This window comes from Leiobunum rupestre, chromosome 9, assembly GCF_980474605.1.
Source record: "Leiobunum rupestre chromosome 9, qqLeiRupe1.1.hap1, whole genome shotgun sequence".
In the NCBI taxonomy this organism is placed as follows: domain Eukaryota; kingdom Metazoa; phylum Arthropoda; class Arachnida; order Opiliones; family Sclerosomatidae; genus Leiobunum; species Leiobunum rupestre.
In genome coordinates this window covers 40,627,317-40,699,405 of record NC_143392.1, presented here as the reverse complement: position 1 = coordinate 40,699,405, position 72,089 = coordinate 40,627,317, and the positions used below count along the sequence as shown (strand labels likewise).

The 72,089-nt window shown below is 35.7% G+C and overlaps 3 protein-coding genes across 4 annotated transcripts; 1 reads left to right on the top strand and 2 right to left on the bottom strand.

The window, feature by feature from the left end:
* Nucleotides 1–42,798: 42,798 nt before the first annotated feature.
* On the top strand, nucleotides 42,799–45,571 carry LOC149927825 (uncharacterized). The gene is made up of 2 exons (XM_090158875.1): nucleotides 42,799–42,870; nucleotides 43,243–45,571. Exon 2 carries the CDS (start codon nucleotides 43,915–43,917, stop codon nucleotides 45,331–45,333), a length of 1,419 nt encoding a protein of 472 aa, XP_090015001.1. The 5' UTR covers nucleotides 42,799–42,870; nucleotides 43,243–43,914; the 3' UTR covers nucleotides 45,334–45,571.
* A 5,903-nt stretch (nucleotides 45,572–51,474) lies between these two features.
* Nucleotides 51,475–55,776, bottom strand: LOC149927824 (uncharacterized). The gene is made up of 2 exons (XM_090158836.1): nucleotides 55,476–55,776; nucleotides 51,475–53,816 (listed from the first exon to the last, which is right to left on the bottom strand). Exon 2 carries the CDS (start codon nucleotides 53,706–53,708, stop codon nucleotides 52,032–52,034), a length of 1,677 nt encoding a protein of 558 aa, XP_090014962.1. The 5' UTR covers nucleotides 53,709–53,816; nucleotides 55,476–55,776; the 3' UTR covers nucleotides 51,475–52,031.
* A 940-nt stretch (nucleotides 55,777–56,716) lies between these two features.
* Nucleotides 56,717–69,206, bottom strand: LOC149927823 (uncharacterized). 2 transcript variants are annotated; one of them, XM_090158838.1, is made up of 2 exons: nucleotides 69,045–69,206; nucleotides 56,717–58,587 (listed from the first exon to the last, which is right to left on the bottom strand). In XM_090158838.1, exon 2 carries the CDS (start codon nucleotides 58,441–58,443, stop codon nucleotides 56,776–56,778), a length of 1,668 nt encoding a protein of 555 aa, XP_090014964.1. In that variant the 5' UTR covers nucleotides 58,444–58,587; nucleotides 69,045–69,206; the 3' UTR covers nucleotides 56,717–56,775. The 2 variants fall into 2 exon arrangements, with proteins under 2 accessions (XP_090014964.1, XP_090014963.1); XM_090158837.1 differs by lacking the exon at nucleotides 69,045–69,206 and adding an exon at nucleotides 67,785–67,929.
* Nucleotides 69,207–72,089: the final 2,883 nt, after the last annotated feature.

The window sequence follows — 72,089 nt, the reverse complement described above, 5'->3', positions numbered from 1 at the left end:
AGGGTCCAAGTTAATGAAAGGTGATGGAATAACTCTTGATTTGCAGTACTCTCGTGGTGATGTTGCTCCAGACATATATCCATTCCATGACACCTTAGGGACTATCTCGAAAAATTGACCACAGATCCAAAATGTATTTAGTCTTTTAAACCGTTCTAAACACGTTGGATCTTTCGCAATGTTAGGGTCTAATTCTATTTTGATGTTTGAGATTCCATTTTTTTGAGGTTTTACATACGGAAAAACTTTAAGGTTTCCATATTTTTCAATTTCGTTTGATTTAATAGTTACCGTCGGTCTTGGTATATTTAATGATATTCTAGCCATAGTATCTGGTGTCACACAATAAATTCCTCCCATAGAATGGAACGTGCCGTGCTTATCTAAAGTTCTGATGTTAAAATCGGCATTGTCGAAAACAAATTGACAAAATGCCCCTTCGTCAAATTCAATTTTGGAATTTAAAATTGCGGACGACTCAAATTTTAGAGCTTCATTGTATGACGAGGAAAAACCAAATTTAGAGAGAATGTTAATGAGGTCTTTAGAACCATATTTTCTGTGCATGTACACTGCCAGTCCACACAAAAGGGGAGATACGTATGATCTTGATCTTACTGAAGTCATTATGGAATTAGCTAAAGCTAAAGTTTTAATACCTGGTTTTTGCCCTTCCTTCTCGTTTAATATAATCTTGAGAAACTCTATAAGAGTTTCTGGAAAATCTTTAATCCCACCGTTTAGTATATCTTTAGGAGACGGATATCTATCACAGGAGCATACCTGTAATCTAATGTCTTCAACTATAACCTTGGCCGCTGTTGTAACAATTCTCTTTCTTTCATCTTTTTCGTTAGTTTTTATTTCTTCATACCACTTTTTAGTTATAATTTTATCTACAGTACCTTTGAAACAAACGATACTGGATTGTCCAGGGATACTCGTTATTACAATACTTTCTCCAAAAAAGGTCTGTACTTTGTTCCGAAAATGTTTTTCTCCCCAACCATCTTCTTCCTCGTCTAGGTAGGATTTAAATTGGGTATAAAGTTCCTCTAATGAAAACTGGCATTGATCTAGAGAGTTTATCATAAATGAGCACAGTTTCTGAAAGGCATTTTCGCAGTTTTCAATCAAGGGTCTACCCTTGTTTCCACTTCTTACCGGATTATTGAATTCCGTGTAGCATGCAGTGTGATACCTGGCCTCGGCAGCTATCAGATCATACACTGAACATATCCTCTTAAATACCTCGTTCGCCCACTGGTCGTTGCGCATCTGGCAAATTCTTTCTATTCTTGGTTTTATTTCTACCATTTCCACTTTTCGTAAAGACAAATTTTTTCGTTTTTTATTAAAAACGCATGTTTTTCCACAAAACAAGCAATCCGTTTTGAAATCAAAATTATGTGCTGAATCTCTAGTTGAGGTTCCAGCAGGCTCTTCAAAACTTGTAGATTTGGCTTTTATATACTGCGCTATATACTTTTTGTTCGTATATTTCGCTCGACAGTCGCTGTGGACATTTAATATATTTAGATCGCGAATTTGTTTCCATTTTGAATCGCCACGAGATTTACTAGCTTCAATAATACTTTTAATACCAATTTTCTTAACGGTAGAGAAAGGTTTAAAACATAAAGGCTCCCCGCAAATTAAGCACTCCATTGCTCACCAAATCGAACTACGTATTATTTTCCTGTAAAATACGGTACCCAATTTACTTTGCCCGGGAGGATATTGTTTGACGACCAAAGTCCGAAAGTCCCTCGTTTATTGACCTTGACCTACGTGGAGAGGTTATAGTTGAGGCCATTTTGTCTGTGCGTGTGCACTCTGAATACTAAGCAGAGGAGAAAGGAAATACAGATACATCTTGTTTCTATAAAGCGGGTTTTTTTTTCGAAAATAGCGCAAAAATTTCGTTCACTTAAAAAAAACTTGAGACCTTAGGTCCATCTATGCACAGCACGTGGAGTTGGTGATGTATAGACATGGAATACGCCAAATGACGGGATATCATCTGCCGAACAACTATTCCCTAGTTAGTTTAAACCTATCTCATACCGGTGACCCAGAAAATCGAAAAAATACAAAATGGCGGCCTTGATTCCATCTATGTACAGAAGGTGGCGCTAGCGGTAGAAAAGCAAACAATACAGCAAATCATAGCAAATCGCCCACCGAACAACTCACCTACCGGACGTTTTGCTATATCTCCTATAGTTTACCCGTGAACCCGAAAAAACCTAAAATAGACAAAATGGCGGCCATTTTTAGACATGTTCCCCTACGCAGAAAGTGGTAAACTTTTTTTTGCACAATAAGTTCCCCATCTAGAACCCAAAACCGTTGATAGTTGCTTGTCGTAAATTATTTCCGAACTCGGCCCATTTTTATTTTAATTTGACTGGGCTAAAATAGTTACATTTTAGGACAATTTTAACTTAAATTGAGCTTTAAGTAGACATAAAAACATTGCACAACCAATTACAGTAAATAATTTAGTAAAGACCACCATTTATAGCCCGAAAACGAAAACTTTAATGCTAATAGGACATTTTTTGTACGTTGGTGTTGGGACGTTCATTGACTTTTAATAATCTTTGAAACAAAATAATTTGTAACTAATTTAACAAAACATTAGAAAATTTTGTTTTCTCCAGTAGCGTAGCGTGGGGGGAGGGCCAAGGGGGCCATGACCCCTGGTGGCATCCCGGGCAGCTTAGAAGTAAGGGGCGGCCTGGAAATAAGTGTGGGGGTGGAAAATTTCCGGTTTCACATGGATGGACCCCGGGTGGCAGAAATGCACGCTTTGCCATTGGCTCTCTCCTAAAACATTTTAACCATCTAATCTAATACCTGTCCCTTCTTGGCCATAGTGAAACGATAAAATGTTAGCTATATATCCCCTTTTTCTCAGCGCAGCTGAGCTTTTTCATATAATCCCTCTTATCTTTAGCCGACCGCGCTAAAACAAGAATTGACCTTTATAATTTCATACGAAAAAACATTTAAGACTTTATTAACTATTAATATTTCTGCTTAGTATTTAATTTTCAGTGAAGCGTAACATGCATCGATGGTTCAGTGGTAGAGCACTCACCTGTTATGCAGGACGGATCGGGTTCGAATCCCACTCGATGCTATCGCAAAATGACAATAAAATGTATACCTTAAACGTTAGTTGGAAAACCTGTCGTTTGTACGTGGAGATGTTTCTCGTAACCCTTAGTACTTGGTCCTTGCCTAAAGTCAATAACAGTAGTAGTTGGAGAGTAGTCACCCAGTACATGGAAAACACACATATCAATCGAGAACCCCATACACCAACTTTTTGGCCTACTATACGTTAGATGGGTTTCCTACCTTTCAAACGAAGTAACGCACGCGCACCTATTGTATATACTCACCGAATTATACACAGTACAAAGAGAGCGGGCGCTAATACGTAGTGTCGGAAAATTCGCTTTATGCGAATAGGACAATTTATAGAAGTGTATTTTGGCGTCCTTGCTCTTTAGATAGAGCTCTTACGTTTCTAACTAAACAAGACCACCTATTTCATATATTTGCCGAATTATAAAGAAAAAATAAAAAAGTTTAACTGCATTTATTATTTACAAACCGTACCAAGAACTTTTAAGTTTACAACAAAAAAGTGAAAATATAAATGAAAATTATTTTTATATATTATGTTAGTATTAATTTTATTACTTTATTACTATATATTTATTTTTAAATATATGTTATATTTATATATTTACATTAGTTAGTCATCGTCAGAATCATTCGAGTCTTCAAATGAAATATTGTCGAAGTATTCTTCTTCTATTTCAATGTTCGTACATTCCTGAAGTTTGCACGCGGCTGTACATTTCATTTTATTTAAAATGCACCTTTAATCTAGCGTCCGACAAACTCTACTACAAGCGCAAGCCATTAAACTTATTACTACCTCTGGTGCCGGTAGTCCGAGCATCCACTGAATATCTAGTTGACCTCTCTCGTTCAATTCCCATCCGTGATTCGCGGTTGGGTTCGGAATATCCGGTGAACTCATTAAACATCTTTGCCAAATAGGGGCCTGGTAATTAGCGCGTAAAGAATGTTGTCGAAGGGTGTCTTCACAAGGTGGTAACTGTCCCGACTCACCTTTTCCTTTTTAACACGAAAAATTTGATATCTTAGTGAGTTTACATCCAAAAATTTTGATTTAGCGCAATATATTTGACACGTTAGTGCTTGAATGGACTGAAATGTTTCTTCCGAGAGCTCCCATTCCGTACCGAGATCCGAGACGGCTTGTCGGAAGCTAGCATTCAGTACAATTTACTTAAACGCCTTGAGCTTTCCTTGTCCCGCGAGAGCACTTACTGCATCGCAATCAGTAAAACAATGAAGACCAATAAGGGCGTTACATACATCTGAACCTAAAGCTGAGGCAAGTTTGGTTATGTCAACGATTCTTACGTTATTTTTGTGCCTCTCGCGACAAAAAGGTTCTTTGTAATTTGAGAACTAAAAGCTATGCATAAAATAAGCACGTCGGTGTCGTCAGCTGCTACTATTATGTTGGAGTATTCTTTTTAGGCGTATTTAGCGTGGAGAATTAATCGTGTATCGGCCTCTTCTTGATTCGTCTCCAGTTCCGATTCTACTTCGCAGTTATTTTTCCGCAGTTTAGTGCATATACCGTTACATGACACGATCATGGTCTTCGTTCCTAGCCGACTTCTCATTTCTCGCGTTTTCCAATTTCTTTCAAGGAAGCTGATAAGGTTAGTTTTGTTTTCGGAGCTTGTTAAAAGCCGTCTCCAATTTTTTATTCTGTGACCGTTCTTATTTCGTGGAAAACAACGCCACCGTCAGACCCTCTATTTACGCACTCAGCCGATTTTATTGAAATTTCGTGGTAAATATCAAACACAAAGTCAATTCGGTTGCTGTATCTACCAACCTTGATCATCTGTTGAAAAATTTTAACCGAAAGTTCTTCAAAAGTATTGTTTTCTCCGTGCATTTTCTGAATTATTGACATAGCGTCGATCAGAGTAGCCTTGGAGTCGGGGCCACCTTATTCTCGAGAAATTTGGCGAAAGACGTTTTGTTGGACGTTTTTAGCGATCCATCAGCATTGGCAAGCATCCAGGGTATAGGACCAAGTAGGTGACATAATACCTCCTTCATATCTAGCTGGCGATTTTCAGCAACTAAAACCATGTTCGCGAAAAGTCTTTGGTCGGCTTTCAAAATAATTTCCTTGTTCTTTACCTTCATAGAACGGGGTTTTATTGTTGAGAATGTTTTATGTTTAATTTTTTTAATATGGTCATGGAAGCCCTCTCAACACTGGATTCGACTTTCTTGAAAGACTTGGTTTGCCTTTTCACCTTTATCGTAAGCGCTTAGAAGGTCTAGACTAACTTCAGCGGGGGCGAGGGTTCCTGTTGATATGTTAACGATATCGGAAGGGTCTTCGTCGAAGGGATTAGTCCAATTGTTAGCTAATAATTATTAAATAGCACAAACGTCGTCTTCGTCCTTTTTAATTGTTGTGTTTTGCAAATCATGATGATAAAATTTTACTCGTTGACTTGAAATTTGCTCTCTCATTTGTCTCTGTGTTCAGAAGTAAGATAATATTTAGAAACCGAACCGGGTTAAAGGCTGAAACCTCGTGTCTCACCCGCTGTTTGAGTATCTTTGTTTACAGTTTCCTCGGTCGTTTGGTCTACCGCTATTCTACCGAACGGATTCTGACTTCGAAGCTGGACACTAAATCCTCCACGTAGAAAATGTTCGTATAAATCTAGTGCCGTGTTCTCTAGTTGAGTCAATTGTGCATAGTATATCGATAAATACCTCGAAAAGTTTACTTTGTCCATAGCAAAAGCCCATGTTATAATGTCGCGAATAGTGGCTAAATGGAGATACCAATTGCCTTCTCTGTCGGCGCGAAGTAGCCTAAGCAACGTTTCGACTATATCATCCAATATTTTGATAGAGGACCTCGCTCGTGTCGCAACAACGTCATATACTCCATGAATTTATTCATAATGAGTCGATAAGTATGTAGTTTTGTTTGTGTTTTCGCAAATTTCCGATTATACGTTTTTGGCTTCGACCACAATCGCTTCGTCTCGTTCCATCTCAATCCAGTTTTCGAAGCTTTTCCAAATCAAACGCATCATGGCTTCGTAAGTAAGTTTATCTAAACGTATAGCTCTGTTGTAATGTTTACCTTCTAAAACTTTGTTAATTGACCCTCCAGCTATCGTTCCCGACTCTACAGCTAAATCTCGAAGACCTGAATCTCCAAACATTTTTCCAATAATGGACATGAAATTGCAAATTGTGTGAAAATTCCCCATCATTATTACGACTTGATTCTTTGATTTTTACACACTGTCTTATAATCTCTTGTACCGTGGACATTTCCGTCGCTGGCGCATTGATAGTTGGCAAATATTCAACAATATCCGCTGTAGGTGTCGTTCCGTCCATTTCCGTAAGGATATTGAATCCCGTCCAAGAGCAAACTCGTTGCTTTCCACAGCAGTGATTTCTATAAAATGTCCTTAGTAAATCCTGGACTCGAGCGTTTTGTACCGCTGAGATTGTGTACTCCGAAATGTCCTTCGGTATAATAGCTGGGGGACTTCGCTTTTTACCAATTACGTAAATACTCATCGGTTTTTCTACCACTTCTATAGTTCTCTTTTTTTCTTTCTTGCTGGTTGTAGAAGGCGGTCTTGGATGCAAACACGAATGGCACACATTTTGAACAATTATTCCGTTAACTCTATGTGATGTTCCAGAACCACTTAAGACTTCTTTTTGGCGGTCAATGTTATCGAAAACAAGCACCGTTGGGACATTTGGGTGAATGTTAGAGGGTAGAGGAACGTAATCGATGGCGTAACTTTCGATACAGAGGGCGGTGTCTATTTCTTCAAGCTTTGAATAAGAAATGGAATGTCCCAAGTTGTTGATAATTTTCATTAGCTCTACATTTCCCGTAAGAGTTTTGATAGCCCATGGTAATAAAATATGTTTTGGAGTAAGGGTTTTGCCCGATGAAATTGCATATACAGGGTCTTTTTTTTTGCTCGGAAAAGTGTTTTTTTTCAAAAACTATTTATAGTACCGATTTCAAATTTGGAAGGTCAATTCTCTATACCGGGGGACATCAGTTTGAGAAATTTGAGCGTTTTCGGTAATGTTTTTCACCAATTTTGAAAAATTATTTTTCGACCACTAGGTGCGAGATAAAAAATTTCTATTATAAAGTTGTAGGCCGTCATCGAAAACCCTTAAAAATTGTTCACTCGACGAAAAACAATTTATTTATCAGTGAAAATTCGAGCTTGAAAAATTTACAAGTTGGTGAAGCCAAATTACGATTGTTTGAAACGATAATTGAAACCGAATTACCTAATCCAGTTGAAACTTTGGTTAAAAAAACGACCGGATTTAAAAAACACGAGGCTATAGGTCAATCCTAAACATGCATTGGGTATTTAAAGGAAAACTTTGGGAGATTATTATCAGTGTTTGATAATATTTCGAACAATGCCTCGTTATTCAGTAGCTGAGCGTACCGAGATAGTTGCCATTTACTATGGAGAAGCAGCGCAAAACCTTAGAAGAGTGACTGAAATCTTCGCAGAAAGACATCCAAATGGAGCACCATCTGTAAATACAGTAAGACGAGCAATTCACGATTTCAATCAATTTGGTAACTTGCAACCTAGGTTTCGCGGATTGGGTCAACCGGATTTAGACTTCGAGAACAATGTACTCGCGTACTTTGTGGCATATCCTCGTCACAGTTGCGCTAACGCCGCTGCTGATTTGGGTTGTTCTGCAAATCGGTGTGGAAAATTCTTCGTAAGAATCGCTATCACCCATACAGAGCTACGCTCCACCAAGGACTAATTGACGGAGACCATCAAAGACGTTATGAATTTAGCAACTGGTTACTAAATGCTGTCCAAGAAGATAGACAATTTTTGCGCCATGTTTTGTTCTCCGACGAAGCGTCATTTTCTAGAGATGGGCCCTTTAATCATCAAAACAGCCATCTTTGGTCTGACATCAACCCACATTGGGGTTTTGAATATCATCACCAGGTTCAATTTGAACGGGTCTATGTTTGGGTTGGACTTGTTGGAAACCGTTTGATTGGTCCCTTTTTCCTGCCGACGAACCTCAACGGCCAAAGGTATTTACATTTTCTACAGAACGAGCTGAGTGACGCAATCGACGACCTTCCATTGGCTGAAAGACGTCAGTTGTGGTTTCAGCAAGATGGCGCCCCTCCGCATTTTTCCCGGCAAGTAACTGAGCACCTCAACAACGAGTTTCCTGAAAGGTGGATAGGGAGAAATGGTCCAGTGCATTGGCCAGCAAGGTCACCTGACCTAACACCGCTGGATTATTTTCTCTGGGGATTCGTTAAAGCCAAGGTATACGCCACGCCGATTGAAACTAGGGAGGAACTCATTAGACGAATAATCAGTGCTTGCCGAGACGTCACACCAGAAATGGTAGAGAAAGCGTTTGAGAACTTAATTGTCCGCGCACAAACCTGTGTTGCAGCCAATGGTGATATTATTGAAAATGTTTTGTAAAAATTTATGTGAATAAAATATCTGCATTTAAAAACCAAACGTGAACATTTTTTCAAGTGTGAAAACTCTACTACGTTTGTATTAGACTTGTTCCCTTTTCAATTATCGTTTCAAACAATCGTAATTTGGCTTCACCAACTTGTAAATTTTTCAAGCTCGAATTTTCACTGATAAATAAGTTGTTTTTCGTCGAGTGAACAATTTTTAAGGGTTTTCGATGACGGCCTAAAACTTTATAATAGATATTTTTTATCTCGCACCTAGTGGTCGAAAAATAATTTTTCAAAATTGGTGAAAAACATTACCGAAAACGCTCAAATTTCTCAAACTGATGTCCCCCGGTATAGAGAATTGACCTTCCAAATTTGAAATCGGTACTATAAAAAGTTTTTGAAAAAAAACACTTTTCCGAGCAAAAAAAAGACCCTGTATAACGTCCTGTGATAGCTAATTTCGCTGAAATAATTTTATTTTCTCCAGTTGAAAGTTTTCCTAGAAAATCTTTTAAAGATACCGGGATTGATATATAATTGGAATCAAGTTCTCTAGGGTCCGATGGCCAATTTTGTTCAGCGACACAATTTTTTATATCTTTTCTCAAAGAAATCGCCGTGCTTGAAATCATTGCCGATGCACTATGTTTCTCCGTTATTTCATCGAATTTGCGTTTAATCTAATGAATTCTTCAAGTAATGTATCAAGCGACATATTGTCTGATCTGACATACAATCTGCGATCAACTTTTAAAAAAAAAGCGACGTCCCGAATTCACCTTCAATGTTTCTTTTCAAATATGATTTGGTTGACGGCAATATTTCATTTCCTGGTACACCTTCGATATTCATTAAACTAACTAGCTTTGCCGTAAGTTCAACGAATGAAATAAATGACTGTTTAGAAATAATCTCGTACCTTATATATTCATAAAGATGATTTACAGCTGATTGTTCCGCCAGTTCATATGATTCAGAGTGGATCTCTACTTCGTGATGTTCAGTCCTTGACTCGCGCGTGTAATTTCTATAACACGATTTGTGATAATGAGCTTCTGCGGCAATTATATCTGTTGAGGAAATTGCTATCATTTTCTGATCGCTCCGTTTAATAGCAATGTGGCGTAATTTTAGGTCAGATCTCAGTTCGAGAGCTTGCGTTAGTGCTTCACGAGTATTAGTTCCGATTTTGTATTTTCTACGTTCACAGAATATACAGATATTTTCCAAAACTCTGAAAGCTGATGGCGCATTTCGCGTAGATCGACGGGGCTTTTGAAAATCACTGCGTCCACTCACTTCTTCTTCCGAACGCTTCTTTTCCAATTCGTCTAGAGTTTTTTCAATGTGAATGTTGACCTACAGTTTCTGTGGTAAAATACATCTGGAAAGCTTGAAGCAGCTTCATTCCCTAAGTCCAAAATTGCCTTGAAGTTTCTAATTGTGGCAGCTTTGAACAGAGAATACCAAGATTCGAAATCTTTGGGTTTTACTAATTCATTTAATTCCGACTTTTTTCCACAAATTATATACCTGTCATCGACCCCGACCGCAATTAATAATTTTCTTTTACTCTTCGACATTTAAAAAAAAATTGTACTGTCTATAATTCGGTGAGTATGTACAATAGATGCGCGTGCGTTACTTAGTTTGAAAGGTAGGAAACCCATCTAACGTATAGTCGACCAAAAAAAATTAATCTAATTATTACGGTATTGGTTATGTAAAAACTTCGTTTAAAGTTCCGCCAAAAATGTTATTTTCACAATTTATAGCTTTCCTGTTAACTTAAGGGAGATATTTTAGTGGTACTGCAATTATCTAGCGAATAAAAGTTGTTTCATCAAAATCGGACAAGTAGATAAAACGTTAGACGCATTTGAACAAAAGCGCCCGACGCCATCTTGGATCGGCCGCCATCTTTAATAGCTGGGTGATCGAGATGTCTATCAAGCGGTTTTGGCATACCCACGTGACCCCCTAACGATAAATCATAAAATTTCTTGGTGCGCAAAATGATTTTCAAAAGTTCAATTTCGCAGTCTGACTCACGGACTATAGATTTATATACCCGTACCGGACAGACAGACACACGAACAAACGGACAGACACGGTGATTGTAAAACCCCTCCTTGGGAACATAGTTCCCTCGGAGAGGTAATCATTTAACTCACCCACACTCATTGCCTTATGACCCCGAACACTTATGATTGGAATCGATAGAGCTTTTCGCTAAAAAACGAGGATAAATATTTGTATACAAAATCTCTAGAATTTCATATAAAAACGAGGCAAAAGATAACATTTTGAAAGAATAATATTTCATCTCCTTTGATGACTTGTAACGATTTCAGTGACCAAATTGATATTTTCTAGTGTAAATACTATGATATTAGATTTTTGCATGAGATATTTCAATAATAATAAATGGTAAGTTAGGCTTTCCTGTGTTTTAGTTACGAATTTGAAATTTCGGGGTGTCATAGAGCGCGCAGGGGAAAACCGACTATGAATATTTCAATGACCTTCAAGGTCATCCGAAAATTATTTCGAGAACTGTGCACGCCATCATGTTTTAGGTTGAAATAGCTTCAACCTATGTAAATTTTTCAATAAATTTTAGGCCGAGAGCAAGGTAAAATAACGTTTATTTTATAAATAAAAAATCACTTTTAAATGGTATTTACAGAAAAATACCAAAAAATTAATTCATATTTTTATTTTACTAAGAGTTTATTTTTAGATGCTATTCCTATAAGGCGGATTCTATTTTGAGCGAGATATTTGCTGACTGCTGAAGTACAGTGTTATTGGTTGTATGAATCACAGTTCTAGGAGACACAATGTCCTCATCACTCGCTCCATCCGATTCAAGAGCTTCCTTCAAATACCTAAACCTAGTGGTTTTTTCCTTTTTCTTGGAAGTTTTTTGTACTTTGGTACGCTTTGTAGTAGCTTCAGCTTGATCTTTCTTCTTTAATGTCTCGCATTACTTTGATCAGCTCACCATCGTTCCATTTCTTGTAGGGTCTTTTAGGTATATACACACACTGTACCAATTTATGACGTCCACAATAGGCCAGATTGCGGCGAAGTGATTAACATATAAATCTAGGGAGTGATGCCTGAGCTACCTACCACAACATAACAGCAATACTATTATTGGAATATATTTATAATTTTATTTTGATGAATTAGTGACTAATAAATAAATAATTTTAAAACTATTTAATAAGTTAAGCGACATATCTTTGAAAATTATTGTAGATGTGCTGCATATATATGATGGAAAACTTTAGAAATTGTATAGTGCGATTAAAGCTTTATTTAATTAAATTAAAACAATGTGACAATTTGTAATCTTTCAATATTTGATTGACGTTCTTCCAGAAATTGAAGGACAAAAATATTAAATAGGAATGTCTCCTTCATTCTCAAGTTCTTCAAATATAAAACATTCAAATTCTTCTATTACACAATAGAAAACTTGCCATACACGACTTTCATCGAAAAATTTAACGATTTTTGGTCGTACGTGCAATTTATTTTTAGGTATTTCTAGAATATGTTGTTCTGTCTCATCGTAAATTCTAGAACAGAGTTGATATTTTTCCATTTGTTGGTTCTGCGTCGTGTGATGAGCCTGTGTTGAGCGATTTCGAGTAACATTCCGACCATGGAAATCGCCATTCCGCAAATCCACAAGTAAAATATCGACATCAAATAATCCATTCTTATCGATTTTGGTTGTATGTTCGGGTCCGAAGCGATATATATCTCTCGGTATCCAAATGGCCGAGTCAGTTGTTGCTCCACAACTCGAAAAACGCTGAAAATCCCATAAAAAGGCAATACATCTAATAATAATAGTCAATTGACATGAACTGTCTGACTCACGAGGTTTTAATAGTTAAAGATAATTGAAATATGAATTTATATGTAAAGGTTTAGCTTTGGACAACTGCAATTTTTGTATCACAATTCCAGCCATAACGCGTGAAATGTACTGGAAGATATATTATTTTGAAAAACTGTAAAAGCATATAGCGTAGCGGTGGTGATCTGTAATTGCGGGCACGTGTTTGAGGAAATGTTGCCCAACGTAACTCTCAAACCAAGCTCTCATATTTCAAAGGAAACGGATGTGATTAATTTTGTGTCTAAATGTCAACTCTAATAAATTGCGAGTAGTTATATAAACCTGACATCTTCAATCTCCGCTCGTTCCTCAGTAATTTAAAGACAAGAAAATATTATTAAACTCTATTCATAAAGATACTTTAGTATATTATTTAACCACAGTTTTAATCTAGCAAATAAGATTAGGATTAAGGATCTGCTAAGCCTATAAAGCGACGCCACAGACTAATGCGCGAACCTGACTTTTAGTTTGCGTTTCAAACTTCAAGGTAATTCCTTCAAAATGGAGTAGACCAACATACATATACTTTACCCTTAAAAGAAAAAAACTACGATGTTATAATTTTATTTATTTCAAGACAAAAATGTATTTATACTGATGTTTGGTTTTCCTGTTATTCTTCTGTTTGTCATATATTATTTCTGAAAACGTTTGAGAACTTAGAAGCCGGTGGACAGACAAATAGAAGTTAGTTGACGGAATCAAAACCCTCAGCTCGAAACTAGAAGCAGTTAGTCTAGGTTAAGGAAACAGGTTGTTCCTTCGTAAATTAAGGGTGCTTTTAGCAAATATCTACACCCTCAACCAAAATTGAAGCTACGCTACTGCTTTTGACTCGAAATGGGCTTGAACTACGCTGAAAAGTTAAATTTTGTGATACATTATCACATATATATCAGAAATGTGGGGTGATGAAGAGCTTAGCACTCCCGCCTTGCAGTAAGAGGAGCCGGGTTCGATCCGAGTAGTGGCACTGGGTTTGTAAGTTATCTCCCTGCTGGTTAGAGTGGTTTTCCCCCGAGGTCTCCAGTTTCCCCTTTACAGGAAACCTTGCTGAGACTAACGGTAATAGTAAGTGTAGAGAGCTGTGGGTTCGCGTGGCATGAAGGCTTCCCACCACCCTCCAACGCATCGTAACCCGGTCCCCTGAATTTAAAGTCACTAAAAGTCGCTATTTGACTTGGGCCTAGGGTGGTGCCTTGGCTGTTGGGTTAGCTGATTATAATTAATATCACTAGGTTCAGTTAGCTGAATGAACGTTTAGTATATATTATCTTGTGGAAAGCAAATTAAATAAACATTATTTAATATTTCGAATGGAATTTATTAGGGGCTATGTAAGATCTATAACTGTGAGGTATTTTAAATATGCTCACTGTATGTCCATTTACAACGAATTTAGATTACTTTAGGTTTTAACTATCAGGTTTTTATTTTGGCCCATATCAACTGATCTGATAGTATCTAAGCGTTAATACAGACATATCTGAACTCTTGCGATAATTTCCTCGTTTCAGATTGAAAAACAATTACAATACACCCTATGACAAAAAGAGGGCTCTTTTAGGAAAAGCTTTTCTCTAATTCCAAGAAACTACGAACGCTGTGATTACACTGTCCCTGAAAATGCGTTTGCAGCCCAGACCCACAGGGTGATTGTAAAACCCCTCCTAGTTATCAACATTTTTTTTAATTCAAAGAAGGAAGAAAGGCTGTTGACTCTGAGAAGACCGCGAGCCCAGCGACGACATTATCTGATTAATTAATTAATGACGGGGGGATACGTGGGGACAGGGGGATTACTGGTCGTCCATACGTGGGGACACAGCCATCCCCAAACTCTGCCTCCCGGACGCCTGGGATTACAGGAGTGAGCCACTACTCCCGACTGGTTTTCGACATTCACAAGAACATGTTAGAAGTTATTTGCCGTTATGTTTCTAAGATAAATGGTAAGATTATAACTTATTATGGAATCTACATTAACAGTCGTAATGTCTGATCTAGTCATAAAATCTTCGAAAGTGTTGATGTACTCTATTTTCGACGTAGCAATTTCTCCCTTCAGATTGCACAAATAGATTCTGTTGAGAAAGAACGCGCCTCCAATCAGCCAGGCGGACAACAACAATTTCTCGTTTACTCAATCCTTCGTTGATAGCTGAAGGAAAAGCAATTACGAAGTGAGATAAACTAGTGTACACAGTTTTCGCGAACGGGCCAAAGATTTATTCGCAAGTTGGCAATACAACTTACGACAATTTCTATATAGCTGCAGTCACACGACCGATTAAAACCAAAAGCAAAGAGAGCAGAAACTCTTCAACAGGTTAGCTATTTAAGGGAAAATATTAATGAACAGGATTTCGCTTCCATCCGCCATACCGGTTTAGAGGGATTTAAAATAAAACCTAGTACTCTGTCACAGAAATAAGTATTTCGCTCCTTTTTTGAAGCTTTAATAAGGCAAAAAATAGACTTGTAAATTTAAAAAAAATGCATTTGACTGTTGTTTTTGCGATTATTGGTATCTATAGCTAGATCATCAGATTTTTTTTATTCCATTCGCCCTTTGAATCTTATTTCCTCAAACATGTCAACCACAGTGGAAGCTAGAATGAGGTATTTTCAAGAACTCCTCATCTATTCACATCTTATAAAACGTGTAAATAATAAAATTTTTAAATCCGCTATTGAAAAGATTTCAATGTTAGTTAATTTGAACCCTAAGCACATTTTCATGCTAGCCTGGTTTGATAAGTCAAGTAAGTGTACACCGTATTTTTGGGAACTCCTTAGAAGGTTTTTTGGATTAAAATATTAAACGAAAATGGCTACATTTCCTTGAGGAAATATTTCCATAAAAGTGATCAAGCTTAGGTAAACACGCTACAATCTTGAAAGTACGTTGCTACACGTTAAAGCGATAACTCCTAAAAACATGGTTTAACCGATATTAATGAAATCTTACCTACAAAAACAATAAACAAAAAATAGTTAATACTAATAATAATAAATAATAGTCAATACTAATAATAGTTAATACTAATAATAATAAATAATAGTCAATACTAATAATAGTTAATACTAATAATAAAAATAATAGTCAATACTAATAATAGTTAATACTAATAATAAAAATAATAGTCAATACTAATAATAGTTAATACTAATAATAAAAATAATAGTCAATACTAACAATAATAAATAATAGTCAATACTAATAATAGTTAATACTAATAATAATAAATAATAGTCAATACTAATAATAAATAATAGTCAATACTAATTATAAATAATAGTCGACACTAATAATAAATAATAGTCAATACTAATAATAAATAATAGTCAATACTGATAATAAATAATAATTCGCCCTATTTGGGGCGCATCAGTACCGCGAAGGAAATCTGGAATACGACTAACAAACCGAAGAGATAAGCTAGGTCTAATCATTAAAAAATTCAAATCTCGTTGCGTAGCAACGGAAAGCCGAATAAGGGGATAATGGTGGAGAATAAAATTAACCAAAAGATAAGTTAATTAGAAGACTTTAGCTTTTATTGTCCCTTTGTAATATGGACTTTTCTACCTTTTCCCATGTTTTATCATTCTTTGCATTGCAGCTCATAGGTGGTTTTTATTAACTTAACTTAAGGTTACTATGTCTACGGTGGTAACTAACTAACGAACGATCAATTAACATATTTGACTCGGTAATAATTTTCCTCGTAACATCCCGATACTTGAGCAAAAAATGTTAAAAATCCGTTGTTCAGTCTTTCGATTTTTGAAATCTTGCATTTTACCCTTTTCATGCAATTTAGAAAAATGATATTGAACATCAAATTACAGGTTGGATTAAAAGCTATTCAACATTATCTTGAAATCATAAATGTCAATTAGCCATATGCTTGATCAGCGCTACCACTATGTAGTGGCGACCTAAGAACCTTCCGAATACTATAGCCAATCACCGATACAAAATTGATTATCGTCTGCAGTTAGGATTACTTTACCGGATTAAAAAACTACTCGTAGCTAGACAACAAATAATGGTTTTTTTCAGCTATTATTTAACTAGATTCCTAGAAAGTATAAAATCGGATTGGAAAAATGTTTTCCAAAACTTTGTACACGATATTCAACAGCTTTCTAAAGGTAAAAGCATGTATTTTAAACTTTTAAATTTCATTTGACTACATAAGCCTTGGTAAATTTTTATTTTCAGACAACAAGGAATACGGACATTATCCCCCAAGACATGAACCTCCTGGAAAAATCCCATTTTGTGTCCGATATCCAGACAACGAAATGGTAAAAGATGTATTTTATTTGAATAGCCCTATATGCTTAAAAAAAAGATTGAAAATAAAATGTAACTATTAATTTCAATATGACTTATAACAACAAAAGGGTGAAACAAGAATTTTTATTTTGTTTTGAACATTTCCTTTGAAAAATAAGGTAAAAGACTAATGTAATTTTTGTTGGATAGTTTGGGGGGAAAAAGAGTTTTTATAAAATCATTGTCTCTCATTTTCTATTACATAGAGCCTCGAGATACATTTTAAGTAATTACCAAAGCTAGAGTTACTATTACTCTTCTATATTTCCTATGGTCCGAACAACTAGATTATTGTATAGAGCTAGAAGTCAGTAAAAATGTCAGGAGGGTTAAAATAACACCTTGAAACCAAACCAAAATCATCTGAAAGCACCCTCTACCATTACTGGGAGAGCTCCTTTCCTAGGGCAAGTTGCACGAGTAACACCGGAATAAAAGTAAAGTGAACAGTTCTGGATCAAAAGCACAAGTCCACAGATTAAAGCAATGTGACCATAATTAGTGTTCGTACAGGGACCCCGACATTTTCCCCCGACCCCGGTACCGAAATAAAAAATAAAGTCGGGGGTGTTATGTTTCGGGGTTATTTTTCGGGAACGTATGTCGGAAGTTTCAACTTTGGAATTGGAAAGGAGCTTATTATACAGGGTCTTTTTTTTTGCTCGGAAAAGTTTTTTTTTTCAAAAACTATTTATAGTACCGATTTCAAATTTGGAAGGTCAATTCTCTATACCGGGGGACATCAGTTTGAGAAATTTGACCGTTTTCGGTAATGTTTTTCACCAATTTTGAAAAATTATTTTTCGACCACTAGGTGCGAGATAAAAAATTTCTATTATAAAGTTGTAGGCCGTCATCGAAAACCCTTAAAAATTGTTCACTCGACGAAAAACAATTTATTTATCAGTGAAAATTCGAGCTTGAAAAATTTACAAGTTGGTGAAGCCAAATTACGATTGTTTGAAACGATAATTGAAAAGGGAACAAGTCTAATACAAACGTAGTAGAGTTTTCACACTTGAAAAAATGTACACGTTTGGTTTTTAAATGCAGATATTTTATTCACATAAATTTTTACAAAACATTTTCAATAATATCACCATTGGCTGCAACACAGGTTTGTGCGCGGACAATTAAGTTCTCAAACGCTTTCTCTACCATTTCTGGTGTGACGTCTCGGCAAGCACTGATTATTCGTCTAATGAGTTCCTCCCTAGTTTCAATGGGCGTGGCGTATACCTTTGCTTTAACGAATCCCCAGAGAAAATAATCCAGCGGTGTTAGGTCAGGTGACCTTGCTGGCCAATGCACTGGACCATTTCTCCCTATCCACCTTTCAGGAAACTCGTTGTTGATGTGCTCAGTTACTTGCCGGGAAAAATGCGGAGGGGCGCCATCTTGCTGAAACCACAACTGACGTCTTTCAGCCAATGGAAGGTCGTCGATTGCGTCACTCAGTTCGTTCTGTAGAAAATGTAAATACCTTTGGCCGTTGAGGTTCGTCGGCAGGAAAAAGGGACCAATCAAACGGTTTCCAACAAGTCCAACCCAAACATTGACCCGTTCAAATTGAACCTGGTGATGATATTCAAAACCCCAATGTGGGTTGATGTCAGACCAAAGATGGCTGTTTTGATGATTAAAGGGCCCATCTCTAGAAAATGACGCTTCGTCGGAGAACAAAACATGGCGCAAAAAATGTCTATCTTCTTGGACAGCATTTAGTAACCAGTTGCTAAATTCATAACGTCTTTGATGGTCTCCGTCAATTAGTCCTTGGTGGAGCGTAGCTCTGTATGGGTGATAGCGATTCTTACGAAGAATTTTCCACACACGATTTGCAGAACAACCCAAATCAGCAGCGGCGTTAGCGCAACTGTGACGAGGATATGCCACAAAGTACGCGAGTACATTGTTCTCGAAGTCTAAATCCGGTTGACTCAATCCGCGAAACCTAGGTTGCAAGTTACCAAATTGATTGAAATCGTGAATTGCTCGTCTTACTGTATTTACAGATGGTGCTGCATTTGGATGTCTTTCTGCGAAGATTTCAGTCACTCTTCTAAGGTTTTGCGCTGCTTCTCCATAGTAAATGGCAACTATCTCGGTACGCTCAGCTACTGAATAACGAGGCGTTGTTCGAAATATTATCAAACACTGATAATAATCTCCCAAAGTTTTCCTTTAAATACCCAATGCATGTTTAGGATTGACCTATAGCCTCGTGTTTTTTAAATCCGGTCGTTTTTTTAACCAAAGTTTCAACTGGATTAGGTAATTCGGTTTCAATTATCGTTTCAAACAATCGTAATTTGGCTTCACCAACTTGTAAATTTTTCAAGCTCGAATTTTCACTGATAAATAAATTGTTTTTCGTCGAGTGAACAATTTTTAAGGGTTTTCGATGACGGCCTACAACTTTATAATAGAAATTTTTTATCTCGCACCTAGTGGTCGAAAAATAATTTTTCAAAATTGGTGAAAAACATTACCGAAAACGCTCAAATTTCTCAAACTGATGTCCCCCGGTATAGAGAATTGACCTTCCAAATTTGAAATCGGTACTATAAATAGTTTTTGAAAAAAAACACTTTTCCGAGCAAATAAAAAGACCCTGTATAAATACTTAATAATTTTTTTTACTATAAACCTTTTTCCACGAAATTTGTTTTTTTAGTTATAAATAAGCCAGTATCTTTTTCAGCGGGGACCTTACCTGATCCAAACAATTGTTTTCGGGGATAGCTTGACCACGAAAACCCCCGACATTTCCCCCGAACCCGACTTAATCTTGACCCCGTACGAACACTAACCATAATAACTCTTACTCGAGCCTTCATAAAAGCTAGCTTTTTTATGGAGACTTCGAGATGGCCTAATAATAGTAGGTTTATTTTCAGAAATATTTTACAAAAGTTAATTCATGAGATTTTGGTAAAACTAATCTTGAAAGGTCCTAAACAATTTCTAATAGCACAAAATATCCCTATTACTTTAAGCTTCGGAATACAAATCAAGTTTAACATTTTTATCAAAAGTAATTCGATAAATATTTAAACTACACTTGAATGACAATATAATACACTTAATAAGCTATTTTCTATCATTTTAACTAAGAATAATTTTTTAATCCAGTTTCAAATAACCACAAACTATGTTAAAAAGTTTTATCATTGATATAAACAATTTACACAGGTGTCATACATTAAACGAATCACGGGGTTTATAATACAACAAGTTGGCAAGCTTGCCAAAATATACCTCTCCTCGGAAAAATTTGTCCTTGGGTGTATTAACTATTGGACGCTGTACTCAATGATATTTCGGCATCAAAACGTCCTCCAAAGCAACAAAATGAGAAATTTATAGACTTTTTTTTAATTTATTAGAACGCTCACGAAACATAAAATATACGTGCAAGAAATTTTTTTAAAGAGAAAAACCAACCCATTGTGTTATAGGTCTTAAACAATCAAATTTATATGGAAAAACAAAAGCTAAAGCGAAAACCAAAACAATAAGTGAAAACACTAATAAAAAAAATGCATGGGCTCATGAAGACAACCCAACGAAGCCGATAAAAATCAATGCAAATAAAAAATCGTAGACATGAATTATCGCCCATATTATCAACAAACAAGAAAAATAACCAATAGAAAAATATATAATAATAACCCAACTAAGTAACAAGTTAATTAAAATACTTAGGAATCAAGAAAAAGTCAATCTAAATACCCACAATAATAAACATTGTATTAATAGAAATATGCAATAAAAATTATATAATAATAACCCAATCAAACAACAAGGTAATTCAAATACTTAGAAATCAAGAAAATGTCAATCCATATACCCACGGTAATGAAAATTGTAATAGAAAAAAACAAAGACACCTTACCGTTAACAATTCCCGGTTTATAACGCACACAAAAAAACCTTAAAGGGCAACGCAAGTGAGCTGGCATTTGTGTGAATATGTATGCAAAGTGCGAAATTTACGGTAAACTCTGCGTGGTCTCGCCAGTACTGAGGGGAGGTGTAGGGGGTTAAAAAGCACGTTACTTTTTCTTTTTTTTGCCACAGAGCTTGCGTTGCCCTTTAACCGAATAGTGAAGGCTAAACAACAGCGCATATCTCAAAATATTAAACCAACGTAACCACATTAATGAAAATGTATCACACATTTGGTCCGAGTTTCGGGTCTTTTTGTTTACTCGAAGACCTATCGGTACGAGCTATTAGTAAGTTTTTAAATTTCTTCAAATTTGTTTAGGGTTTAGCTTTATTATCCCTTTTCATAATGGACTAATCTACTTATTCGCTAATTTTATCATCCTTTACAATGCAGTCCATAGGTGGTTCCTTTTAACTTAACATCACACATTTAAAGCCGATAAGAAAACACGTAAAACAAATTACGATGTTACCAGTAAAGTAAGCAAAACGAAAAAAGCGCGTTGTATACCACTTGAAATTGTATTCATAAATGACCCTTTATGGTTCGAAAGTACCGATATAAAAAAAACTAACGAAGTGGACCACACACGGGTTCTACCTTTTAACCCTCTTATCTCTGCTGACTGCGCTAAAACCAGATTTGACCTTTAAAATTTCATACGTAAAAAAATGTAGACTTTAAAAACTATTAATATACTCTTCCGCTAAGCTGAGTTTATAATTTTCAATGAACTGTAACATGAATCGGTGGTTCTGTGGTAGAGAAATCGCCTGTCATGCAGGAGGGCTCGTGTTCGAAAGCCGCCCGATGCGATCGCAAAATGATACCATGACACTTGGTGGAAACCTGGCCATTTGGACTTTAACCGTAATCCTCAGCACTCGGTCCGTCCCAAGCGTCGAAGGGTTTTTTTTATTCGTGATTGTAACGTGTGGGACAAATTTTGTCCGCTCGTCCACCTGATATGTGTAACGGCCACGCCAACGGGGGGAAAACTGGGGACAGGGGTGAGGACACCCGTGGCGGAAGTATTCCGACCACCCCTTGGGGGATTGGTGGTGGTCCTCACACGGCCATCCACCAACTCGGCCTCCCTCACGCCTGGGATTACAGGAGTACGCCACTACTCCTGGCCGTCGAAGGTTCTTCACGTACAATCACAATTCGCCAAAGAAAATTATAATACACTCAATGACAAAAAGAGGGCTCTTTTGGAAAAACCTTTTCCCTAATTCTAAGAAACTGCGCACGCAGCGATTATGCTTTGCTCCGAAAATGCGAACGCGTTTGCAGCCCAGACACACCGACAGACATATACACCCACAGACACGGTGATTGTAATACCCCTCCTAGGGGACTATCGAGGAGTAAGACAGTCTCAGATAATCTGTACACCGAGTTCGTGCATTTAGCACTGTTAAAGGTACATATTTTCAAGAGTTCGCGAGTTCCATTTAGCACTGTCAAAGGTACGGCAGTGTACACCGAGTTCGCAGATTGTCTTACCCCTCGGTGACTATGTCCCCTCGGAGAGGTAAAAAAAGTGATGACTAGTTTCGCTATACCATTAGGCAATATCATAAGATATTCACTTTTATTTTGCTTAGAAATCAAATCATGATTCATTATAATTTCTATAAAAAATTATTTTAATTTATCTTTAAGTATAAGAGCCGCATACGTTTTTAAAATATACATATGTCACCCCGATTGAAGCAAGCCCCTGAGCCAAAGACGCAAAAAGTAAAGAAAAAAGCGGGAAAATATATAGCTTATTGAGTCACGAAATTTATAGTTTAAAATTTCCTTTTACCTTTAGAAAACACGTTTCAATACGATTTGACATAAATAATATAATAAAAATTATATAAAATAAAATATAATATAATAAAATAAAGAATAGCTCAAAAACCGGTATTTCTTGTTTAACTACGAGTAACTCGTTAATCCGAAAAAATCCTCCTAACAGCGGACAATAATAAAAAAAATTATCGCCCGTGATTGGCTATAGCATTGGAAGTTTCCAAAGGTCGCCTCTACATAGTGGTAGCGCTGATCAGGAATATTGTTCATTGGTCCCCTGTGTGGTTTACGTGGCCAAACATAACCCCTCTTAAAATTGATTAAAAAATTACGTTTAAATATAGAAATATTTTCGTAAATATTTTTGGAATCAGCGTTGTGTTGTGACGAGAATCGTCTTAATATATTTCGTTTTATTTTATGAAATATTTGGTAAAATTTCATATTATCTTATTCTATATCTTCTTGGTTTTAGGAAAGTGAATGCAGTTAGAGCTACTTCCATTCTGATTTGATATTTGGCTTTATTTTGGCGTAAGTGTTGGGGTGGAATTTAATTATTTCATGAATACTCAATTAATTAAAAGATTTAGATTGTGTATATTTATACCTTCAATATTAAAAAGAAACATTTAATTGAGCATTTGAAAATGGAGTTATGTTAATTTATTTTACAAATAACAATATTGACGTTATTAGAGTTGGCGACGATAAACCGAGAATAAAAACCTCCTTTGTTGATTTTGGATTTTTAGTTTGTGAGTTACACATTTTCCCAGGTGGCCGACTTCAGCACGGTTGAAAATTGAGGTACTACGGGTAAATTCGTTTTTCACGGTCTAATACAACTTTATTCATAAACGGCTTGCTTGTGTTCAGAAATGTACTATTTTTTGGTGTACCGCTGCTACTATTATACTTAGTTTACACTGCACTAGCTGCGTCGTAATACATGTCAAAGCTGATATTAGCTGTCTAACACGCCGTTGTGGAAACCAAACCTTTTTTATTTTCGTCGATGCTCACCGTTACCCTTTTGGAAACTAGCCGTATTATTGCTGGCATGGCTTTAAGCCGGGAAGCGGTTTAAAGTGGTGAAAGAAAGAAATATATATGTATATAGATAGAAAAACTTGTAAGTTCATGGTTTCTGTATTAATATTTCAGAGATAATTATAGAATCGGTTTTATTGAAGCACCTATGAATGATTTAGAAATTGGGTATTGACTATTGAAACGATACGTAAACGAATTTGTAAAAGATGCGAGAGGTAGAAGAAGGCGCATTCCAGCGTGGTTTCCAAAAAGGTACTTCGTCGATTTCTGTGAAAAATTCCTTTGAAGATGGTCGCCATGAACAGAGATATAAGGAGGGAGGACAGAAGCAACAGTCTCCAGTTGAATCTGCCCAGTGCTTGATGGGGAAGCAGGACATGCTCTTTGTCGCTTTCTCCGTCCAAGCAGCTGAAGATGCGGTGGTCATCCGAACCGAATGATTGAGTGACTCTAACCCCATCTCTCGTCAAGGCTTTCTCCAATACATCATTATAAAAACCACGAGTAGCGACGTCTATAATCTGCAATTTATTACATTTTAACAGCTTAAACGATAAATAAATTGGCTTAACTTTGAATGTAATTTAATAATTTTAGGTTCATAATGCTATTTTTTGAGTAAAATATTTGTGGAGCAATTTAGGAGGTGAAGATCTTTCTAATTGCTACTCTTGGTTTCGGTGGGGATGAATGTTGAATAAGTTACCTTGTTGCCCTACAATTGGAACATATTATGTATCAACCTGTTGAGTCATATTAAAGTTTAAAGCTGGATATTAAAATAGTGTCTGTTATTAAAACCGTCAGCAATACGAATTAAGACTTTCAAAACTTGACGGAAACATCTACAGCTTTTTAAGAAATTGACCAGCTATTGGTACATATCCTCGTCCTTCTAAATCAAGTCTTCTAGGGTTTTTCAATGAGCGTATGAAACTTGTGTTATCGTTGTCAGGCATATCGTTAATTACTATGACACTCAGACGTGAAATAAAGAAAATAAAATATGTTTATTAAACGAAATTTTGACCTAATACAGAACGGAATAATCATCTAGTTCAGTGTCTTCCTTTTCCGTTTCGTACAAAAAAGAGATGGTCAGTGGGGTCATTTATGGGAAAGGTATCGCCATCTATGATAGTTGCTAACATTCGACCATTCCTGATTATCTCTGGATTTACAACGGAATCAGTAGTGTAACGACAACATTTGGGCTCCCGCGCAGGATATCAAAAGGGCCATTTAAAAAAAAATTATTTTCACCATTTTGACTAGGTCTATGAAAATATTGGGTATATGTGCCAGATTTCTACATTTTTACCAATAGTTAAAGCATAATTTTTTAAATTATTTAAAATTTTAAATAAATTAAAAATCAATACTTAAAACGAAAGGGCCCCCTATTTGGTGAAAATGTTATGCCCCCCCCCCCCCCTGCGGTCACAGGTTCTGTGAACGGAATACAACTTGAGGTTAATCATAATATTTTATTTGGTTACATTCAATTTCGGATTGAGTAGATTTTCCAAGGATACAAAAACCAAACAAAATCATTTTTAAATAAACAATTATTTAATTTAAACGTTTGCATACGTTAAGTGGTATTATTTTCATTTAACGACGAAGTCCTTTAGCCGGTAACATTTTAGCTCGAGTTGCACGTCTAGGCTTATCTTCCTCGATATCGCCGTCATCATCTGTTATGAACTCTTCTACGGTTAATTGTCCATCGTAAGTTCTCAGCCTTGATGTATCGAGTGTGTCTCCACATCATTTGGCCTTTATGCTTCGTCATTGATGTGTCGTGTGCGACTCCACACCATTTAGCTTTTCGGCTTCGTCATTGATGTGTCGTGTGCGTCTCCACACCATTTGGCCTTTCGGCTTCGCCACTGATGGGTCGTGTGCGTCTCGACACCATTTGGCCTTTCTGCTTCTTCATTGATGTGTCGTGTGCGACTCCACACCATTTGGCCCTTCGGCTTCGTCATTGATGTGTCGTGTGCGTCTCCACACCATTTGGCCTTTCGGCTTCGTCATTGATGTGTCGTGTGCGTCTCGACACCATTTGGCCTTTCTGCTTCGTCATTGATGTGCCGTGTTCGTCTCCACACCATTTGGACTTTCTGCTTCTTCATTGATGTGTCGTGTGCGACTCCACACCATTTGGCCCTTCGGCTTCGTCATTGATGTGTCGTGTGCGTCTCCACACCATTTGGCCTTTCAGCTTCGTCATTGATGTGTCGTGTGCGTCTCGACACCATTTGGCCTTTCTGCTTCTTCATTGATGTGTCGTGTGCGACTCCACACCATTTGGCCCTTCGGCTTCGTGATTGATGTGTCGTGTGCGTCTCCACACCATTTGGCCTTTCAGCTTCGTCATTGATGTGTCGTGTGCGTCTCGACACCATTTGGCCTTTCGGCTTCGTCATTGATGTGCCGTGTTCGTCTCCATACCATTTGGCCTTTCTGCTTCGTCATTGATGTGTCGTGTGTGTCTCCACACTATTTGGCCTTTCTGCTTCGTCATTGATGTGCCGTGTTCGTCTCCACACCATTTGGCCTTTCTGCTTCGTCATTGATGTGCCGTGTTCGTCTCCACACCATTTGGCCTTTCTGCTTCGTCATTGATGTGTCGTGTGCGACTCCACACCATTTGGCCTTTCGGCTTCATCATTGATGTGTCGTGTGCGTCTCCACACCATTTGGCATTTCAGCTTCGTCATTAATGTGTCGTGTGCATCTCCACACCATTTGGCCTTTCGGCTTCGTCATTGATGTGTCGTGTGCGTCTCGACACCATTTGGCCTTTCTGCTTCGTCATTGATGTGTCGTGTGCGACTCCACACCATTTGGCCTTTCGGCTTCATCATTGATGTGTCGTGTGCGTCTCCACACCATTTGGCCTTTCGGCTTCGTCATTGATGTGTCGTGTGCGTCTCCACACCATTTGGCCTTTCGGCTTCGTCATTGATGTGTCGTGTGCGTCTCGACACCATTTGGCCTTTCTGCTTCATCATTGATGTGTCGTGTGCGACTCCACACCATTTGGCCTTTCGGCTTCATCATTGATGTGTCGTGTGCGTCTCCACACCATTTGGCCTTTCGGCTTCGTCATTGATGTGTCGTGTGCGTCTCCACACCATTTGGCCTTTCGGCTTCGTCATTGATGTGTCGTGTGCGTCTCGACACCATTTAGCCTTTCTGCTTCGTCATTGATGTGCCGTGTTCGTCTCCACACCCTTTGGCCTTTCTGCTTCGTTATTGATGTGCCGTGTTCGTCTCCACACCCTTTGGCCTTTTTGCTTCGTCATTGATGTGTCGTGTGCGTCTCCTTACCATTTGACCTTTATGGAAAGGGGAAACCGAGAGAAAAGCCTTTAACCAGTGGGGAGATAACTTGCAAACTCAACGCAGAAGGAACCATATCGTGATAGTGATTTCGAGAATTGAAATTAAACAGCACTGAAAATGGAGTGCTTTTCGTGGCGCTATGGTATGTGTTGTTAATGCCCCATTGAATTTCGTGTAAATGGACATGCCGATCGCACTCATCTTTCCTCGTACACATGCTGGCAATTACTTGCCTTCGATCTGTCCGTTGATTTGAAGTGTTGCAGTTTTGGGACGAGATCAAGTTATATACATTTGATTTATTTATTTTAAAACTTTATTTACATTTTTACGTAGAATATACAATTGCAGTGGAAGGTCACCACCAGGGTGGAAAACTGCCAAGACTACGCCGCCGGGTGGTAAATGTAGGGTGGTAAAAAACGTACATGGATGTTTTTGGGACTATGATTTACCTCCCTACAACAAATTGGAAGAATGTTTTGTGTTGGTTACTGACATTGGCGTAGGTAAAGGGAGGGTTTCTGTGTCCAAACCACCTCTTAGGTGTAACTTGGCTGTAATAAAATTCCATCCCCTTCTCGACGCCTCTCGGTTATTTTACATAGTTTGAACCCCTCCCTTGAAGTATCTCTGGCTGCTTACCGAAGGTTACGAAAAAGTTTTTTGTAAAGGGAAAGAAAAGTGTTATTTTTATTATAGTGACTGAAATAGATAAAGTAGAGGTAAAAATGAAAACTCGGAACAACTCCTTCTGCGTTGAGTTTCTCTCCCTTCTTGTTTAAGGGGTTTCCCCGAGTTCTTCGATTTCCCCTTCCATAAAAACTTGTAGAGGTTAACGGTAAGAGTTAGTGTCGGGAGCTGTTGGCTCGTGAGGCATGCAGGGCTTGCCACCACCCTCCTACGCATTGTAACCCGGCCACCTGAATAAATGGCTTTAAAAGTCGCTTGATGACTTAGGCCTATGGTAGTGCCTTGGGTATTAGCATAGCTGATTATTATTATTATTATTCCTGCGTTAATGAATAATGTTCAGTTCGAATTGGGCACACTGTAGAAGATACTACATTTGAAGACGATACTTTACAAGTCTCCTTGGAAGAACCTATTTACAAGAAGTCTTAAAAAGTACACAAACAGGAATTAAGAAAACGACAATGAACTTAAAGGGGCTCCAAAGTTCGGGGGCAAAAAAAAAGAAAATTGAGCATGCTTTTCATTCCGCCCAACCCCTCACTTGGCCTTGGCAGAGGCGGGCAGAGTCAACCGTAAATTTCACACTTTACTGACTTTAAGCACATTTTGCCACCGAACTTTGGAGCCCCTTTAATTGCGAAATAGGAAAAGAGCCCCGAATTTTTTTTAAAGGAGATCTCAAAGATGAAATGCATGATACTAGCATTTTTATACCTCCTGGATATTACAGCTCTACCAAAGAATTACTAGGGATTATCTCACTCGATGAAGAAGGTAATAAAAATTAACTCAAGGGTCAAGTTTTATTACAATAAACCTAATCGGCGGGTGGTACACTCTTAAAAAGGTTGGGTCAAATGGTACCCAAAATGGGTTAAATTTTACCTAAAACTGTGGTCACTATTGCACCTATCCAAGACGTTGGGCAAACCTTAAAATACAAAAATTGGGCAAAAATTATTACCCAAATATGGGTCAATCTAAAGTTACCCAAAATTTTGGGTAATAAAATATTAACCCAAAAAAGGGTTATATTCAAAATAGCCCAAATTTTAAGGTTAAATTGTTAATTTAACTCAAATATCTTGGTAGTTTAAAATACCCAATCATAAGGGTTGATTAAAAGAGCCAAATATATATTTGACCCAAAGAACTGGATTACTCCATCAGAAATTTGATATATATTCACTCGTGAAGGTACTTATTCCACCATTCCCACTGTTACCATTATACATCCAGGGTGCCCTATATGTGAACGGTGCATTGAATTTTACACCGAAGTTATTCACCTTCTATTGCGTAACAGTCGCTATATAGCAGAGAGTTTTTAGGCTCGAGCTTCTATTTGAAACTCCAACGTTAAGAAATATATCCAGAGTCAAAATTTAAGTCAGAGATTCAAACTGCAGACCAGTTCACTAATTTGAGGCTATACAGCACTGTGTAGGAACTCGGTTTTTACTCGGAAGAAGCTGCCGATATCAGTAAACTAATAAGCATCCATGGTTCCCTAAATGTGAGCAGTTCATTGAAATTTATAGTGAAGTTATTAACCTTTTATTGCATGGCGGTCGCTATACAGCAGACAACTTTTATGCTCGGGTTTCCGTTTGAAAATCTAACGTTGAGAACTTTATCAAATGTCAAAATTTCAGCCAGAGATTCCAACAGTAGACCGGTTGAACCATCTACCCGAGCGGGTTATAATAGGAAAATTTTAAAATTGTTAACGTGTTATGCATAAAAAATAAAATAAAATACAGATAGCCTTTTCATAGCGCAACAGATACTTCATTATATTCTTAGCCGAATGGCCGAGAAATGGTACCAATCTATTTCAGAAATTATTTCTATGCTGAAAACGTCAAACCTATTTGTAGTATATTACAAAACATTTTCTTTAATTTTTTGCTCTGGAACTTAGACAATTACATTTCCGAACGATTTTCGCCTACCTTGCCAATCAAATAAAAATTCGTACGTTTCATGCGCTTTTTTACGTTTTCCGATAATATCCGGATATTTCGGTAATAAGAATCCACTATTTTGACTAAATACTGTTTTGAGAAACAGCTGTCTTGACAAAAACCGGTGTTTCAAAATCGCTAATTTGAGAAACGCTGCTTATAGAAAAACTATTTTGACAAACCGCTCTTCTGAGAAACTCTTAACCAAGAAACGCTGACTAAACAAAACGCTCTTTCGACAAACCGCTGTAATGAGAGACACTATTTCGACAACCGCTGTTTTAACAAAGCGCCGTTTCAACAATATGCTGTTTTGAAAAACGCTCTTTTGAAATCGCTATTTTAACAAATGCTATCAGTGGCGCCGCCAGCAATAGGCACGAGTAGGCACGTGCCTACGTGGAAATTTAGAGAGGGCCCTAAGTTTATTAAAAAAGGGGGCCCTATTCTTTCATATTGGTAAATTTTCCGTAGCGAAATTAATAGAGAAATTGCTGAAAAATTTCAAACTTGTGACTATCAACTAATGCACATATTTTATGGTTTTATATTTACTCCATTTAAAAAGGAGTATAATAACAGGTGGTAAGCGCGTAAGCAAAAACGCAACCGGTGCCTTACACGGCCGTCACTTCTCCTCCCGCTGAGGGGTTACGCGCGTGGCTAGACGAAACACGAAATCGCACAGGTGCGACAGAGAGGAAAATAAACAAACAACAAGCTATCTTGTGACTAGATTTAAGGCTTAATTTGTGTATAGTTCTCTTCGCTTTATTTTGACGACTATTTTGAAATGACCGTCAGTGGCAGAGATGTAGACATGTAGTGTATTATTTCTAAGTAAAACAGGGTGACTCACTTTCTCTTTTTTGTTAACAGTCTGTTTTTAGGTTTGTAGAGCCTATTTCAAAAATCCCTTACCATTTTCATATATCTTCATTTTCCAGTCGGTTTTAGCAATTTAGAACTCGCGATCATAGTTGAATTATATATAGAAATATTGTAAAATAGTGCACGATTAAAATTAATTTTGAGACAACCTAGTTTAAAATGAATTTGAGAACAACCCCATCTGGTTTCCAAAAGCGGAGAAAACGCAAAATGGAAGAGGCTCTATAATTAAGAGAAAAATCTGGATCTTTTAAACGATATTTTGAGTCCACTATAATGACTAGCGATGCCGTTCAATCGGAGGGTAAAGAAGATCGAAATTCCGTTTCCGAAAGAATTCATGGGAAGAAGACACTAGGGTCTGAAGAGAGAGTGACTTCCGAAATAAATTCTGGTAGTAAAATAACTATAGTTTCCAATTTACGTCAATAGACCACCGAAACCTTAGCTAATGACGATGATAATCTAATTCTTGAAATTAGTCCGAAGATTGAAAAAATAAATTCGTTGAGCATTGCGTGATAGTTTCGAATGGGTAGGTAATAAGCCTTGAAATAGTTTTTTTCCCTGCTTCGTGGATGCGTGCTTACAGCAGCCTACTTCCAGGGGGTAGTAGGTCAAACTTTGAAGCCCTCTAGCGCTCTTTAAACTCGTCGCAGAGAAACGTGACCAAAACCTGCATACTTCTCAGCTCATCCCCTACAACCACCAGAAATTGCTGTACTGACTATTGAATCACCCTGTATATAAGTTGACAAAGTAACTTTGTTAGTTATAGTATTAGTATAGTTTCAGATGGTTATTCATACCAGCGAAAACACATGTTTTAAATTCGAAAATAACTAGCTAATTTTTAATGTTTATAATAGTTATTTTTATCTCCTGATGTAATAATGCATACATATTTTCACACAAAGTTAGCGTTATTTACATTTTTGAAAGCATTTCAATTTTTAATGGGCCTAGGCTGTCACTCGGCGATTTCCAAAGACTAAGAGGAATTCGCCGAGAGTTATTAGTCTTTAGTCACATAATAATTTACGTTGTCAATGGCGAAACAGACCATTATTAAGAAAATGCATTAGGTAAAGAGGTAGTGTCATACGTATGTTTATTATGTTACTTATGGTTTAAATAAATATATTAAAAATTTGTGAGCAAGAGGGGCCCCAAATTGTAGTGCCTACGTGGGAAAAAATCCTGGCGGCGCCACTAAATGCTATTTTAATCAAGCGCTCTACTCCCTACATACCGTCATAACATTTCACCACCTCTTTCGACAGTTTAATGATACCGGGGAAATCCGTCATACAAATTTAAATTTAATCAACATTACTAAATGTTGTTTATTTCTTCATTTATAATTTACATAAGTCTTTGTACAGTATAACGTGTACAATAGTATCGAAGCTTGATATCGTGCTTGATGTGGGTGGTGAAAAAGTGGGTTCTGTCAATCAGGATTATAACCCTTTCCAGCAAAAGAGTCGACCATCCACCATTAATGCACAGAAAGGCCGCTGCCTTATATAAGTCTTAAAATTCGTCATCAGTGATGGCCTAGTTTTGCCAGAGTGTAAGGATAGAGGGAGGTTTCCTCTTATGTTAAAGAAACGCTCCTCTCCAATACAATAGGGGTGTTTATTACCGATTTGGTTCAAAATCTGGGGTATTGTAGACCTATATGAGATATGAAATTTCCCAAACGGAGACGTTGCACTACCCATTCGATTTGCCATGGCAACCGAAATTTTTTTTGACCACTTAAAACAAAAAAACCTTCATTTAAAAAAGCATGGAATTTTCTCGGTTTCACAGGTCCACGAATTTTTTTTTTAATTTGAAAATCACGAAATGGGTCATTTGGACCACATTTAGGTTAATGTCATCAAGTTTGGGTAAATTGGAAAATTTTTGGGGTAAAATTGTTACAATGTTTGGGTAAAATAAGGAAAACATCGTATTTTTGTTTTAAGTGGTCAAAAACATTTTCGGTTGCCATGGCAAAACGAATGAGTAGTGCAGCGTCTACTTTTGGGGAATTTCATATCTCATATAGGTCTACAATACCCCATATTTTGAACAAAATCGGTAATAAACACCTCGGGTACTCTCCTTGTAAGTGATCTGCATTTGTAATTCATGATATATATCAGACGTTTTAGAATTATGAAATTTATAAAAAGTATTTTCTTACAGCACTATACTTTATTTCAATTGGACCGGAAAAGGAATGGATATTGTTCTCAAGGCAATTCCTATCTGGGTGTGGAAATTCGTTGCCAGGGTCAAAAATTACCATTCTGTCTTAGAAAATTCAAATTTCATTAAATGCTTTAAATCGGTTGTCAGTTGGTAAAGAAAATAGCTAATAGAATTGACGGGAGAGCTAGTGTTGGCAGCCCAAGCCACCAACTGAAAATATGACTGGGGTTTGATATAATGTTTGTTAATATGGTTTTACTGGAATGAACGTCGCGTGTTCTATTTAAAATATTTGCTGGGTAGAGTTTTACCCACATTTATTTTTTTAGTTTTCAATAAATCCAAAAATTTGCTTGTTGATTCAACTATTTATTCTGGCTAGAGCGTTGAACAAATTATCCCATTCCTGATAATTGCTTTCTCTGATCTGCTTTTTTAAAGGTCTAAAAAGACAGGCTAAAGACATCAATTGATGTATTGGTAAAATTTCAACCTTTTCGCGTCATGACCAAACATACAAACAGAGAAAAAATTAAATCTAGTAATAGTCATTACTCGCTTCGTTCACTAGACCAATTATAAACGTAAGTAATCAAGTCTTTCTATCTGATTTTACGGTTTAAAAATTGTAGCACTAGTCTTACACTGAATAAGCCCGAGTGTAGTCAACAGCAAAATAATCGGTAGTGATTTTGATAAAGTGAAGCTTACACCTAATGATTTTTAACAATATCAGTTGCCTGATTGTGAAATAATCGGCAGTCATTTTGATAAATTGAAGCTTACACCTAATGTTTTTAACAGTATCGTGCCGGAGACCACTGATACTATCAAAATTATGTTTATTAACAGAAATTTTTGTGTACATACTTTCATTTCTGCTTGTTCTCAGTGTTGGGCACCGCTCATCTCATTGTGAGCGGATTTGTTATTATGAGCGAAAGTGAGCGGTAAGATATCTTATTAAAAGAGCGCAAAACAAAAATGAGAGGAGCGAAAGTTTTACCGCTCAAAAAAGAGCGGAAAGAGAAGAGCGCCGATTTTACCGCTCAAAAAAGAGCGGAAAAAGAAGAGCGAAAATTTTGCCGCTAAAAAAAGAGCGGAAAAAGAAGAGCGAAATTTTGCCGCTCAAAAAAAAGAGCGCAAAGAGAGGAGCGCCGATTTTACCGCTCAAAAAAGAGCGGAAAAAGAAGAGCGAAAATTTTGCCGCTCAAAAAAAAGAGCGCAAAGAGAGGAGCGCTGATTTTACCGCTCAAAAAAGAGCGGAAAGAGAGGGGCGCCAATTTTACCGCTCAAAAAAGAGCGGAAAGAGAGGAGCGAAAATTTTACCGCTCAAAAAAAGAGCGGAAAGAGAGGAGCGAAAATTTTACCCCTCAAAAAAGAGCGAAAAAAGAGGAGCGAAAATTTTATCGCTCAAAAAAAAGAGCGGAAAGAGAGGAGCGAAAAATTTACCGCTCAAAAAAAGAGCGGAAAGAGAGGAGCGAAAATTTTACCGCTCAATAAGACGTGAGCGTTAGCGGCTCTTTGACGAAAATGCCCAACACTGCTTGTTCTGTCACAAGTAAATTGTTTATGATATCAATAAGAAGTCGGGTTCCATCGACAAAGATTACACTACTAAAAAACGGAACAGACAATTTATAATTTCGTAGTTTTTCGGTTGTATTTCAATCAGAAAACTTTGCTAGGGCCAAAACCGGATTGTGCTACAAAATTAAACAATAATAAACCATAAATTTGCCAAAATGAAAGATCACTTAGAGTAAGGTGGAAAACAATGTTGGTATACTTTCACTTTATTTGAAACGTTTTCTCAGTACTTATTCTAATTGCAAAGTCTCTGAAACATCTGGTTATTTTGCTCAATGGTTAATCCACTCATTTCTAGATTCTACCTAAATCAAACTTTACATGCATATTCGCGATCGAAATCTATCGCGACGCCCTCTTGTGGCTGATAACTAGATAAGTAGCGTTATAAGAGACGCTGTTAACTTTTAGCAGCCACTACCGTAAGGGCTTTTTTGTACGCAAATAGGCGTATTAGAAGGTTATGATGGATGAATTAGAAGCTATAAAGGTTGATACTTGCCTTTTATTATAATTTTACGCTGTTTTGAGTTTCCTAAATGCTAACACAAGGTAATTACGACGCAATTTAGATATTTTCCATAATTTTAAAAGAGCAGACGCTAAATCATATGAGCTATCAGCGAGGAGCCTGAGCTGCAGCACCACTTAGACTCCTTTCGGTCGCGAATAAGAAGCAAATAAAATCTCTTAGAGCCTTATCAAATCTCAAAACGTACTTTCGATAATTTAAATTACGTTAATTTGGCCATTTATTTTCCATAATAGTCTTTTCAACTTTACCAACCATAACGAGATTTAATACGGCTCAGACTGAAAGTTAAGCGGAAGTTTACTTTTAATTAGGAGGTTTTTGCGCCTTGATTGCGTGGCTAATAACACTTGAAGTATAATATTTAAGTTTCTACCGTATGTATTTAAGGTAAAAACTACTTATAAAATAAAAGTTCTGTAACTCCGCTGTAGTATTACATACGTTAAAAGAAGGACAAGGAAATCAATACTTGTTTCCATAAAATAATCGTCAAAGTCAATTACAAAGTTAGTGCTACCGCGACTGCACTTACAACTGTTGCAAATCTGTTGTTCAAGTTCTGGCAGCATATTCAATCGGGGGGTGGGTGTAAGATAGTTAAGGAAGATTTTATGAAAATATGGGTTTTAAGTTGATAATAATAAATATTAATCAGCTAAGCTAATATCCAAGGAACCACAGCAATTTATACGAGTATTTTAACTAACTGCTTTCCAATATAATTAAATAGCTCTTTCTGCAGAAGTTGTTTCGTGGGAGCCTCCGTTTTGAAGAAACCATGTCCAGCAATACTGATTTCATGGTTTTTGTTTAGAAGGCTGTATATTTTCATTACACCTAGTTACCGCAAGAATTTTAATAACCTTGACCCACGTCTTCAAGGTCATTTAAAATCTATCTCGGGAACTATTAGATATTCAAAGTTGCTTTCAATTAGAAAAGTGTTCCCCGTCAAATATTAGGACTAAATAGCTTTCAGCCTACCTAATTTGACCAATAACAAGTCGAGGAATTTTAGACAAAACAAGAAGGTTGTAATGAAAATTATGTACCAGAGACCAGTACTCATTCTGGAGTATCAAAATTTGCTAGACATTCTCATCTGGTAGGGGTGTTTAGAATTGGTAAACTCATGGTTCAAGGTCAAAGTTTATCTCGAGAATCAATGATTTATATAAATTGATTTTAATTTTACAAAGTAAACAGAAATTTCACGTCCACGACAAAGAAAATGCCATTGCTTTTCCCTAAACCTCTTTTTCGGAATTACAGCAAAATCTACTAAGCTGATGTCTGTCTTGGGGATTGCCTACGTTGAACATTTCAGTGATCATAGTAGATTTAGGGCAAAAATGTTTTTACCTAAATCAAAGAAGCGTTAATAATGGCAAAGTACGTCATTAATTCTATCCTTATTTAAAATAATCTTAATAAGGTCATAATGAAATCATTAGTGTAGTGAAGTTTAATCGCTGTACCAGTTCCACCGAAGATATATGACCTAAATTTTGTTTAAAGTGAATCGGTTCGAATGACTAGTCACGTTTTTTTCGAGTCAGTTAAAAATCATTTTATTTTTTGGTGTTGGGTAAAAATTATTTTATTTTTTCGGTTCGGATAAAAATAATTTTACTTTAATGGGTGTTGCGTAAAAATTATTTTATATTTTACGTTTCGGGTAAAAATTATATTATATTTTTCGATTCGGGTGATTTTATATTGTTCGGGTCCGGTAAAAATCATTTTATTTTTTTTTGAGTGTTGGGTAAATTTTTTTCGGGCCGAGCCAAATTTATTTTATATTTCTCGGATCGGGTAATTTTTTTCGGGTGTTCTGCCCTGATTTGTTAACAAACTCTCAATTTCTCCAAAAATATTGATATTTTAAGAAAACACCCCTTGATATAACTTTCTTTGATCTGCGTTTTTAACGTGATTTCGTAACATGCTTATTTGGAAAACTTAAAGCATTTATGTGTACTTTTACTATTATTTTTGGTGTAGACCATACTTGACTTCGTATAAAATATTTTTTTAAATAAGATTTTCCATCGTTTGGCTAAGTCCGAGTGAAGTATTTTTAGCATCAAAAAACCGATCTGATCGTTTTTTTAAATATATTTTTTAATTTAATAATATGCTTCAATTGGCTATCTTTTCGCATCAGCTGCTAAACATATCTCGCCACGTTCACCGTTAAGTTTGTGTGGATCTAAACAAAATACACTTGCATCGTAAATTTATCAAAATCCTTGTAGTTATTATTACAAGAGACTAAAATCGACACACATGGCAAGGTACACATTCATTTTTTAATGAGACTAACTCGTAATCGCGCTCTACTTATTTAGCCTATCTTAATTATCTACATTCGAGACAGAAATTACAATGTACTTATTTATTGTTGACATAAAAAGAATCATTTTTAATATAATATAACCACAAAAGACGTCTCTACGCGGAGCACTTTTTGACATATTGCGTACTTTTACTATAACGATAGTAAACATGTCAATTAACCTCGAAAATATGAAAGCAAAACTCCAAAATCATCGAAGAAACGTCACCGCACCCTTAATCTACATACTGAACATGCAAAATGTAAGCCGAAACATCGTAACTAGAATTCTTCAATTTTGAAATTTCAACGCTTCAGAAATTTCAACAGTAGCTAAAGACACGCTAGTACCAGAGTTTTTTTAATTTCATCTGTATTTGTATATTAATATAGAGCTTTAACTGATTACGACATATGATTTTAAGACCATTTTTATCAAAATGAACTAAGATGGATTAATTAATTAATTATCCGGATGGTTTTAATAATGTAACACGAGTAATTTGAAAAAAATATTTATTAGTAAATATTAATGAATAATCAATTATAATATTTTGGGAATTTTTCAGCTAAGGTGCTATATTCGAATTAATTTTTGGGAAATACAAATCTACTATGAATATGATTATGTTAAATGAAAGACAGTGTCCTTACAACGGAAGTCACCTTTCGGGATCCATTTTTTGAAGAACAAGAAATTTTTTTCATACCCGTGAATAAGATTCAAAAATATTTTCCAGTTTTTGGAATTTGGAAATGCTTAAAAACAAACTTATATTTACTAAGGGGTTTTCTAATATTTGGCCGGCAGTTCAAAAAAGTGGTGCCTATATTTTTATAAAAATAATTTCGTTTTGTCAATATCACAAAATTACTTTTCCGCAATGAAACATCTACAGTCCTATGCTTAGCGCTTAATATTGGATAAATCTTTTAATCGGACAAATAAATTCAAAACCGAATATTCTTCAATTACGATATTATTGCATTCGTAGCTGTTAGATAATCCGATGTTATATTTGAGAAAATACGTTTATGGTAATTAGGACGTGATAAGCCGCCTCGCCCACCATTCGTGGCTCTTGAATAAACTTCTCCAGAAATTAATAACCGTGACCTTCACGCTGGACGTAGCGTCTTTTGTATTATCAACCACTCGTCTCTCTCATGTGTTTAGGACCTCTCTACACGGACGCATTATAATACATTTCATATTGTTCCCATTACTCATTTTTGGTGGAAAGGGAGAAACTACTGTCATCATTTTCCAGCGGAGAGTCCGCGCCAAACCAACTAGTTCGACAACTTCCACTGACAACATAACGTTATTTTTCGCGAATCGCGTGTTTTGACTAGGGTTATTGAAGGCAAAACGTACGAGTTGATGTGTTTATCCTAAATTGAATATGGATAAAAGTTTATGGACATCAGACAACGGAAGGAATTTCTAAATTTTCTTTAAAAATCTGGGCACAAACCATGGATTATCTAAAAGTAAGTGCCAGCTCGATTAGACCTAAATACTTTTTCCGTCAAAGAATGTTTTGGGGATTTTCCATGGCATTTTTAAGGCTACAATTAGACCGATTTTAACTTTATTTTTATTTTCTAGTATAACGATCATGTTTTAATAAAAAATATTCAAAAAAGTTTAAAAATTCAATTGAATATCCGGAATTTCCCCGACATTTTAGACCTATTTTTAAATTCCATGAATTCTACTATAAGCTCCTTGACTTGTGGCAACCCTGTTTTATATTTACTGCTTGTAAAACCTGTCCGCTTAATTTTATAGAAACCGATTTTTTACATGATGCGACGGTTATCAAAAAGTAGGTACATAATTTTTTCACATGGTCGCAGGTTCCCGTAAATTCGCGTGTTATAAACGTTTTCTGTCATTTTTGAATCGATTTCCCGTCAGTGTGATTATTGGTTGAACCATTTTATTGGTGGAATCATTTTGTTACTTCAAACTACAACTACGATATGGATTTCATAGCTCAGTTGCCTTAGTTATTAAACCTTAAGCTGTGTATTAAAAAATTCTAGCTATGGTCAACACTCCAGTTTTTAAAGGGGTTTGAGACGACGAAACTGCCGTCGTAGATGATTTTAAGGTATTAAACTTGATTCAATTTAGGCTCGTAATTATTTTTCCAAACTATTGAAAATAGTTAAAATTTTATATTATATGTGGCATTTAACATTTTTAAAAATACATACGAAGCGACTCTCATTTCTTAAATTATTTTGTGGCGGAGATACGAATTATTTAAAAAATGAGGGTTTCGAAATGTACGGGTTTTTGATTCGCTCCAACAGAAAAATAAACTGTAATTATGGTAATATGAACACATTGCTTTCAACGCCTTTCAGCTTCTATTTATTTACATTTCGAGACAGATCCATTATCAACCATGACAACCAAAACTTTTCGAGGACATTCAGATTAGAGATAAATCATTTCGAGCGTCGATTTTATTCAGATAGAGATTATTCCGATTTAAATATATCGCTGTCGACGCTTTTCAGTTTCGATATATTTGCAATATTAACCAAAGACTTTCGATGAAATTCAGTTTCGAGCTTAGTAAATCTTTGAAAAATGTCTTTCTTCTTACATAATTATTTCCAACATTACAGCGTTCATTTTACAATTATCGGTAGTTACATGTAATCGACACATGTCTAGATAGCGAATAGATAATGGCGACCTCAACTTTCAAGATCATTGTGAACGGAAACCAAGCCCAATAATATTATAATTCATAAAAAATAAAAGCAAAAGGAATAAAGATTGTCCGTCCAAATGGTTTTTTTTGCTGCTGCGCGGAAGGGCAGTCTGCGTTACGCTTCAACGCTCAACATTTGATCCGGAATTGAAAATTAACAGGAAGAGTTTTTCTCTTTTACGTTCGATTATTTCCAACAAATGGTGTTTGGATTTGGTCAAAAGTCACTCTCTATTGACAATTGAGAATGGACTAGACTTGTTAAATTTCCGGAAAATTAAATACCGAAAATTTTTATACATTTATTTTTCATGGTTTTTATTATAAACTAGAACTTATTAATTACCAAAGTATAGTATATTAAAACAAGTTGGCAAGCCAAAATATACCTCTCCTCAGAAGAATTGGTCCTAGTGGTATTAATTTCTCGAGATGACCTTTAAAGATTTATCTCCGCAATTCAGAGTTATTTGCTATAAATGTTATCCCAGTTCTATCCTGCCTGGTATAAAATTTTAATTATAATTAAAATAATTGAGACGAAACGACCAATTTTAATGTATTCAGAATATTATAAATTAAGTAGTTACAACAGTGAGTTAGACGTACTATAACAATGCACAATTGAATTAAACCCTTTTTACAGTACAAGTTTATCAGTTGAATATAATACGAAGCAAATTTTAATGAAAGAAATATTTCTACAGAGGGTATTTGTATTTTTCTCGCTTACGAAATACTATAGCCACACCTATAACGCTCATTTTATTTCAACACTTGCCCTTGATGAAGATACCGTAGAAAAGCTATTTTTGACATCTGGTAGTGGACGACTCGTAGACTTCCAGTTGACGTTGTGACACATACCGCATGAAAAAGACCAATGTCGTCCAATTTCCAATATCCCCAGGAAACCAATGACTGTATTAGGAATCGTAGATATCAAAATATCCACACCAAATGTATTAACAAGAAGTAAAAACCTTACCATCAACAAAGCACAGAGAGTCACTTGACTAAACGCAAGCTCGAATTTCAATAAACGTTAAATGAACGCCTTCGCTGTATTGCAACTATATTTAAGACGATTAGAAAACCCGCAGTGGCGTAGCCAGGGGGGGCACAGGGGGCATATGCCCCCCCCCGAAACGTATGGTCGTACGTACAAATATTTTTATTTTTTTACTTTTTTTTTCAATGGTGTGCGCCCCCCCCCCCCCCCGGAACAAAATCCTGGCTACACCACTGCAAACCCGTAAATAAATAACAAAAAATAACAAAGTGGATCACCCACAGGTTTTACCCATTAACCCTCTTATCTCTGCTGACTGCGCTAAAAAAGATTTGCCCTTAAAAATTTCACACGTAAACAAGTTAAAAAAAATAAAAAAACAAAGTTCAATAAAAAATATCCACAGATATTGTATTCATCCGTTTAGTAAAAAAACCCGCCTTATCATAATAGTTCCTTTACTTTAACATTTTCCCTAAGGAAGTCAATGGCTCGGCGGTGAACTATCCGCGTGGTAACAATGCGACCCGAGTTTAATTCTTGATCACCATCAACTTTTACATTAAAATACTTAATTATTTTATTAAATATAAGATTAATATAATTTATAAATATTTCATTAAATATAATATGAATATAATTGATAAATATTTCATTAAATATAATATTAATATAATTGATAAATATTTCATTAAATATAATATTAATATAATTGATAAATATTTCATTAAATCTAATATTAATATAATTTATAAATATTTCATTAAATATAAGATAAATATAATTTATAAATATTTCATTAAATATAAGATAAATATAATTAATTGATACTAAGACGAGTACCGTGTACAATTGGTGGAAACCCTGCCATTGAACGTTGAGGGGTTGCATAACACTTAGTCCCAAAGTCATTGAGAAGAAGTTGGAGAGAAAACGCCCGTACAGACTCAACATCCACAACCATCATAACCCAAACACAACAAACTCAACACCCACAACCGTCATAACACGAACTCAACATTCACAACCTACACATAAAACATTACAATAACGAAATATCCAATCAAACTGAGTTAAAACTGTCGCGACGGTGGTCGTTGACGAAAAAAAGACCATCCAAACCAAACCCAACCGCAAATCAATCCGTTAACGCTCACACGGTGGTTTTGAACTGTGCACGCAGAAATTTCGAGCAACTGCGTACGCAATGATCAACCTTTGCACGGAAAATGCGAACGCGTTCGCAGGACAGACACACAGACAGACAGACACGGTGATTATATATAACCCCTCCTAGGGGACAACCCCTCGGAGAGGTAAAAACAATGAAACTGGAGAAGATCACACGGTATAAATTTATTATTTGGAGACGTTTCGAGCCGTGGCCCTTTATCAATCCACTGGTTTAAGCCTATTAATATAAATTTTAAAAACACGAGATTTAAAAGCATGTCGCGTGAGGGGCATGTGTGACAAAAAAGGAAGAACGTGAAACAAAACAGATGCCACATGCGCCTCACGCGACATGCTTTAAAATCTCGTGTTTTTTAAATTTATATTAATAGGCTTAAACAAGTGGGTTGATAAAGGGCCACGGCTCGAAACGTCTCCAAATAATAAATTCATACCGTGTGATCTTCTCCAGTTTCATTGTTAGGCTAATCATGGAAAGAAAACCTTTTTTCTTTTTTTTCGGAAAAATAAGGAAATTTTTCCGGAATAAAAGGCCACTCTAGAATAAACCCATAGAGATAAAGAGAAAACTGTATCCAGAAAATATTTGCCTAAGCGCTGATATTTGACATCACAAGCTACACAATTTTGGGTCTATGTAAGTCGTGAGAAAGCCCGGTTTTGTTACATTGACAATTTGACATGTGGTCTGAGATATTTCAGCTGAGAAGTAAAGCTATTTATTTATTGTAGGGGAAATTATCTAAATTAACAAAATATTTCACTCGCTAGTTTAAAGGGGCTCCATAGTTCGGTGGCAAAAAAAAGAAAATTGAGCATGCTTTTCTCCCCCTCCCCCCCCCAACCGAGGCGGGCAGAGTCAACCGTAAATTTCGCACTTTACTGACTTTTAACACATTTTGCCACCGAACTTTGGAGCCCCTTTAACATTTTGATTTCTGCGCTTGCGAGCTGTTTCACCCCATATAATATAATCCCATATTTATATAAAAACATATTGTTTTTACAGATTATCATTATCCACCTTTTCATCTGGACAAGTTTCATCTGCCAGGGTAAAGAAGTTAAAATAGCTCCAGTTTTCCCGGGAACAACATCTACCACCAGTACCAGTACTACGACAACGAAGGCGACCACAAAGACAACGACAACGACTACAGACACACCATTCATTCCCATAACTAGAATTTCACTGAAAAATGAAACGAGAAGTACCCAAGCCAGAAGCGTACAAGGAAGTACGGACCTTACATTCGACGAAGACGTTCAAAGGATACTCGCTAACGCGGCCAGTCAATTGGAAGGTTCAAAAGAAAAGAACACTTACGGGGAAAGAATTTCTACGAAGTACGAAGACGAAGAAGACGAGGAAAGTGAAGAAGAAGAGGATTACGAAGTACCGCCAAAACCATACGGTAGACGCAGACCCTACGACGGATATTACGGGGAACCCAGCGTCCCGCAGTCGTACGTAACTTACGCCAACCCGTATAAAACCTTCGTCAAGAAGAAAAAAGGTCTACCGAAACACTATTACCCCGGCTACTCGCAATATAAACCCTACACTGAGCATTTCAAGTTCTACGCGCCACCATCGAGACCGAGAAAGCATCCGCCGAGAAGATATGGCTATTACGGATTACCAATCGGAGGTTACGTGCGCGATCCCTGGTACAACGGAATGCGACGTCATCCACCTTTTCGCCGGGGTTACGACAGGTATTCGGGTAGACGACATTCCAAAGATAAAAAGTTCGAGCAATGGAAGGACCAGAAAACCGGTGATTTGTCACCGAGTGAAGGACATATTTCGGAGTCGTACCATGATGATAAAATTCAAGAATTTGAACCGGAACACGAGCCGGTACACGAGCCGATACACGAACCGAAAGAAGAAGGGTATGAAAAAGTACTTGGACCCCCACCTCCCGAAATTCTAGACAAGCTCAACAAATTGTACAAAAAACCGTGTTACATGCCGCATTGCAATCATTACAAAAAAGGCTTCATCAAGTTCTCCTACAAGAAAATTGTGTTTCCTAAGAAAGTGAAAGTGTTCGCTCTAAAACCAAAACATAAGCCCAAACCGAAACCTATAATTATATACGAACAATCGCCACCGATGAAACAATACGTACCGATAACCTTACAATCACCCCCACCAGTATACCACAGCGACCCCATTAGCATCGACGTTCCCTACGGCGTCGGCGGGTTCGAATATACACCATCGTATCCGACCAAAATAATTGATTCTTATATGCCCGATTTTGTTAAACCGACAAACTCTATGAAAGCCAAAGAGCCAGAACCATACATACCAGCTTACATACCCACGGATTACGGTTCCGAGGGGGAATCACACGGAGTGCAGTACGACGCACCGGGAAAAGGCAGCACTTACAGCGATTCTAACATCATTCACGCGGTACCCACTAGCGGTTACGATAGTAGCAGTCTCGGTAAAAGCCCATCGGATAGCGCGTACGTTAAATCCGGGTACAGTTTTACCGGCCCAACAGGTGGTAACTCCGCTAACAATTACGAGGCTACCAATTATCAAGTGCCCAATGATCAAAACACCAATTACCATGTTCCCAATCTTCAAAACACCAATTACCAGGTTCCCAATCTTCAAAACACTAATTATCAGGCTACCAATTACCAAGTTCCCAATTATCAAAATTACGGAAATAATAACAACGCGAAAACCACGGGCACATCCAATGCTAATTACAATCAGAAACAATCACCTTCACAACTGAGTAAAGTGTATTTTAATCCATCCAAAGGCTACTCGAGCGGAGCGGTTCAATCGTCTTCAACGATTCACGAAAAGACAGTGGGACTGGGTTACGTGCACGAGCTTGCGCCAAGGCCTAGCCCTGTCAACGACCGTAAAAAAGCACAAATCCTGAAGAACTACTACCACGACGAAGCGAAATACGACAAAGGTCCTCCGAAAGATCCGTACGGACCTACTTACCTGCCAGAACACGATCTGTCTGACTCTTACCCCTACGAGCGATCTGACAGCAAAATTCAACGTAAAACTGCCCTTACTATTACCAAACCGAAAACTAAAATAACTAAAACTTAAACCATACCACTGCGAAAAACTGTAATTACAATATTACTAAGAGCACATGACTTCGAGTCAACAAGTTCAACGATTATCTTATTACTCAATACATTTTAAATGAACACCAACGTCTCTACATACAAAAACAGAAACAAAGTAACCTAGGAATTGGATTTTTCATACGATTACTGGTCAGTGTCAAAAAAAGTACTTACATTGTTCGAAGTTTCCTGCGTGTAATGCAATGTCAATTAGCCGTTACAATAAAGCCACCCAGCGGCCAACGCGAGAATTTGACTTAACTGCAAGATTTTAGTCTACTAAACGCTTGTTAAAACCAGACGAAACTCTAGCAACTAATTATCGTGTTGGTGGCTAGGTAGCTCTAAGATAACTTAAAATTAATTCGAGAAATTGAACACGAAATGTGAAAAAAAGCTCACCAATAGCGTAAGTTGCAGAATAGAACCTGAAGTTGTAAATCACAAAAATTAAACCAATTGACACGAATATTTCCACTCCACCTTTACAAAAATGCTGGAGCAAATTTGATTCCAAAATTATTTAGATCTAAATTCGACTTTGATCGATAATTAAATGCTAAATGTGTTATATTTGATCCAACTACTATGTATGAAATTCAGTTAGATTTCGATTTGACGAAAAACCTTTTGCTACAAATTACATAATAGAATTCAAAATGGTTGTGTCTTGATTCCTGTGGGATTCCAATTTGGGTATTGCATCAAGCCATTTTCGTAAGGGCATTTCATTTATTTTACAAGACGTTTGTTATACTTAATGTTGCGAAGAAATCAGTAATATACTAAAATCCTTATGATATTTATCTCTATGCAATAAAATATTTTTTTAATGTTTAATTCTGTACAAGGAGAATAATACACTTAAACTACAGCGCCCCCTAACTCTAGATTTGAGTTCATAAACCTCTGGTAGCATATGAATTATAACAACATCGGGCACCTAAACCTCGTTGACCTGATTAAGAAATTCACACATACGCCGTAAGCGAACGTGTGTAATTTCCAGGTAACGATGATGAAGAATCTTTCTCCAGGTAATATTTTGCTTGAGACGAAGGCGTATTAAAAACTTAAACGCTTTCTTAATGAAAATTAAATAATGGCAAATTATTATAACATAATACTGGCACTCACTTAGTTTCTGAACGTACTTATTTGGAAATTGGATATCAAATTCATTTTGAATGTCACAAAAATTACCCGTTGTTGCAAATAGAATAACTTTAACCCTACTTTTACCATATTAGCGTTGCAAATGCAAATCTTCTTTCCATTCGCATCAATATATGCGTATTTTCTTTCCTTTTGAGTGGTAGATCACTCTAACCTAATAATCCAAATTTATTCGTGAATTATAATCTTTATAAAGCCAAAGCTACATATTTAATTTTTTTCAAATTTATTCATGATAATAATCAACTGAGTGAAGTACCCCGTTTCAAGGGGAACATAGTTGTTTGAACTTTGGAATTAAGGCTTCAAAATGCTAAATTATTTGTTGGATATGCTATCACGAGGTACGGTAAGTGAGGAACACATTTTTTGAAATGATTATGTTGGCCCTAATTCTGGGTTTTAAAATACAGTGTGACTGTGCCTTTAGACCATCGATGATTCTTCAACGTAGCCCATTTCGTACAGAAGTCACTGAAATTACGTTTATAATCAGCGATATACATTTAATAAAAGCAATAGCCGATTTGAAAAATATACAGCAATAGCTCTTGGCAAAAGCACTATTCCCTGCCGTTCAGAAATAACGGTTGGCTAAATTTACTCAACCGTTTACAAGTTGTAAGTCACCCATACATTCTCAAGCGTCTTGCAACAGTCACCTCGATCACTAGCAGTTTAACTTAACTGCAGTCTTTGCCTTGCGACCCTCGAAGTCTATCTGTTCGTGGCTCTGGTTGTACGATAAACGACAACGGGTACCAACAAAGTTTACTTTTCTTGGTGAAATAAATATTAATTATTAAAACCACACCAATTCGAAAGTCCTCCAAGAACAGCAACGTAACAATGGATGTTACGCAAATCATAGGTTCCGAAATCAACTGCTCTGTAGAAAGTCATCCTACGACACTAATGTTTAGTACTTATAGTAAATAAAGAACTGACCGTTACGCAGCATTAATGTTTGTAAAAAAGCATCCGTCAAAATAAAATTTTAGGGTTCCTATGTAGAACTCTGTCGTTACCAAATGTTACGGGGTTAAGCGATATTGCACACCTTAAATTTTACCGGACTTGCCTTATCAATTATTTGAAGTTACGATCAAAATTTCATATTTTTTTCATTAATAATATGATTTCATACAATAAGTATCGCTTTAGCGTTCGCCTTTGGAACGTGATACTTCCACCGCTCTCCATAATATCTTCCCCGTACAATTTTCCAGCCGGAGTTGAAGCCTATTTACACAGGTACATACGATATTCCATGGGTTCCGCAGCTCAAAATTGAAAGTGATAAACAAAAATCATCACTCTTTCCCCTTTTCACTCTAGCAGTTCAGCTCCTCTCGTAGAGTGAATTTTTTTAACATTTTCTCAGAGTCGGCTATAGGCCGAAGAGGGAAGATAGTCAAGGTCACCACTTTCACTTATTTTATTAGAGGGAAATTTTAATTTCAAGGCGGGAAATTCGAATTAGGCATGTTAAATTATATTTTTAAGGGGAAGGTACTACGGTCTTTACCATATTTAGTTCTAGTTTAACTACCAAACGTTAATCTTTTTGACTATTTTTTAGTTAAGGTTATTTAGTAACAACGTAATAAACCGGACTCGCATACAATAAGAGTAGGGTGTCATGCTTCATTCTATCTCATTAAATAATTAGAAAGCCCTTCTTAAAGAACCACCTAGTCACCTTTCTAATAAACAAGACATTCAAGTACACACAATTACCCGATGTATTAACTATATTTTAAATATTAAATTTGAATTAAGTTTCAATCATCTTGCACATACACTTAATAAACCAAAGATGAATTTTTCGATTTACTGGGTTTGGGAATCAAGTAGCGAAACGCGAACACGTTAATTTCAATTAATTTTTAGACAAACCGAATTTTTCGAGTTCCCTAGTTTTGGAAATAAGGTAGCGAAACGCGAAACACGTTAGATGGCACTGGTATCAATTGGTACGAGAATCAAATAGCACAATAGTCAGTGGCGGCCTAAGGGGGGGCGGCGGGGGGGGCGGTCCGCCCCGGGTACTAGGGCAGCAGGGGGTGCCATCGGAGAAGCTCAAGGGGGGGGGGTGCAAATCAGAACGAATAAACTTGAAGAAGACGGACCCGTTAAAACTTCTGCACGGTCCTGAGGGGTGTCACAAAACACTGCCGCCGCCCCGGGGACCCAGCCTTCTTAAGCCGCCACTGACAATAGTGCGTACACGGGCTGTGTGGTCCCGCGAATTGGCCAGAAATCTCACGGCCCATTACAACCGCCGCCCCCCTCCCTCCCCCCATTTTGAATAAAATGTCACCTGGAAATTTTTTGTTTAGTGTGATGCAAACCGTTGGTTTAGGCACGGACTTTTAATTTAAGAGGATCAGAGAGGGCTAGCCTTCACTGTATAAATTATCTCTCCCCGCGCTTCGATCAGCCCGAGAGGTTCTATGGGAGTCTGCGAAGGTCATTTGTACCACGTGACTTTAAATTTTCAAAATGGCGATGCAATAAGGCGAAATTTCTATTCTCTCAGTTTTCACTCTTTAATGGTATTTAAATTAATTAAAGCTTTAAGTGTTATGTACAAGGAATACGTAATAGTATGTATGCCTTCTAAAATGCCGAAAAGCAAACAGTGCATATATTATCTCTGTCTAAATACCACCAACTCAACTAAGCCTCGAACTATTTACACGAACAAAGGCCTAACTCATTAATGATAATTTTAGAAATACGTAATTTTTTTAATCTAGTAAACTACTCATATTAATTATAAAAAAAAATTAAAAGAATCGAAAACTATCCTTTCAGCGTAAAAATGATCGCTGTGAACATCTTTCTTCTTCTTTATAGTGCCAACAACATTTTTTCTTGGCCGATAGACGCGCGCCATATTTTCTCCTTCAATGACCTTGGCCAACTCCTAATCTCCTGCAGTACTCTGATCACTTCCCCGGGGCTAAAAACGCGCCGCCTCTCTGGTCCTCTTAGATTAAAAGTCCGTGGTTTAAGCGGCAACCAGCTATAATTTTAGAGGTTAAAAGTAATTAAGAGTGGGGTTGGTAGAGAAAGTTTTGGTTTTTAATAATTTTCTTACAGGGTACCAAACAGTTACTATTAAAAATTTTGCATTGTTACGTCTACTAAAAAGTGAAGTGCGAAATATAAAGAGGTTGGTGGCAAAAAAAAGCGTCCAGTAGCGCGTGTTATCATGGCTTGCTCATTTCGCCATTCTTCCAGACGGCATCTCGTTCTTTTCTTTGCGTACAATAGGATTTAAAAAAACTTTTAGCTCGACCTCATATTCGCCCGTCGGTCGGCCAACCGCCGATTTTCTCAGATCAAAGACATGAGCGTTCGTTTGGGTGAGGGCGTTATTTACCCCACGTGTTTTCATTATGTCACTATATTAGTAGTTATGTCTTTAATGGTGTAATTTACCATACGGAGGCATTTCCGTTTTCCCCGCGAAAACTTTAAAACACTTTTTACCTTTACCGCAAGCATATTGGAATATGCGCCCGTAGTCCAGCACTTTCTTTTAAATACTGTTCAAAGACTATTTAGTATTTTATTTTAAATACGTATGTCTATGTATTTTGCGACGGGGTATGGGTAGTTCTTAAATTACCGTAATTTAGGAAATCAGTAAATTACGCGGTAAATTACGCAGTAATTTACCGTGTTGCGGTAAATTACCATAATTTTCTTTTTTTTATATATAAGAAAAGGTTTTTTTTTACGATTAAAACAAGGAATACAAAGAAAAAACGCTTTTATTGGGTATTATACATTTTATCGAGGGGCTGATCACTTCGCGTAATCGGTGTACAGAGCCGTACCTTTGACTGTACTAATGGGATTACGCGTAACCTTTGAAGTCCCTGCCTTTGGCAGTGCTAATCTAAGCGTAATCCGGTGTACAGACTTTCTAAGAGTGGTTAGCCCCTCGCATTTTATAAATTACCACAATAGGTTATAAATGCCCAAAAATGTTCAATTATCTTCATTTTGAGATGCATTATCAGTATCATCATATTCCTCAGGGTACTCACTATCGTTTTCATTCTCGTCAGATTCATCGATAGTTAATTGAACCGGTACCGTTGATGACTTCATTCTAACACGGCCTTCGACTCCTTGGAAATTCGCAACCAAAACGAATCTAGGTGGCGCCGCGGTGCCTAGCTCTTCGAGTTAGTACGTAACGCGGTTTTGGCCTATGATCTAGCTGGAGTGAAATTACATTATTAAACGATGCAAAAATACACTTAAACGCGAATAACGTTAGGTTTTGAGTTTTGTAATCTTGTGCGACGTATTTTAGATACATTTTAACCCGAAAGATCAAAGAAAATTGAGAAACAGTGAAACACGAATACGATGGTAAATTACCATGGTAATTATATTACCCTGGTAATTACCATTTTCGTAATTTACCTGAGAAAATTGTAAATTACTGTTACCAGGTTAATTTACCGCGTAAATTACCGATTCGTATCTCTAGGTAGGGGGCTATATCCATCTCATGGGGGAGCAACTAATGCAATTGCAAGTTTTTGGTCGGTTTTAATTGTAATAAAAAAATTCCGATTAAACACCTACTTTATTTTTATAAAGAGAATGTAGTAGATTAAGTAATTTTAAAGAGTTGCGAGAAATTTTCTTCTCGGGTTAAGGTGGGAAATCGCGTGATAAGATTAAAATATTTAGCGCTGCGCCACCCATAGGGGGCGATACTTTACGGGGTCTGAAGAAGATCATATAAGAGGTTTTCTTCTTTAACGGCCAATTACTCTTTGACTCTACCAATTACTTCAACGGATTATGTAGAGTAATTGTAAGAAATTATTTGAAAAATAAAAAATACACTAACCATATAAAATGAAGAATTTTTTTTATTATAAAATATAAAGAAACTAACGATGCACATTTATTTTTTAACACGCTGAAATTAAAAATAAATGATACACAATCACACTGTTGCAGTGGCGTTGCTAAGATATCCATGAGCCCCAAGCGAAACTTCAGGATTTCGCTAATTTCGATAGGAATTTAAGGGCCTCCACATTGTGGAAGTCTGCTAGGCCCCTATTTACGCCACTGGTTTCTTGGATAAAGCCTTAAATTTCTTCACTAACATGAGACTCTATGAATTCTCAGTTCATACAAGCCAATAAGACGTTTACCACAAATTTTACATGGAATCTTTTCTTGAAAATTAAATTTTACATGTCGATTTAAGGAATCTTTATAATTAAATGCTCGGTCACAAAACTGACGTTTGAAAATATTTTACCAGCATGTTGGCCAATATTATGTCTAGATAAATTACATCTTGAGTTGTTTGTTGCAGTGGCGTTGCCGAGGTAAACATGAGCCCCACGACAAAAGGTAAGGATTTCACTAGTTTCGAAAGGAATTTAAGGGCCTCCACATGGTGGAAGTCTGCTAGAGCCCTATTTACGCCATTGGTTTCTTGGAAAAAATCTACATTTCTTCACTAACATGAGACTCTCTATGAATTCTCAGTTCATACAAGTCAATAAGACGTTCACCACAAATCTTACATGGAAATCTCTTTTCTTGAAAATGAAATTTTACATGTCGATTTAAGGAATCTTTATAATTAAATGCTCGGTCACAAAACTGACATTTGAAAAAATTTATACCAGCATGTTGGCCAATATAATGTCTAGATAAATTACATCTTGAGTTGAACAATTTTACACATTCTTTGCATTTATAGATGAGGTTTTTATGGTGCTGCCTCATGTGTTGGATATTTAGTTTAAAACTTTTAAATAAAGCTTCACAGCAGTAACACTTCAGCCCAATAGCAGCTCTAGGTTCAATGCCTATTTTCTTGAGAATTTCACTTGGTGTATCACTATTCTTGGTAACATCTGGAATTTTCTTCATATTTTGTCCCATTAGAACCATTATACTTTGATGCGAAAGTTTTTCAAGCTTCACATAACACATTGGAAGTCCAGTTGAAGAAATATTCATCCATTTGTTTAGTTTATCAACATTTTTAGTACAAAATTTCACTTTTGTGTTTTTATGAGCATTTATATTTTTTGAAACACTCAGTTTCATTTCATTATCAGAATCAAAAACTATATCATCCACCAATGAATCTTCATAAGATACATTTTTAAGATTATTTCGAAGTGATAATCTTTTTTCATTCGAAGTTTCATTTTCAGTAGTTTGGCTCTCTACATTTTCACCATGAGCCCACTGAGAACCTAATGAGGTATCTTTTGAACTCGACAGGCAATCAAACTCCTCCTTGACAATGAGATTCTTTGACGTGGGTGAATAAGTAGTTCTATAATCCTGATCACATGCTTTTTCCAAAAAACTTTGACTCGGTTTGCGATCTTCCAAATCACTTGAAAAAGTACTACCATCTGAATCACTGTACGTAGTTTCAAAATTCATTGCATCATGAAAATAATCTTCAGCAAAAGGAGAGCTAGAATTGTTTCCTTTATTAGTTTTATTGCATTTAATTTGGTGTGCAATTTCTTTGTGGCAGTTTAGACATTTAATACTACTGAATTCCTTAAGACATATATTACAGGGATATATTTTATTTTTATTATATGAGTTATGAGCATGTTCATCTAGTGCATCTTGATGTTGGAAAATGTAGGAACACTCGGGGCATTTCAACCGGTTTTTTATGTGCACGTCTATGAAATGTTTTTCATAAGTTTCAGTTGTGGGAAATATTTTATGGCATACTTTACATTGGAAATGTTTCGTGACATTTGTCGACACATAGTTTTTGTTGCTATCCTTTTTCTGTTTTGACAAATTTTCAGACACACATTTTAAGTTACTATACTTATTTTGGTTTGCACCACAGAATTTTTTCACATGTTGAATTAACATTAACTTGAAATCAAATCTTCTACCACAAAATTTACAAGAGTAAGGCTTTTCAATGTGGGACTTTTCATGTCGTCTTCTTTGACATTCTGTGGTAAATTTCCTCCCACAAAAATTGCATGGAAATACAAATGGATTTTTACCATCGTTTCTCTGCTTTTTTACTTGCATCCTAATACTTTCGTTTGAAAGGTTAATATTTATACTAACTTTACTAGCAATTGCAGTATTGGAAAGCTGAATATTCTGCTTTTTTCTTGACATTCTTTTATATTATATACTAATAGGTAATTTTGTCACTAGTTTCAAATTGTGCTAATTCTTCAAGTTTATGATGCTCAAATAAGGAATCTGAACATGTGACCTTCAGAGCTGAAAAGATAAATAAACCAAAATTATTTTCATTGTAATTTAATATCAAGTTCAACAGATAATTAACAAAACCATAGCTAATGCCCATTTTATCAGGGGCAAAGGGTATCAAATAGGTAGCGACCTAGTTTTAAACCAATCTATATTTGGTCAATATAGTATGAAGCTGGTTATGAAAGGTAGTATTTACTTAGTATTATTATGGTGCTTGAGAACAAATCCAAGGTTAAAACTAGGTACTAACCTACAGGGCCGGCGGATCGTGTTAATCTCAGGTGGGTAGTCAGAAGAAGGGGGGGGCGGATTTATTGGGTTATCCTACATAAAAAGATAGGCCTATATAATACTAATTAAGAGAAATTGATAGAGGTAAAAACTACAAAAATTTAGTATTATTAAAATTTATTATTACATAGTATTAATTGCGCAATGCAAAAACTGTACTGCGCTTTGCATTTTCGGAAATGAACTGATTCAACAATTTTTCCAAATATTTTGACGCGTGATTTCATGTAGCTATTAAAATTCATATGGCTACGTGTAACGATGTTTGAAGGATCTGAGTACTAATATTTAAACTCAATTATATAGAAAGGTAGAGACAACGTTATAAAACGTAGTACTGACAACTGTGGGTACTTTTACTACCCCAATTTGTGGTAGAAGACTTTGTTCCTTAAAATTAGGCACCGATTATTTAAATTACAATTATTTAAAAAATAAATGGAGACTTTATGGCTTTGGTGTCAAATAAGCAGTTTAGGGAGAATCAGTTATTTATTTTTTTGAACACTTACATTAGAGCCCACTACTAACCAAATAATCAACTCAATATCATATATGTAATATACATTTAGTATCGTTTACCTTCTAAAATTTATAGTGTCAGCATATGCACTTATAATTCCTACTTCACAACGGGAGGTAGCTAATAACTATTTTATTTAAATGTTTGATACAAAGAGACTAATGACGACAAACATTAACGTTTAAATACACTTATGAAAATTATGCTTTTGTCATTTTATGTATTTTTAAATTTTGATTTTGATGATTTACTTTAATCTATTTCAATCGGGGCAGTGCCGCGTGCATAGTTTTCAACAGCACCGATATTTAAAGCATGAGATAAAGATAGTGTTGTATTTAACTTCTGCATCACTTCCCGATAGAAGTCAGTCTTTACCGTATTTTCAGAAATAGAAAGGGGATGGACGCGAAGGAAATGAAAAGACTTGTCAAAGGTCTATGCTTAAGTTGTGATTTGCCCTTTTGGGAAGACTGCATTTTACTATTCACGCTTGTCTCATTAGAATTAAAAACTAATATTTAATAACCTATTTTACAAATTTACTTCTGCAGTTTTATACTGAATGAATTAACTTAATCAAGGAGGGGATAGAAAAAATACGTAGTCCCTGGAAAATTGTGGAAACCTAGCTATTCTGTGACAATGGCCATGGCTCTATCCCCATAGTACCGACTTTGATGACATCAATTCCGGGTGGGTACTTCTACCCACCATACCCATATTATCCGCCGGCCCTGCTAACCTAGGGCATATAAAGAGTATTAACCAGCTTATTTTTTGTTAAGGGGTATAACCCTGCTCAATACGAAGAAGGGCCTTTTCATACTATGCCCTTTTCTAAATGTTACCTTCAAAATCCAGGCTATAGCTAGTACATTCTACTTATATTGAGATAGAAAATAACCCTCATATTCCTTGTAATTTTACATGTGTTATAGATGAACCTATTTGGAAAGAAAAATCCGTCATAAGGCTATTTTTTAAAATACAAGTTAGTTTGGTCACGTTTTACCACCAAATTCTGAAAAAGGTTTTACACCCTAACTAAACTAACTCCTTGCTACCCCTTGCTTCGATGGCTTGTGGAAACTACTCTGTATAGTCAAAACACACCCTACCAAACAAGAGGGGTTATACTCCCTTTAATGACCAAGTCAAAAAACCCTACTTTGTATGAATATAATGTTACACAAATGGTTTAAATTAGAGAAATAATAAGTTGAATAAAACAGTTTATTTAGAAAATGAAGTACATATATATAGGAACTGCAATCAACATAAAAACAAATTAGACCATAACTTTAATACAGATTCATATTACGTAAATTTAGGTTAAGTTAGAGGCAGACTGCAAATGAAATTATACAAATATACTAGCCGCAATGATTTAATAAGCAGCCAGGGTTTGGAGAAACAAAATATAATAGTAAATTAATACTTCATTTTGGTATTGAAAATTTTTTGAGCTATATATTTAATAATATATTTCGAGTTAATAAGAAGTCTTAGATTTAATTAATTGTAAATGCAGAAAAACTGACAATAACAAAAATTAGCACAGTATTTTCAGCCAACAAACTTCATGATTCACCTTACACACAGTGCTTCACTAAAACTCAACCATGCATTGAAAAACCCATTAGAAAGACAATTTACAATACAACAACACCACACAATTATGAAATACCAGCAGGAAATAATTCCATCACCAAAAAAAGTAACCTTATAAATTGACCATATTTTTCAAAAGGTAAAGCAATTTTTATGCTAAAACCACTAAATACCACCTTTCTGCTCAATTTGGATATTTGGGTAACATATGGAATGTTAAAATGGTAATACAAAATTACAAACAAATCAATTTGGAGCCTCCCCACAAAGTTATACCGCCTAACTCCTATATCCATTACTGATTATGGATACGTAAGTTCAAATATGTAAATCTCAAAATAGGTCCTTCCCCTTTAAGTAGACATCTTTACTATTTGGATTTAACATGAAAAGTCGTCAATGGGGATAAATACTTTGTTTTAGAGCAACAACGAAAGCAAAAAAATTATTTTGGAAATAAAACTATTTAAATAAAAACTCGAAACATGAAAATGAAAAATTACCAAACAAGCACACAAACAATTGGTTACAATGATTCTACACTTCTACACTAACATGATACTCTCTGTGAATTCTCAGTTCATATAAGTCAATAAATCGCTCGCCACAAATTTTACATGGAAATCTATTTTCTTGAAAATGAAATTTAATATGTCTGTTCAAGGAATCTTTGTAATTAAATCCTCGATCACAAAACTGGCATTTAAAAAAACTAATACCAGCATGTTGGCCAATGTAATGCCTGCTTAAGTTGCCCTTTGCCTTGAACAATTTTTCACAATCTTTGCACTTATAGATGAGGTTTTGATGGCGCTGCCTCATGTGTTGTATCTTTTGTTTCGAGCTTTTAAAAACAGCTTTGCAGCAGTCACATTTCAGTCCAATAGTATCTCGAGGCTCTATGCCAATTTGTTTGAGAATTTCAGTGGGAGTAGCAATATTCTTTGCAATAATAGGGATTTTAATTGAGCTTGCAGTACCACCTGTTAAAGCCAAAACCTTTTTTTCCGAAAGTTTCTTGATGTTGACGTAACACTTCGGAAGATAAGACACAACGTTTTCCTCGTTTTTTGAAGTTATGGAATGTGAGAGCCTATTTGAGCTTTTACCAGATGTATTTTTACTTTTTGAGAAATCTATTTGCATTTCATTTTCTGAATAAAAGACTATATCATCCACCAACGAATCTTCATAAGATACACTCTTAAGCTTCTTTCTAAGAGAAAGTTTTTTGGAAGCAGCAGTTGATAAGTGATATATGGAACTAGATACCAAGTCAAACTGTTTTTTAATACTGCTAGTTTCTACTTCAGAAGAATACTCCTTCAATGAGCTTAAATTCCTAAAATTTGGCTTTTGGTCTTCTACATCATATGAAATCGTACTATCATTTGAATCACTGTCCATAGGTTGAAAATCTAATAGATCCTCTTCTATATCATCTACACTTTTATCATCAGTTGAGCTCGTATGGTTGTGTTTTTTGTTCAAAATACTAGCAATATTTAAAATTTTGTTTCCACCAAGGATTTTATCGTCTGAACTTTCATTGTATCCGATTTTGTGCGAAATTTCTTTGTGACAGTTAAGGCATTTAATACTACTGAATTCCTTACAACAAATATTACATGCAAACAATTTGTTTATATTATTGGAGTTATGACTGTGGTCATCTAATGCATCTTGATGTTGGAAAATGTAGGAACACTCTTGACATTTCAGCCTGTTTTTGATGTGCACGTCTATGAAATGTTTTTCATAAGTTTTATTTGAGGGGAAGATTTTATGGCACACTTTGCACTGGAAATGCTTAGTGACAACATTTGTAGACACATACTTCGTGTCATTCTCCTTATTCTGCTTGGTCACATTTTCAGACTCACATTTTAAATTAAAATCTTCACGGTTTGTACCACCACATTTTTTCTTATGCTCAATTAAGATTGCCTTAAAATCAAAACGTCTAGCACAAAATTCGCAAGAATAAGGCTCTTCAATGTGGGATTTTTCATGCCGTCTCTTTTGCCCATCTGTAGTGAATTTCCGCCCACAAAAGTTGCAAGGATATATCAATGGCTTTTTACAATTGTTTCTTCGTTTTGATATATAATTGCGAATCATTTTATTTGAACGATTAATATTTATACTAAATTTACCAGTGCTTGCTGCTTTGGCGAGTCGAACACTTATGTTTAGGCTTGACATTTTCTCATGTAAAATAGTAAATACCAATTGTTTTGGTTTCTGACTTTCTCAAATTGTTAACAAGTAACCCAAAAAATTGCATAATTTTGAGAAGCTGAATTCTTTGTCACCAGAACCAAACTACTAATCATCTGAACATCAACGCTGGAAAGAGAAATTTATATTGAAAATTTGGTGCTGAAAAAAAGGGTATGTTAATTTCTGTTTTACTACACAAAAATAAAACTTATATCAATATATCAAGAAATTACCTTGCATTTGATTAGCTACTAGAAAAGATTTTATTTTTGGGTCTAACCAACAGTTAATAAGACAAAATAGATCTGTAGGTTTAGCCATAGAGACCAAATTATAAAACTATCAATAACTAATTAGTGCATTTTTGCTTCTGGACAATTCAAATTATAAAGATTATAATAAATGGGTTAGGAAATTTTTAACTCAATGCAAAACAAGTGTTTCACAGAATGCATCCAGTGCCACAAGTTAACTATAATAACAGCTGGACTAGGAATCCTTAACATAACCTACGAATAATTATCACGACTGACTTCAAGCTTTATCTCATTCTTATGAGAACATACTTTGTTTCTTACACATTTTATACGGTAATAAAATTCTACAAAAACCCCTAAATTACAATGAGACAGGAAGTAAGTCTCGGAAACTACAAAAACTAATGGAAGATAGGACAGAGGCAGAACCACAAAATATAATAATTTAAAATAGCTAATAATAATAATAATCATCATCATCATCATTTTTATTGTGGATATCCGTCTTAGCATAGCTATTTTACATAGGGTCCTCCCTAATTAAATCAACATAAATAATTACAATTAAAATTTAATAAAGACAATAAGGTAAATGTAATTAAAGAATACTGTTGTCAGTTGTCCAAGTAGAATAAGTTTAGGGATTTTTTGAAAGTATTTATAGTCTTTTGCAACTCTAATATTAATCTTTTGGGAGGCAGTTCCAGAGGAAGGCCCCTCTATAAGATATATGCTGCTTTGAGAGAAGTGAATCTTGCGATGTAATATTTCATGCCGTGTATGCACCTTATAATGGTGTATGTCCATTGGTTGTTGAAACAGCGAGTTTAGATAAGATGGAAGGTGCCCTTTCCGAGCTTTAAAGACAAGGCAGGCAAGATGAATTTTTCTCCTAGTCTCGAGAAAATGCCAGGATAGTTTTATATGCACTAAATCTGTCAAAGTTCTTCTGTTTACCCCAAGTATGATTTTGCCCATTGTATTTTGTAGAACTTGCAGTTGGTCAAGTGAATGTTTTTTGACCATTGCATATAGAAAATCACTATAGTCAAATACAGGGGCGACAGCAGTTTTATAACATTGATTTATGATCGGACATTATTATTATTATCTTGCTAACTAGGGCCTCAATATGAGGCTTCCAGGAAAGTTTTTCGTCCAACTGGAATCCAAGATATTTGGCTGTTTTCACTCTCTTAATTTTTGAAGAGGATAAATCTGTGGTTTGTTCGACAATCTTTGCTTGTGGTCCAAGTAGTATGAATTCTGATTTTGAGGCATTTATTTGCATGTCTATTTTTGAGAACCAGTCCTCGCAGTTTTTGAATTCTCTATCAAGATGGGTTAATACTATGTTAGGATCGGCATTTGCTGTAGTCATGGCCGTGTCGTCTGCGAACTGAGAGAGAGTTGTATATTTTAAGGCTTTTGGGAAAGCATTTACGTATATTGTAAATAGGACAGGGGAAAATAGATTAGAAACCTATAAGTCTCATTTAATTTGCAATACTGATTCAAACTACTAGTGTTAATAGATATAGTGCATTTTGTACACTGTTTAAAAATTCTACGACAGGTGAAATGTTTGCCCTCTTTTTAATTCTGTTAGAAAATAAATAATAGTGGCAATTGGTTTCATCGATCTATCTATTATAGTTTTCTAGCAGAATTAAAAAGAGGGAAAAAATTTCACATGTCAAAGACTTTTTAAACAGAGTGTACATCCATTTTAATGGTTTGATTGATCAACAGTCATTAATTAGAACAGTGCCATACCAAACAGGTCACACTAAAAACTTCCATGGGTTAGATAATAGAAGATCGACAAATCAAAATTTGGGAGTTGAAGGACAGTGCGTGTTTGGTGGAGTGGATTGAGAGAGCAAAGCGTTTTTTATGGTACCTGTCGCTAAGAGAGATGTGGATTGTGCCGGGTTCAACCATAAATTCGAATTGCTGGAAAAGTTATGACATGTTAAATTGTGATCCCAATTTCAGGCACTTTTAAGTTAACCATTCGTTACACTTAAAAGATCCTGAAACTGGGACACATTCCAACCATATAGAGGCACATGCCAAACGAGCTTAGCCACCTTCAGGTAGGAGGAAACGGTTTATCCCCGGATATCTAGCCAGAGCCATGTTTAGAAACAGGGCAAAACAGCAAGGAAAACAAGTGTTTTTGGAATTTTTGAAAGCTGCGGCTTTGCTGCATTCAGCAAAACCCTTGAAACTTTCGAACATTTTTAAATAAATAAATAAATATTTAAGTACAGTTTCACCCTAAATTTGCTATAACTTTTACCCGTCACGTACCCCACTTTGCCTGTCTTACAATTTATTGAAATCTCAGGTACTAAAAAGGTTTTTCGCTTTACAATTGTATAGTTATGATGTTAGTAGGTACTAATCCTGATGGCCCATCAGTAACATAAGTATGGGGCTGGGGTGGCGTTGAGCCCCCAGCACTAGAGCGTAGCAAACATGCAGCACTGTCAGATGCCAATACTTACTACCACTAAAAACTGTTTTTCAGCAAAATTAAAAAAAAGTGAGTGGTGTCGGCGAATACACGACATACACTCTAAATATTTGCAACAAAAAAATATAAACTTCCAAAAATTGTCAAAACGTTTAAATTAAATAAAAAAATTAAATCTTCATTTGCGGCCAAAAAAATAACCTCGTAATCTCTGCGTTAAACTCTATCATATCCGCCGAAATACATAAGGAAAAAAAGCTGCTGTACTTTAATATTGCAGATTGATTTTATTTTACCACATATGGTAGCAGAGTGGAATATTCTGGACTCTTTTAACAAAATCAACTACTTAAGAAATAATGATCAACGATAACTCAACTAAGCCTAATTCAGGATGGTGTAAGGGTGGATCAGTTATGGCAGTTAATAATAACAAAAATATATTCTGTTATGTAAACTGGAAATAAGAAATGGTATTATGGGTCAGTTTTATAAAGTCAAGACACTGAAGCAGTAAGGTTTACTCCCAAAAATCATTTCAATATTTCTTCATATTTATATTTTTTCTACATCCCTAGAATCCATGTTCTATAAATGTCAATGATATTTTTCCTGCAGGCTACGAGTTCTAGATAGTATTTCAAAATAAGGTACTTAATGATGGGAAAATATCGATTGAAAGGTTGCAAGTTTCAGACTAGCAGATGGGCAGTGTCGGTTGGAATATCATGTTTGATTTTATTTGTTTAAAGTAAATAAAATAATTTGCTTTCATTAAAGTCAAATTATCAATACCTACAGCAGTATAAATTTAAAAAAATTTACATGGTCATATCTTTTAATTTGGTCCAATTTGTACTATAATTAACTGTCCAAAATTATTCTTATTCAGTGTACATAGCAGAAGCATTGTGATTTATTATCTCCTTAGCATACAAAAATCCAACAGTTTATGAACTTCTCATGTCGGCTGATACATGCAGTGTTGGGTAGTATTTTAAATAAATCAGTATTTGGTATTTTAAATACATTTTCAGTATTTCATACTTTACTTCAAATATTTTTTTGAAAATGTATGTAGCATTTTTTTAAATTAAATACTTTTAACAATAATCATATTACAATTCAACATATAATGATGGTATTTTAGCGACTTTCCTATATTTTTTGTGGATTTCAAATGTTTTAAGTAAGCAGCAGCACGAGAATAAACATGTAATTCCAGTGAGTTGTCCACTGATTCAAAATTAATCATGAAATACGTATACTCTGTTTAACACAAGAATTAGCACATATAATCATCTCTGGCAGAACACAATGTTTCCTACCGAGTGGTGCTAGCGGCTTTGTGTTCCTAGACCTTGCTTTTAAAAGAGAACATTTCATGGTTTGTTATTTCAGCAGCAGTTTTATCTATTATGTTAAAATGCATACATTAACCCCCAAGGGTTGGAGAATGATAATTTTCCAAAAATTTTAAATGGATCATTTTTTAAATTAATTAGCTTTAATAAAATTACAATGAACGTTAAAGCAAAATGTATCAAATATATCATGATACTGAAGGCCATAAAGATCTAATAGAGCCCTGTTCTTCCGATTTACAAGAGTTGCATAGATTTCTAGCAGAAAAAATTGTGTTTCTGAAATATGGGTCCTATGCACTAGCCGAACGCATGTTTTCCAAAGCTTCACTCATTCATACTTCAAGAAGAAATAGACTGACAGATAATCATCGAGTAATAATTGTTACTTAATGCAAATGTTCCTAAATAGAGTATTTTGTATTTTAAATACCTTTTCCAAAGAGTATTTAGTAGTCTAAAATACTAAAATTAAGTATTTTATTTTAAATACCTTTTCCAAAGAGTATTTAGTATTTCATTTTAAATACTCATTCATACTTCAAGAAGAAATGGACTGACAGATAATCATAGCGCAATAACTGTTACTAAAAGCAAATGTTCCTAAATAGAGTATTTTGTATTTTAAAGTACTAAAATGAAGTATTTTATTTTAAATACATTTTCCAAAGAGTATTTAGTATTTTATTTTAAATACCGAGAATGAAGTATTTTACCCAACACTGGCTTTAGCTAAATTTAAAAGCTGCCATTAACTGTTTGGCAAGGTTTTTAAGCTCACATTATGTTACAATAATCAGACATCACCACAGACCCGTAGCCAGAAAAAGTTCGTTAAGGGAGCAGTAGCTTTTTGTGAGGTGGCACATTTTTTTCGTTACCTAATTTCGAAAATTAACATAAGTGGCGCCGTGAAATGTTTTTGGTGTTCAACAAAAAAAACTTGCTTTCTGAAGCAGACCATTCAAATAATTACCTATAAATAACGATTTAAACCTTACACAAAGACAAGTGGTCCAAAAGGAAAATTACAACTAATAGAAGTTTCAAAACCTAATAAAGATGAAGGGGCAGAGAATATTCTTTGAGGGGAATGGATTAAATTGAGGGGGCAGGGGGCATGGGGGGGAGGCAAATAAAAATTTCATTTGAGGGGCAACATTTATTTTTCATGGGGCAACATTTATTTTTCATGGGGCAACACTTATTTTTGAGGGGGCAACATTTATTTTTTAGGGGACCCTTATCTTTTTTAGGCCCTTATCTTATCAGACCTATATCCCAAGGGCGCCAGTGTGGGGTTAGTATATAAAAAGCAGAACAGCATGGAGAGAACAAGGCAGAACAGTATAGAGACTTGGAAGCAGTGGTTAGCAGCAGTTTGTAGTTATTGAAGAACAGTAGATCTTGATAAAATGAAGTTAAATACAGGTACCACAATGATGGAATGTTTTGGGGTTATATACAATATAAGAAAACCTAATTAGGAATTGATAGGAAGGTATTGATAATATAGGACATGTGGTCACCTTGTTAATGTTTTAGAAATGTAATTATTTCGGTAAGAAAATGTACAAACATTTTGGAATAATTTATAGTTAATAAAAAAACAAATAATTAAAAAAGTTTTTTTTTAAATTACTTAAACCATGATTTAAACCAGTGTGGTTTAAGCCAATTAACCCTGCTCTATAATGTTGTGATTTATACCTATATTTCAATTCATAAGAGTAAGGCGTTTCACTCTTTCTAAATACATATTATTATTAATAGGTTAATCATCTGACTACTGGTCAGTTCAGTATTAATTTCTCACAATCCTCCTCTTAGCTCAGTCGAGTTAATTTTCTTTCTAGCTCAGTTTATTTTACCACAAACATGTCACAGATTTGTGGATATAGGTTTAGCGTCATAAAGGAAGATAGCAGGGTTGGCACTTTTTATTTTTTTAATAGCATTCAAATCAACTAATTTTATTTAAATCGGATTTTTTTTTTATACAATTAATGGCTCTTTTCCTGAATAATTAATTGATATCTTACTTATATCAGTTAGTTTACCTTGAATTAAATGAAATCTTAATTATATTTAATTACTATTTAATATTTTAGTTCGCTCACATTTTCTATGTAATTTAATTTTTTAGTAATCATTTTCGGCCATTTTTTATTCCTCCATTGAGTGATTTAAAAAATATTACTTGATTTGTATCTTGGTTTAAATTTTGATTTAAATGAATTGATTTACCTGGGTAAATATATCTCGTATACCTATCTTTGTCAACAATACAGCAACAAATAAACAAGTTTAAGACAAGCAGTGCTTTTACCAAAAGGGTGTAGGAATTAGGAGGTATTAAATACATCCCATGAACAGCCTTGGAAATAACGGTGGTCAGGTGGTCAAAGACCAGTTAATTAATTGCTCAGACCAGTTTATTTATTCAAAATTTGGGGGGTCACTGGTCACCGTGTCCAGTTTATTAATTCGAAATAATAACAAAAAAACAGAAGGTGACCAGTTTAATAATTCCAAATAATAGGAGATGACCTATTAATTTAAGGTTTATATCAATTTTGATTTCCCTATTCACTGGATTTATGTACAGCGACTCCGCTTACTACCACCACGGCCGCACGTCGAGGTTTTATGTAGAGTCCCTTCGCTCGCATCTCTTGAACGAGTCAAACTGTCTAACCCCCCTCTGGCCTCAAACCCTCAATCCTCTAGTCTCGCTTTCCCTGGAGTACGGTAGGCTACCTGGCTACGCGGTAACGGACCGGAGACTCTGGAGTTACGGGGCCTAGAGAAAGAGATATAATACGGTAAATTACGAGGGTCTTCTAGGCTATGGTAGTAGTCTTAGGTGAGATAGTACTATATTGTACTATTCTTGTGGTACTCATAAAATAAAGTTAACTATTTTGAATATGTGTAAAGTTAATGTTACCAACATGATCTAACTTCTAAACATGTAGTATAGGTTTTTTTAGGCTTATAAATGACATTTGAACGTTTTATATAAGACCAGTTTAATAATTCATAAGCTAGGGGGTCAATGGTCATAAGGACCAGTTTAAAACAAAACCTTATTTCCAAGGCTGCCCATGAACATCGAGAGCCACTACTATTACTTTTTTAAATTGTAAAAGGTATCTGTACAATTCTCTAAGAGTAACTCTTTAAAATACCAATTTTTCCAACAGAATGATCTTCCAGCTGAAATTGCGGAATCATCTACCTCAGGACAGTTAAACCTAAAATGGCGTGACTATCTTAAACTTAAAATTTTGTTTTTAATTATTGAGGAGTTATGTCACTCGTGACCCTTGGCCTATTTAAAAATGGGCAGAGAAAGGAAAGAAATTCAAATAGCAAATGACTGTCAAAGGATAAATCATTAGACTAATTTAGTCTATAAGCCCATTGCCACAGAAATAGAGTTGACATACTCTTATTTGCTCTTCAAATACAATTGACATTTACTGGAGCATTTTAAATTAACCAATTCATGCGAGATCTAATTATTTTTAATTCAATTCACAGCCTTACATTTCTTCACGTGGCTTGCAGCTTGCCAGCTTACTAATCACAAAACCCAGCACAGTCCTCATTAACCATGTTTCATGTTGGGGATAATGAGGACCTTGTTTTACCAAAACTTTGTTGCAGATTGCTTTAAGCCACTTAGTGAATTTATTAGTATACATTGTATCTCTTAAGAGATAAATATTCATCTACCTATATAGCTAATGTTCTTCGCTTAAAGTAGCTTTGGTGGTTCTTGCTGATTGTTTAGGAAAAAAATTTTGCTGGCCAACTTCATAACTAGTAGTGATGGCCTGAAACCGATATGATATCAGAATCTGTTACCAGTATCGCGATTTTTCTGATTTATCAGTTCGCGTCAATATTACCGATTTTACCAGATACCAATACTAATATTTTCCGATTTTTCCTGATATTCTCAAAAACCAAGCAGATGGCGTCACTAACCTTGACCTTTGCCTAAGTGTATAGCCCAGGTGTGCAGTAAGCTATGTAATGGCTTCTCAAAAGAAAGCCAAGATAGGTAAATTCTTCACAGTTAAAAAGAATGACACTTTCAATGTACTTTTTGGTCTCAAGAAGTTAGGAGAGGTCGGAATATAAGCACCTCATTTAATACAACCAATCTCAGAAGCCATCTACTTAAGGTACACAATTTTATGTGAAAGCAGTATTAGGGTTGTTGCGTCACAGTCTGAAGAAGAATTAAAATTTGAAAGGCCAAGCAGTACTAAAGGCAATTATTCTGCTGATGCCTCAGCTACTAATAGTTGTCATGATGCCTAACTTTAAATTACTGCTGATAAAACTATTGTTTAAGAAGACACCTAATTTCCTAAAAACCAGTTATAAATTTAGTTGTAATATGAAAAAATCATTATCGGTCATTTATCAGAATAAATCGTTATCAGTAAAATTTGGTTAAATATAGGTATTGGTAACAACATAAGAGGATCATTCTCTCTAAGTAGACAAAACGCTATGCTACCTATGACTAGAGTCTTTGTCGGGGTTGGTCTGGCAGCCCTATACTGTGTATCACCTCAACTTCACTCTGAATTTATACTGCCAAATGTAACGTTTCTTACATCTCTTATGGTACGTTTCACGTCTGAAACGTGTCTAGAGTGCCCAAGAGAGAGAAATTTTGGGGGTAGGCTCTTCAAATTACCCCCCCCCCCCCCCCAAAACCTATACCATATTTGTTCAAGGTCAGTTTCAAATCCAAGGGTAGAGTTTTGTTCAATAAACGCCCCATTAGTTGCCGTTCTGACCACTCCGTGGCGCCTTCGCCGAAATATTTTCAAAATTTTTCTCTTTGGATTTTGCTCTCTATACAAGCTCTGACATCACGAAACCCAGACTAAGATACCTGACCGAGACCCGGAATTTGTATACTTAGAGAGAATGATCCACTTATGGTAAAAATCAGTTAGATATTGGTATTAATCAGTTAGATATCGCTAATAATAAATGAAGGTATTGGTAACAATTTTCTGAAACTCCAATATCGGTTAAATAATTGGTATCGGTAAATTTTAAAAATCAGTATCAGAATTGGTTAAAATACGATATTGGCCAACAATAATAACTAGTGACTTTTTAAAAACTATTTGATTAAAAAAATATGGTTAATAATTAAACATCCCAACAGATGCAATTTCTTCTTACATCGTTAGCAAGTGTAATGTGTTAAATTTTTAGTCGTGGTGTGGTATACGCTTCTGTAGTTGGGTGATAAAATCTTGTCCATTAAAATCTGCCTCGAAGAGCCAAAGGTACACAGTTCAATCTTACATAGAAGATGAATCTCAATGAATCTTTAAAAAAAAATTATTTATAGAAGTCACCAAATTAAGCTTTGATAAATAGATTACAACCATGGAAACATGACAATCAATTGAGAAGCATAATGGTTCATGATAACAAAAAGGAAGCAAAATATAATTATTTTGATGACACAAATTCTCAAAAATGGAATTTGGACAAGGTCATGAGAATTGCTATACCACTATCAAAGTCACTTACTAACAGTACTAGCACAAGAGTGAAATTGCTATAACTTTTCTTTTTTAACTAAGTAAAAATTTAAGAGTTCTCAACATAGATATTTACAATTATCATCAAAAATACATGACCCATAATCATTCTATACTGTCCCACAAGAGGCAAGTTTTCCCTTCACCCTCATCTAGGAATTTAATTCTCTTTTTCACCCTGAGTATTAAGAGTTCAAAACCTGTCTGTCTAGTGATTTTCCACTTAAACTAAAATAGTTTTTTCTTGGTCAAAGGAGCCCAAATTTACGAGCGGTCGGACATTTACCAAAATGCCGTACACTTTGTCGAAAATCGCAAAATCTTTAAACTCTCTCTACTGTAAATTAACATTGAAATCCCGAAATCCTGTACAAAATAATGGCAAGTGTCCACCCGTCGCAAATTTATGAAATGCTTAAAGAAAATGTTGTCTTTGATGATTTTGCTTCATGTGTTGTGGTAAGCTCACATCCATTCAGTCAATGGCTTAGGAAACAAGAAATTGAACCTCCAATCGGTCTTCTCTAGAATAAGTGACTAGACTTATATTTCCATTATGACAGTTAACTTCAACCATGATTAACTAATCATTTTTCGGAGTTGTAGAGGCGCTTATAAAATGAAAAGGTGAGAATTGCATAAAACCAATTTAAGTTAGAGTTCATTCGGATTTCATGGTAGTCCTCTAGAAACTGTCATGAAACGAATTAGATGATAGGTCCAAGACGATGGTGAAACTACCGTTTTTAAAGTTATTATTTGAAATTTATAATTCTATGGGCGATGTTTATATACCAACCAAAGGTGCCTGTTGGTTTGTTGGGTACCAACAACCATATCCCACTTAGAAAATTATCAGTTTGATATAAATAATGAAAACTGAAAACTATACCTTAAATCTTGAAATGTACTATTCCAATGACAATTTGACCAAAGTAAATAAATAACATTGGAAAATGGAAGACAATGTTGTAGGAGACGAAAAATTTAACTAATCCGAATTTTCAATCCATTGTTTCGTTATATCTACGGCCAACTTTGTTATTTTACGCGCGCTGTCCATTGAGTTGGGAATATTAATCTAGAGGTCCAATCAAAACGTCGAATTTCAGTATTTCGCGAAACATGTTTTTAACCAATAAGAATACTGCCGTCTGCTCCCAAATGACGAGAAACTTTATCATTCTACCCGTGGCGCCGTCTATCTCTCAATGATTCGATCAAATAAGACGCGTTTTCCGGCAAAAAGATTTTTTTTTTTTAAATGGATGGCGCCACGGGTAATATGATAACGTTTTCTCGTCATTTTAGAGGAGGCGGCACATTCGAAATTTTCAAAAACTTGTTTCGCGGGGAGTAGATTTGAATGTATCTCTAAATTAATATATAGTCTAAAAATTTTCTACGAACCTTGGCCTGAGGCTGAAAATTTAACACGAGAGGGACGAGATTGCCCATGGAAAATATAGAAGAGGAATAGCAACTAGACTAAGTCTTAACAATACCGGAAGTTAATAGGCCTAAAGTACACCCAAACTATAAATCAGCTGAGTTGTTATTTCTCTTTTATATTTTCTATGATCAGAAACTGTCTACTACAAAACTGTAGTTTTCAGAAAGTAAAAAAAACCTCGAAGTTTAAAATCTAAATTGTCTTTTCGTGATAAACTTTCGGTTAATAATATTTCAATAGATGAGGATTATGTTCGAACAGCACGCAGCTCCAGAAATCGTGAAAATGCGTAAACGCGAACATCAACAGAGAATAATTTCTCTGACTTTGGAAAACGTCAGGAACCAGGCTTGGAAATAAGCGGTGGTCACTGGGTCAAAGACCAGTTTATTAATAGCTCGGTCTAGTTTATTTATTCAAAAACTAGGGGTTCACTGGTCCTTAGAAGCAATTTTTTATTTCCACCTAATTATGAAAATTCAACTTGGACCAGTTTAATAATTGCTAGTCAATCGGAGACTGGAAGTTCCGCAACTTATCAACCTGAAAGTTCAAAGCAAATCTGATTGTACTGTTATATTTTTGTGATGTTAAATAGGTGATTATGAAAAATATCGGTGGTCACGTGATTTGGTTAGGTACTACCAAGTTGAAAGTATCAAAATTGGCCCTTTTTGTAAATTCGTCTGGCTAGTTGGGCAAGGGTTAGCGAGATTTCTATAATTTCATTGTTCAATCGAAAGGATTTTTCGTTTTTAGTTTTGAGAGAAGTTTTCAAAGTCGTTAAATTAAGGTAATTGATTTATTAAATGAAATATTTTTAAATTCTATCCAAATTGATTTTAATTCATTTTCAGGTTTAATTCCTTTCAACCATTGGCGTTAGTACCAGTTCTTGTTTAAAGACGTTTAAACGGTTCGTACAATATAAAACTAGATTTAAATCCTAATTGTAAGTGTGGTCATTTATTTTACAGCCTTTAAAATGTCAACTAAAATTGGGCTTGTTTCTTTATCAATACTTGGTCTAGAACTATAAGAAATAAAAAAATATATAATAAATTTGTTAACTTTATGTATTTTTAATAATTTTAGAAAAATACTAACTTTTCAAACAATCAATCCATGGTTGGTGCTTTTTACTAAACGCGGACGACCGCGGGCCTCGGTAGGTGCAGACGAATTTAAGCAGCCGACGCTTTGTCAAAAAATAACCAACTCCCGTGAGCCTCTGCGCGCAATTCTTTTTCATAATCACCTATTAAAGTTAAAGAGTAAGTTGCAAATTATTCGTTACCGCCTTAATATTACTTTTAAACGAAGAAATTACGTTCAAAATACCCGAATATAAAGTTCCGTTGCTTTACGTTTCGTAGATAATTAGAAAAAATTAAAAGAACGGGAAATGTTTTTTGAATTTTGCCGTGGTCATTGACGTCATTGACAACGAGTTATCTCATTGGTCGCTTTACCCAACATAGAGTTTAGGCTTGCATCAAGGGGATCGTGTATGCTGAAAGCTTTGCCATTGGCTGTTACTCTTTAAAGGTCTGTGACGTCAGCTGGTTCGAAAAGGAACTATAAGTAGCCGACATTTTACATAGAAACACACAAGTTCTTGACGTTTCTACACGCAGTCCAAATTCCTTCCATAATCCCTGATTAGTACTTCCCATATCAGAAATGCACGCAATGACTCTGTACCCAATGTTATGAAGATCCGTGATGAGCGAAAATAATATACTTTTGGTCATTCGTTGATCAAATGCTAAATAAATGACCTGTTTCCATTTTTTGACAACACCTCGAACTAATACAGCTTGCAATTGAGAATGTGGGCCTACAACTTGGTCTAGCTTCTTATCATATTCATATATTCCCTTCACTTTAACTTCGTCGAATGCCAAAACTGATAATTTTTCAATTTCTGTCAACTTTTCTCCAGCGATCTTCATTTATCTCAAAACATCTTGTAAAGTGCCCTGGGTTAAATCGATAGATGAAGCGTGTTTTTGCAGTGTAGAAATACCAGGTAAAGGAAATTTTAAGGTGTCCTTGAGGAAAACGTAAGCTCTTTTACTAAAATATCGTAATGTAAAAGCAGTTGAAAGCTCTTCATTAGACCATCGCACCTTTTTCTTGCTACCGATTAAAATATCAACTTGATTTTTTGTAAATACAGTTTGCAGAGTCAAAATAGCTTTCTTCTTCAATTCTTTAATAGGTACTTTAGATTTCTGTAATCTTTTCACCTCTCTTTTCATGGAATTCAACTGGCACGATTTCATTGAAAGCTCTATCTTTGTACTCTCTAATTTCTTTTGATAACTTGTAATTTCTTTCCTTACATTCGAATAATGAAATTCTAACTCTTTCTTTTCTTTCTTCACCTTTTCCAGTTCTTCACGTAAGTAACAGGGGGAATCAGTTACTTGTGTTGATTCATGATCAAGTTCCATAGATATTTCAATTGGTTGCACTTGT

What these genes read in the sequence shown, in the direction of transcription:
- LOC149927825 (XM_090158875.1), top strand. Translation starts at nt 43,915, where the DNA reads ATGCGACGTCATCCACCTTTTCGCCGGGGTTACGACAGGTATTCGGGT.
- LOC149927824 (XM_090158836.1), bottom strand. Translation starts at nt 53,708, where the DNA reads ATGTCAAGAAAAAAGCAGAATATTCAGCTTTCCAATACTGCAATTGCT.
- LOC149927823 (XM_090158838.1), bottom strand. Translation starts at nt 58,443, where the DNA reads ATGTCAAGCCTAAACATAAGTGTTCGACTCGCCAAAGCAGCAAGCACT.